Below are 64,813 nucleotides of genomic sequence, written 5' to 3'. Positions count from 1 at the left end.
TCTGGGCTCTGCACTGTGCTGCAAACCCCGGGCTGCTCCCAGCTGCAAAAGCCAAGGAGGGGGAAATTATGGATACCGCTGTGCAGGAAAATGCCGCCTCGTATGTTCTTGCAGTGGATGGGAAATAGGAAAGCATGGAATTAGATGAGTTTAAAGCAGGAAGAGCTTTTGTAGCTGCTTGGCAGTCCGGGATGTTGCTGTCCTGCCCAGCTCCTGCCTGCGCTCCGGCTCCTCTGGCCCTGATGGACCAGGGACGGCAGCGGAAAAGCCTGAAGCTGCTCCAGGGCATCGGTCACTTTGTAGGTGGTGAAATGGATGTGCGGCTCTGGAGGCTGCTGCTGGGATGCACCGTTCTGCAATAAATATATTTATAGCGGGTTTTGCAAAAGGCCATTCTGCCGGGCAGAGGAAACTGCTCCAGTTGCATCTTGGAGCACGGCAGGTCTCAGGCTGGCAGGGGACAGCCGGGACAGCTGGGGACCCCTGTGTCACCGAGCGCGGTCCGGAGGGGGCATGGGGACCCCTCGAGGCGTCGCGGCCCGCGAGCTGTTTGCAAACACGGAGGCAGAGCGGGAATTACGCGCGCCTCTGTTTGGTGAGTAATTGTGAAGAACAAATAAATATGGGAAAATTGGGATCCGTTCCCAGGCGCTTCACAAAGGGCTTAATTGGGACTTAAGCGGAGCCGAAGTCTTGTGCTGACTCCTGGCACCGGGGGAGCTTTTCACCCAGATGGGGAAGAGAGAGAAACTTAGTCAATGAATTACGGTGAAAAATTATTCCCTGACTTGGAATTAAAGCCAGTTCCCTTCTCCATGGCTTATAAATCCTCCGATATCCTCTGCCCTATGGGTGCTCCGGAGCCCCAAATCCAGAGGGGTTTGGGGGATGCTCCGCAGGCCCCTCCTGCCGGGGGGAGTCCCTGGGGTCTTGGAGCACCCACGAGGCCCCGGAGCGATGGCCCTGGATCCCTGTTATCCCGTTGTTACGGCAACCAGGCGTTTTCCTTGTGATTCCTGATGACTTCTTGGCATTTGCGGGAGCTCGGCGCTTTCGGGGGCTGCAGAGCCACGTGGCTCCCCCCTTTGCAGATTTGTCACCAAGGGCCAGCCCGGGCTGGGGCTGCTGCTCCCACCTCCCGCAGGCCCTTCCCAGAGGATGGAAGTGGCTGGAATCTGCAGTCCAGCCCTTTGCAAGAGGCAAATTGCAACCAGGAGAGGCCAGCGGGACCCGCTGGGGACGGTGCTGACCCTGTCCCAGCCCAAAGCCCAGGGCAGGTTTTGGTGCCCATAGTGGTCCCTGCAATGTGGGTGCTACTGGATGCTCCCTGGCTGGAAAATGCTGTTTCCCACAACAGACCTCCCTGGAGAAACAACAGAAATGTCCCATGGCTGTTTGGATTCTAACTCTGCCCAGGAATACTTTCTTCCTCCCAAGCTTTGTTTAATAACCTGTTCCTCCCCCAGGCACCCTTCCCTCTATGAGGAGCCTGGATCGATCCCAGCGAGGGATTGACATCCCAATGCGGCAGAGGAGGAATGTTCCTTCCAAAAATAGCCCTGGGTGGGAGGAGGCAGCGTTGGAGGGAGGGAAAGGTGGGATCCCCCGGCTATTCCGGGCTCCCGGCACGCTGCTCCGTGGGATGCACCTGAGAGCACCAAGCAGCCCCTGGCATTGGCAGTGGTGCCAGCTCCGTCATCTCTGTTTCTTTCCAAGTCCATAATGTGGATTTGCCTCCCAACTGCCTGGGAAGCGGCACTCGGCAGCCTTGGGCATTGCTGGGAGCCTCCTCCCCTGGCTCCGCTGCAAGGTGCTTCCTTGTTTCCTTGATTTCCTTGCTTCCAAGCCGCTCGGTTCCAAGGGACCGAGCCCTTTGGGTGATGCCTGCAGGCTGGGGTTGCTGGAGCAGGGACCACGCGGAGCCGGGAGCAGCAGGGCCGGACGGACGGTGTCCTCTGCTCCTTGGCATCCTCGGAGAGGGAGCCTCAGTCCAGATGGAGATAGAGGGATGGAGGGATTAATGGAAGAGAGGAAACCCCCCATGGCCGCCCTGCCGCGTGCCAGGGCTCGCAATCCGGCGTCGCGATCCGGGGCCGTCCCACCTGGGACCGCGGGCGATTAATTCCCCCCTCTGCGCATGGCCGGGCTGCCGAGGCGGGCGGTGCGCGGCCGCAAATTGTAATTGTCATCTCGCTTCTGATTTTAATTTGCCCTAATGAAGGCTAAAGTGGTTCCCTGGCACCGCTCCTCCTGCTGCCTCCCTGCGCCCCGGGGACGGCGGAACCACCGGTTCCTACGGTGGATGCTCCTCTGCAGATATCCCAATCCCGTAAGAGTTCTGTTTTAGGGATGAGTTTTATTTTAGGAAGTGGCTGCCCGTGTCCGTGCATCCCGCTCTGTCCCGGTGCCCATCCTGGGGTGCGTGTTCAGCCTCGTGCCTGGCCTCCCTATCGTGCTTCATGTCCGTGCCCTTGGGAGAGCTGCAGAAGAGGCATTTGAAAGGTAAATTCCTTGATTTTTAATTTCCCAGCGTTATGAGGATGTAAATCTTAGTGTGTCGTTTCCACAGTAGGTTTTTGCTTGCAAATGGCCCTTTGAATTTCCTGTCTTTATCTTCTTCTCTTAATAGATATATAGGTGCGCACATACATATACCCAGCAGCTGGTTTATGGTTTGCAGCCCTTTTAAACCCATAATGACATCCTGCAACTTCCTCCAAAAACAGTTCCTCTCCCTTTCTTTGACGTGGATGGCTGAATATCTCCTCAGGGCTCAGTCATACAAGTAGCATCTTCCACGAGTTTCTTTTTTTTTAATAGAAAACCCAATATTTTGTCCGTTCTTCCGCACATAAGTAGATCTGGAGCAATCTCTCCCTGCCCATCCCTGCCCACTGCAGCGGTGCTTCTCCCTCTGCTCCTGCATCCCGGGGATATTCCGGATCTGCGGGAAGGGTTCGGGCTGTTGCTCTGTCTTAGCAAAGTTTGGCTTTTGCAGGGAAAATTTGGCCACTTTCCCTCCAGCCCTGCACCCATCCGTCTTCCTGCTTCCCTCCCACCCAAGCACCAAATTGTCCTGTTGCCACTGGGGACTCTAAAAATGATGGGACAAAGGTGGGAATATTTTCCCATTTTTCTCCCTGTTGCTATCCAGATTATTATTATTTATTATTATATTTTAGACTCTTTTTGAATGACAACTCTATCAAAACAGCTCATTTGGAAATGTCAGGTCCATTCCTGATAAGTCATCAGTCACCCTGATCGGTGCCGACAGACGCCCTGCAACGGGGCTGCGGTATCTAATATACTGCGCTGCAGTCTTTTGTAATATCACATTATTTTGTTTATTCAGCATGGCATGAAATCTCTCCTTCAGGAGAGGGGAATGGAGAAGCATTAACTCTTCAGTGATGCTTCCTGGAGAGCCTGCTCCGAAACTGGCAGAAATCCAGGTGGAGCAGGGATGTGGGTTTACACCTGGAAAAGCCACGGCAGCCCAAGTGGTTATTGCTGCGGCTGGATGTTTCTGAGTCTGGAAAAAGCCATGTTCCTAAATATTCCCGGGATACTTGGTTCAAGTGCCCCTTTGCTCGGGCAGGTTGGTGCCCTGCCAATGGGTGGGCACGGGATGAGGAGCCGGGCCGGGAGCGCATCCATCCCGGAGCGGCGTTCCGGCATCCTCCGCATCGGCAGCCTCCGCTCGCGCTCATTAAGGCGTCTGCCAAGTGTCTGATGTGTGAAATATCCTTTTTATTAGCGGCAATTGATGGGGCCGCCTGGGAGCCGGGGCTGCTCCGCTGCTGGCCGGGGCTCTCCTGGCTCATCCTGCTCATCCCGCTCGCTTGGGGCTGCTCCTCGTCCCCATGGGCTGATCCCTTTGGAGCATCATGTCCCACGGCGGCAGCACCGGCTCCACAGGAGCTCCATAGGGAACACCCACAGGCGCTCTCAGGAAGGCAACCGAATCATTTAGGGTAGTATTTGGTAATAATTAACCGAATTATTATTTAGGGGAGCAGGACGGAGGCAGCTCATTACGGAGCCAGGCTGGTTGTCCCTGGGTCACGGTGTCCTTGTGGGAATGGAGCCGGGTTGGCACCAGATCCCGGCACCTCCGACCCAGCCGTGCACCGGGCAGAGCGCGCGATACTGCCCGGGGCGCACGGGGCTCATTGGGGCACTCGGTGCCGGTGACACCGAGCAACAAACCAGCCTTGCAGGGACCTTGTGCCCGTCCGTGACAGGGATTTTTCCCCTCTGGCCTCCACGCCGGGCACCCGGTTCTATTTGTTTGCATTTGTGCAAGGGAAGGACGAGCAGGAGCCTCCTCCTGCCCCGCGACCCAGACAGCGCAGGCGCCGCGCTGCATAATACTCCGGAATTTAATAACAATAATAATAATAACAAAAAAAAGGCGCCTCGAACAGACAAAGTTTTTCCTTTGCCAGCTGCTTAATTAAATTGCCTAATGCTGTTTGCGACGGCAGCACAAACTCCTGTGTTTAAAGAGCAGCGCGTTGCCATGGCGCTCGCGCGGCGCCCGGCGCGCGCTGGCAGGGAATACAGATGAGGGGGGCACGTTGCCACGTTACGGCCGACAGTCTTGGGCGGGCTTTTTTTGCTTTATTTATTAATTTTTTTCTGAATATTTATTTATTTGCACCAAGGCTTAAAACCCCCTGTCGAGACCCTCGCTCCGAGCAGCTTTCCCGGGCTGCTCGCTCTCCGAACATCCCTATTCGGAGACGAGGGATGCTGGGGCCTTTGGGTGTTTTTGGCCTCGAGGGAGGCTAGGAGGCCTTGCAGGTGACCCACGGGCTGGAAAATGCCCTTTTGGTGGCAGGGTGACCCTCGAAGGGAATATTTGTGCTTCCCGGTGCCCAAGGAGCGGTCTCTCCGCCACATTCCTGCCCTAATTAGCCCTGGAGCACGACGTGACCTCCGCGGCTTCGCTGAGATTTAGTAAGTCGCTTATTGTATGTTAAACAGGAGATCATTAGAAACATTTATTCAAGATTAACAGTCATCTAATAGATCCCATTAGCAGCAGAGCTCTGTCAGCGGCCAGCTCGGAATGCGGGTGCTTTAACCATCCCTTGGGATGCGACAAGGAAAAGCCGAGATCCGCACGGCATCCCCTGCCAGGCAGAGACGTGGAATAGCAGCATTTTGCTCCTTATTTTACAGGGTTTGCAAGCGATGGAGCTGGTATTTAATCGCTGCTAACGAGCGTGGTGAAAGCGCTGGTTTTCACATGGATTAAACGGGAAGAAGCGGCGCCGGTGCCGGGAGGGACCCGGGACACAGGGAGAGCGGCCGCCAGCACCGAGACCCGGCACCTTCCACACGGTGATTTATCTCCCGGCCTCGCCCGGCAAACTTGCTGATGAAAAGGCTCTTCCCTGCTCTGTGCCTCATCAATTCTCATTCCCGGTGCTTTTTCCGCTCCCTCCCTGGCTCCTGTCTGCTCTTGCGCGTCCGTTCGGCCCCTCTCCTGCTCCTTCCATCTCGGCCTCGTTCTCCGTTTGCATCTTTACTCCTTTTCTCCTGCTGCTCTCATCTCTGCTCCTTCCCCGTTTTGTCTCTGGGCAGCCTCCTTATTGTCCCCTCCGTCACTGATTCCCAGCTGCATCCCCTATTCCTGATGGGAATGGATGGATGGAGAGGGACACGATGGACTTAGCTGCACCCCCTATTCCCAATGGGAATGGATGGATGGAGAGGGACACGATGGACCCAGCTGCACCCCCTATTCCCAATGGGAATGGATGGATGGAGAGGGACACGATGGACCCAGCTGCACCCCCTATTCCCGATGGGGATGGATGGATGGAGAGGGACACGATGGACCCAGCTGCACCCCCTATTCCCAATGGGAATGGATGGATGGAGAGGGACACGATGGACCCAGCTGCATCCCCTATTCCCGATGGGAATGGATGGATGGAGAGGGACATGATGGACCCAGCTGCATCCCCTATTCCCAATGGGGATGGATGGATGGAGAGGGACACGATGGACCCTCTGCAGGGACGGGCCAGGTTTGGGATGGGCAGAGCCCAGCTGAGCTTCACCCGGTGCTTTCCAGCCTCGCCACCTTTTCCAGGTATCCAGACAGCCCCATTCCAGGTGCAAATAATCACGCCTCCCATTTTGCTCCTAGCAACATTCCCGAGGGAAACGGGGCTCCCGCAGCCCCCTTAGTCCCAGCACTGGCACTCGATGCCCAGAGGAGCCTTCGCGTACGTTTTTGGCAAGCGGAGCACTAAGAAGGGCCCATGCGACGCATCCGATCACGGGGCGCTGGGAGGGATGGGGCTTCAGGCGGCCACAGAACAGCCCTTTTTGCTCACCCAAAACAGTGAAGTTTAGGAGCCAGGGATTCCAAAAAACAACATTTCTACATAAGCGCCAATCCTGTTACTTATACAAGCCTGGCACAGCGTAATCCCCCGTGCAAGGCTCTCCGTGGCCATCAGTTCTGCACCGCGGTGCCCCAAGAAACCCCCGCGCTGAACAAGAAACCTATAAAGACATCACTAGAAAACAGAGACATCACTAGAAAACAGAGCACTGAGTCTTTCCTATAAAAATGGAGTTGGGGCGAAGGTACTTTTTTCTGGACCCTGTTTTTCCCCACAGCCTTAAGGAAATAAAAAAATATTCCTCCATGTTATTTTTTTAAGGAGAGAAGCTTCTATAATATTTTAATGGTCGGGGAGATTCATAGCCACAGAAATGCCTGTGCACTTAAAAAGAAAGATGAGGGTCCATCAGAAGGCTGCAGAAATCAATAGATCCTTGCTCTGCTTTAGTGCTGCTTCGCTGGGAGATGCTTTAAAAGCCGGTGCCCATGCAGGAGGGCAGGAGGGGACGCGCGTGGCATCGATCCTGCTGCAAGGCCGCGCTTGGTGCCCGGCAAACTCTGCTCGAAGCCTTTATGGGCAGAGCAGCGGGGTGATAAAACGCAGCGGCTTGGAGGCAACTTTCTTTTTCCAGCTCCCGGAGAGTCGTTTAAGGAGGGTGGGAAGCGCCGGGGCCGCATGGGTTGTATTGGCGCGGTGAGAAGGGCTGTAGCAAATCCCAGGTGCTGGGACACGGAGGGACCCTGCGGTGGCTCCGGGCACCCAGGACTGCGTCTCCCACCACCCTGGGTGCAGCAAAGGGCTTTACACCCGGCGTGGAGGGGGTTAACTGGGGCTTGGGCCTTCACCTGGAGCCCGATGAGCCCAATTAAGGTAATTGCTCCCAGGCAGTCACTCTCCTTGGCTTTAAAAGCCGCTGCAGGGCAGAGGTGGGGATGGAGGTTTCTGGTGTTGTTTTCTGTAGGGTTTCCCCTCTGTTTCCTCTATTTTCTACCTTTTTCCTGCTCCTCCAGAGAGGAGACCCTGGAGGAAAGGGAAGGACTTCTGTTCTGCCCCTACGAACCTGCTCTTCTGCTCGGTGTTGACTCCCCAGGCCGCCCGCTTGCCCGGGGCTGTTCTGCACCCCGAGATCTGCGTTTGCCCCGGGCGGGCGCAGGGGGGACGTTCAGATGCTCCGATAGCAGCTCTGATCCGAGCAGCCCTTGGCCGTGGAAAAGGCTGGTGGCGGCTGCAAGGAGCAGGCGCCTTATCAGAAAATGGGAATCTGTGTTTGGGGAGAGAGCGGCAGAGCCAGCCCGGCTCATTGCAAAGGGCAGATTCCAAGGGAAACGAGCTCCGGTTTCCTTTGTTATTGGCATGGAGAAGCCACGCCATGCGGATGATCCATTCCCTGCCCAAAGCAAGCGGGAGCCGCAGCCTTGGCCGGGATCTCCCATCCGGGCGCCGCGTGTGCGACGTCTCCTCTAACCCAGCTTCCCGTCTGGCCTCTTTCAGGAACGACCTTGAGGAGCAGCCTGAGAAATGCAGCCGAGTGCAGAAATGAATCGCTTGGGGAGGAGGAAAAGGAGAAATTGTGATTGAAGGAGCAACCCGCAGCCGCCGTCCGGGGTGTTATGACTCCTTGGGCCGGGCAGGGCGGCCGCCGGCGGGGCCCGTAGCCGGGCCTGGACGCGGGGGGTCCGCGTGGGGCCCGTCTCCCCGCGGAGGCCGTTCCGGGCCCGCTCCATGCCCTGATCCGCGCGCGGCGGCCAGGGAAGCCGCTCCGTCCCCGCGAAGATGCGCGGCCTCCGCTCGGGGCTGCTCCTGCTGTGCGCGGCCGCCGCGGCCGCCGCCGCCGCGCTGCCCTGGAAGGTGGCGTGCCCGCGGCGCTGCGTGTGCCAGCTGCGGCCCTGGTACTCGCCGCGCTCCGTGTACCGCGAGGCCGCCACCGTGGACTGCAACGACCTGCTGGCGGCCGCCGTGCCCGAGGAGCTGCCGCGGGGGACGCAGACGCTGCTGCTGCAGAGCAACCGCATCGCCCGGCTCGAGCCGGGCGCGCTGGGCTACCTGGGCAACCTCTCGGAGCTCGACCTGTCGCAGAACAGCTTCTCCGACGTGCGGGACCTGGGCCTGGGCCACCTGCCCCAGCTGCTCAGCCTGCACCTGGAGGAGAACCAGCTGGCCGAGCTGCCCGACGGCAGCTTCCCGGGCCTGGGCGGCCTGCAGGAGCTCTACCTGAACCACAACCAGCTGCGCAGCATCTCGCCCCGGGCCTTCTCCGGCCTCGGCAGCCTCCTCCGGCTCCACCTCAACTCCAACCTGCTCAGAACGGTCGACAGCCGCTGGTTCCAGATGCTTCCCAGCCTCGAGATCCTCATGATCGGAGGCAACAAGGTGGACGCGATCTTGGATATGAACTTCAGGCCCCTGGCGAAGCTGCGGAGCTTGGTCTTGGCGGGGATGAACCTGCGGGAGATCTCGGACTACGCGCTGGAGGGGCTGCGGAGCCTGGAGAGCCTTTCCTTCTATGACAACAAGCTCGCGGATGTCCCCAGGCGGGCGCTGCAGCGAGTTCCTGGCCTCAAGTTCCTAGATTTGAATAAAAACCCCTTGCAGAGGGTTAAGCAAAGTGACTTCACGAACATGCTGCACCTCAAAGAGCTGGGGCTTAACAACATGGAGGAGCTGGTTTCCATAGACAAATTTGCCTTGATCAACCTCCCCGAGCTGACCAAGCTGGACATGACCAACAACCCCAAGCTCTCCTTCATCCACCCCAGCGCGTTCCACCACCTTCCTCAGATGGAAACCCTCATGCTCAACAACAACGCCTTAAGTGCCTTGCATAAGCAGACGGTGGAGTCCCTGCCCAACCTGCAGGAGATCAGCATCCACAGCAACCCGCTGCGCTGCGACTGCGTCATCCGCTGGGTCAACAGCACCGGGAAGCGCATCCGCTTCATCGAGCCGCAGTCCACGCTGTGCGCCGAGCCCCCGGAGCTGGAGCGGCGCCACATCCGAGACGTCCCCTTCCGGGACATGACGGACCGCTGCCTTCCCCTCATCTCCGCCAAGAGCCTCCCCTCGCGCCTCGAGGTCGCGGACGGCGACAACGTCTCCCTGCACTGCCGGGCGCTGGCGGAGCCGGAGCCGGAGATCTACTGGGTCACCCCTTGGGGCGTCAAGCTGGTCCCGTCGGCGGAGGACGGGCGGTACCGAGTGCTCCCCGAGGGGACGCTGGAGATCCGCGGGGTCTCGGCGCGCGACGCCGGCCTCTACGCCTGCGTGGCGCACAACCTGTTGGGCGCCGACACCAAGAGCGTCAGCGTGACGGTCAACAGCTCCTTCCCGCTGAGCGAGGCCAGCCTGGAGCTGGCGGTGCTGGAGGTCCAGGCCTACCGCATCCTGGTGGCCTGGAAGCCGCATCTCAACACGGTCTCCTCCAACCTCACCTGGTCCAGCTTCGCGCCGAGCTCCGACCCGGCCGTGAGCAACGCGGCCCGGATCCCCGCGGGGACCCACGCGTACAACATCACCCGGCTGCACCAGGACACCGAGTACTGGGCCTGCCTCCACGTGGCCTTCGTGGACCTGCCGGCCAAGGCGGCCTGCGTGAGCGCCAGGACTAAGGCGGCCGCGTCGCGCCGCGCGTTCCCAGGGGGCCGGCCGGGCGTCCTGGCGCTGCTGCTCCCGTGCGTCCTGCTGCTCTGCGCCGGCCTGGCCGCCCGCGGCCGCTCCGGAGGCTCCTCCGCGCGCGGCCGCCGTCCCCCCGTCACCGCGCGCTGGGGCCGGGGGCAGCCGCTGCCCGGGGGGGTCCGAGCCGCCCCCGCCAGCTCCTGAGAGCCCCCGGGGCCGGGCATGGGCGGGCGGGAGGGAAAACCGCTTTTTTTATCCAAAACCGAACCAAAAGAGGAAAAAAAGGGGGGGATTTCAAGCAAAGGACTCGACTATGGGAACAGCGGCGTCCGGAGCGACGTCCCAGGTCCAACAGCCATACGAATAGTCGCAGGTTGCCCCTTCCCCAGCACCGCCGCCTCCTTGCTGGACTGTCCCCGTTTGGGAATACCAGGAAAAGGCCTTTCCCACTGGGACACGTGTTGTGGGCAGCGGTTTTATTTTCCATTTTTGAGTATTCCCAAAGCGCCCCCTTCTCCGTCCCACAGCTCTGGGGAAGGAGGGATGCGGACAAAGGAAATAAAAGCGATGCTGGTGCCACCCCGATGCACCCTGCGTGGGCGGTTTGTGGGTGTTTTTGCAAAGTTTGGGCGATAACGGGGAGAAAAAGAGACACCTTCCCCAAAGCACCCGGGATTTGCACCATCCCAAGTGGATGGGGCACCCGGGGCCTGCGGGAAAAGCTGGTGGTTTCTCATGCAACCGGCTTTGATCTTCCCCGAGTCTCCCTAAATCTTGAGCGGTGTCTTGTAAATCTTTAATTACAAGAAAAATGCAACCTTACTAGTGAACACACAAACCGCGTTGATAAATATTTAAAATTGCCACAGCGACGGATCTGAGGGGATTAAGAAAAGATATATTGGAGTGACAGTTATTAAACACTAAATCCCAGTAAATGTTACAGAGAGGATAAATAATGCAGGGCCCCAACAGCCGTTTGGCTGCTGACAAGAAGCATCCGCCTTGGGGAGTGGAAAATGGGGAAAACGAGGGAAAACACGGGAAAAACGAGGGAAAACGCAAGGAAAACAGGGGCTGGAACCTTTTCTTTCCAGCAGCACTGGCTCCATGCAGCCAATGACACCTGCAGTTATCTGGATACCTGCGTTTATCTGTCCTTTGTGGCCCCATCTCCCTGCCCTTCCAAGGCCACCTCCTTGGATCCTTCCCGGCCACCTTGTCCTGTTCTGCACCTCCTGCTCGTCCCCCTCCGCCACCGACTTTGCTTTAAGTTTTGCGGTCACTCGCTGGGTTTCTGTTATTAGATTCCCAGTGAGTGTTCAAGATTTATTCGTTCGCTAGAGGTAACTGGCAGAAAGTTAATTAGTCCTAATGGCCCCGGCCTCACTCGCGTGGAGGGAAGATGCTCTCGGTGCGGATGACGCCAGCAGCCTTCCCAAGGAGCACAAAAAAACGGGCTACAAAATGCATAAATCTTGCAGGAGGGTGATGGAAGTCCCCCGTTCCTGTGCGTCTTGCTGCTCTCCAAGCCCTGCAGCTGCTCCCGTGATGTTTTCCCTGATTTCGGAGGCCTCTGGGATGATTCTGCTTGGGTTCGTGCAGAAGTTGCAGGCCTCGAGTTGGGATTTCTCCAGCGCCTGAATCCACATCCCGCGTCCCCAGCGCTGCTCGGCACCGTGGCCGGATCCTGCCTTTGCTGGGGACTTGGGGACTCTCCTTGCAGGACAAACGGAGGCTCTGCGGGCGGCTGGGCTGCTCCGAGCCCCTTTCAGCCCTCGTTTACGGCCTGTTCTGCTCCACTGCGGGAACGAAGCCCTTGGAACCGCAGCGACGGGGCTGCCGGCCTTGCACAGGCACCAGCGCCGGCCTCGTCAATCTTTAATGGGAAGCGGAAGGGACCGGGGAGGCTCAGCAGCACAGCGAGCACTGTAAATATTTAATACGGATGCAGTGATTGCACTAACGAGGTGGAGGGAAAGCGGGGAGAAGCCAGCTGGAAGTGGCACCTATAGTGACATTAAATCCAAATAAAGTCACCGAGGAGATGAACAAAACATCCCCTGCCAGGCAGGAAGGAGCCGGCCCCCCAGGCCGCGGAGGGGACAGCGGGAAGGGACCTGGGTGGTGACCGCGGGGACAGGGGCACCCAGGGGACGCGCGGGGTCCGAAACGGGCCCAGGCGCCGCGTGGGACCCCGGTCCTGCCCGAAGCGGCTGCAGGGGTGCAGGGCGACCCGCTCGGAGCCCGGGAGGGTCCTGGTGTCGCTGACAGGGCACCCGCGGCTCTCCCGGTGCCGCCGCTGGAGTTGGATTATTTTCCTATTTGACTGTTTTCCCACAGCTGCTTTGTTTGTCCCGGAGCAGCAGCGAGCGGCCCCTCGGCAGGGCCCTGGCCGCTCCGCGCTCGGCTGCGGCCCAAAGCAGGGGCGGCTCCGCGGCGAGCGCCGGGAGAGGAGGCCCCGGATTCGCGTCGATCCGTCCGCGCGAGCGCTGCGGGCGCGGGGTGCGCGGCCCCGGGGCCACGGAGGCTCCGCGGGGGAGGCTGAGTGTGAGGGGAGGCCGAAGGCGCATGGAGGCCGGGTATGTGGGAGGCCAAGGGCACGGGGAGGCCGAGTGTGAGGGGAGGCCAAGGGCACGGGGAGGTCTGGCGTGCAGGGAGAGGACGCCGAGTGGACAGGGAGGCCGGGTATGTGGGGAGGCCAAGCACCAGAGGAGGCTGAGGGCACGGGGAGGCTGGGCATGCGGGGAGGCTCAGGACACAGGGAGGCCGGGTATGCGGGGAGAGGAGGCCGAGGGCACGAGGAGGCCGGGTGCGCGGGGAGGGGAGGCCAAAGCCACGAGGAGGCTGGGCATGCAGGGAGAGGAGGCCGAGGCCATGGAAAGCTGGGCACGCAGGGAGGCCGAGGCCACGGGGAGGCCGGGTACGCGGGGAGGGGAGGCCGCGCGCGCAGCCTCCGCTGCGGCGGCCGTCGGGTGCCCTCTAGCGAGCGGCCCGGCCGGAGACGCCGCAGGCTCCCGCACGGCTGTTCCCGGGCTGCTCTGCAAGCCGAAACCCGGAGAAAAACCCGGGATGGACAAGCCCCGTCGTGCGGGAGCGGCGGGATCCCGCAGCGGCTGCCCCGACGCTTGGGGAATCTCCGGAGGCTGCAGCTGGATTTGGGAATGGGGCTGGGGAACGGCTCCTGCTCCAGAGCAATGCAACTAACGCTGCTTTTTCCAGGAGCTGCAGCCGATGCCGTTCCCTGCAGCCGCGTCCTGTTCCCCCTTCCCTGCAAGGTAAATACAGAGACCAGAGGCCAATGAACTGGTAACAGGTCTTTACTTAAAGTTTTCCCCGTAACGCAGTACAAATGAAAAAATAAACGTACATCATCACAGTTAACTCACAATTTTAATTCATTGAAGCAGGAAACGAAACTGAGTGGCCCATTCCATGGCACCGGCCTTTTGGAAATAGTGCAAACACCCCATGCGGCCCCGCGAGCGCCGCTGCTCGCGGCTCTTGCAGCGACCGGGGGGGTGCACAGGCAGTTACTGTAAATTCCCCTCGGGAAGAAAAATACATTGAGGAACAGCAGGCGGCAGGGAAGGGAGCCGGGAGACCCCCGGAAGCTCCGCGTGTCCCTGCCTTCCTGCGGATCCTCCCTTATCCTCCTTGGAGCCCGGGACGGAGGCTGGTGGCGCTCCTGGTCTGCGTGGGCCCGTGCCCGGGCAATAGCACCTTTGCAGCGGCAGGAAAACGACACCGTAAACCCAGGACTTAATGTGCTTGGGCCTTAATGTGGGATTAGCTGCGGGCAGCGAGTGCAGGGAAGGGGAGGCCAGTTGTGGCAGCCGACCCCTCCTGCTGGTGCCCGCTCCGACACAGTTGCGGAATCATCTGCTTGATCCGTAAGGATCGGGGCGGATTCCCATGGCACCCCCATGTCACCTGCGGTTCTTCTCCTGGATCATCTCCTCGAGGATCCCGGCCCCGGGCGCTTCTTGTCGGCCTCTTCCCAGAGGGGCGGCCTCCGCCGAAGGCCTCCGGTGGGAGCGAGCGTCTCCTTCCATGGAGGGGGATGCTCCGAGCAGGAAAGGGGAGCTCCCACGGCGGGTCTGGGAACGCTCCGTTTCCACGCGCACACAAACAGGGATCTGCATCGCCCTGGAGAGCCCCGGGTTGTCCAAGCGCCGTTTCCTTCCGTAGGGACAAGGACGGTGTCACCCGGGGGGATGCGGAGGGCTCGGCCCCAGTCTGGGGCTCCCATCCCGCTGGAGCAGCAGAATAAATACGTGGAACAGGCTGGGAGCTCACAGCGGTCCTGGCGGGACACCCGACAGTCACAGGAAAGGCAGATTCCGCGGATCCGCGGTAGAGGCATTTTAATGGACGAGGTGGCTCCGGCGAGGCTCCATGCAGCCCGATGACACGTCCCGGTGAGGAGCTGCTGAAGGACGATGCCCGGGCGGATCATGGAGCGAGTCCCGGAGCGCGGGGAGACGGGACCGAGGCTGGAGGGACTCGGGGAGCGGCGGGAACGCCCAGGGCAGGAGCATCCGCAGGGCTGCGGAGCGCCGGAACGCGGCGCGCGCCGCTGCGGGGTGGGACGCACACGGTCCCCACAGTATATTCAAACACCAAAGGACAAAATTTGCTACTTCGAGACATCAAAGGCGGCACAGCTGCGAGATGGAGAGTCAAAGAGTCAAAGAGCCTCCCGGCAGAAGCACCACCCGGCAACTGCGGGGGACACATCCGTGTGATCCCAAGGGATCGCGACCAACGGCACTGAAGGAAGCGGGGAAAGGGACACAATCTCCTAGGCAGAGCATCAGACACGGGACAACGGCCACGGTGTCCCCACATCCCTCCTCTCCTATTGCACTTAAAGCCGCTGCGGGGTCCCTTGTTCGCTATGGGACGGGGACGTGGGGTGCTGAGGGGTCCCGAGCGGCACCCGGGCCAGCCCCGTGCTCGGCCCCAATAACCTGCAAACGCCACAGGTTGGATCTGAGCTAAAACGGCCTCGCTGCCCCCATCCAAACCGGGCGGCTGCCCCTGCATTCGCTATCGTCACGTGGCAATAGCTTATTCCTGCACGGGAAGGAAAACGGACCCAAGCACTGCAGGAAAGAAGAGCTCCCGAGCCAGAACACGCTCGTGCTGCCCGGCGGGATCGTACAGAGCAAGCAGGGCTGGAGCGTGTCACCGGCACGCAGGGTAACAAGGGAATCGCTTCATTAACGAGAGCTGCACCTCAGGACGCTGAATTCTCCAGGAATCACTGCGGACTTCCTGCCTCTGCATCCCGGTAGGATTTTGGTGCAGGTATTTCAGCCCTAACTTAGTCAAACCCAAACCCTTCTGATTTTATTTTGGTCAATGCATACTTTTCAGTGTAGTCAGATCTACGCTGCTGTTAGTAAAATAAGTTCTTACTAGCAGCTGGGGAGGGGGAAAGCCACAGGACTCAGAAGTGCATTAAGGGCTTGTGACAAAGCACCCTGCTGAGCCCAAACCACTCAAAAAGGGAGAGAAAACTCAGCCAAAGTCCCTTCGTGTGCTCCAAGGGGTAACGCTGCTGAGTTACGAGACTAAAGTGCTCCTCTTTCCATCCAACGGCCCTTCCACCACGGCAGCAACGGGCAGGTTTTTATACAGACTTCGGCGGATAGTGCAGCAAATGCCCAGCTACGCTCTGGCTTCTAAAACACAACTGGAAATTACAGCCAACAATAATAGTCCAAGCCAATACAGAAATAATCACAACATTGTGGAAAATATAAAGCGGATTCCTCTGTTGGCAGCACAGGGCTGCGTGTTGCATGGAGTGCAGCAGCTTTCAGAGAAACGGCTGCCAAGTCTGGGGCCTCTCTGTGCAGAGCGGGCCTGGACTGGAGCAGAAGGGGAGGGGAAAGCACTGGAAAACTGTGTGGAAAGCACTGGAAAACTGTGTGGAAAGCACTGGAGAACTGTCTTGAGAAGCATCTAGATAGGAGCTGGGAAGAGCTGCTGATTCCGTGAGACTCCCAAAGTCTCATGGCCCAAACGGGGCTTCCCTTCGTGCTGGCACCGCACGAACCTTCGCTGCAGGAAAGTGGGAATGTCTGTCTTGAGAGAAAGGTGGTCGGAGAGGGAATTCTATATATTATATATATAGAACTGGCAAAATGGGGTGTGTGCTGATAGACACTCCATGGAGATGGGTGCTAATTCCAACATGCACCTACCTGGGAGCAGGAGGGGAAGGCACAACTGTTAATGCTGCTTGAGGTGGGCTCTGCCGAGCCCTGCAAAACGTGTCGAGAGCTGCCTGCACCTCCTGCTCCTGTCAGGGAACACTAGACTGGACCTACGTACGCTGGTTAGAGGAGTATTACTCGTTTTCTACCTTTTAAATAAATAACAACTTAGAAAACTAAAAAGAGGAAGTTGCCCTGCTATGCCTGGCACCTCAGCATCATTCCAGGCAAGGAAAAAAAAAAGGAATAAGGAATGAAGGAGAAAAATGGGGGAGGAAGAAGTAAATCCCTGTTTTTCAAATGCGTTTTAAAGAAGGAGAGATAGCGCACTGCTTTAAGGTTAATATAAATGCTACAAATAGACCTGAAGCACGCGATCACTGCGAAGGAAAGTCAGTGGAGGAATCCAAAAACTAGCAAGCAGCACAGCCTAATCACCAGACACAGACTGAACAGCAGCAATCTGGTGTTTCACGGGTTATTTGGTTATTTAATTTGGTTATTTTTCCGAGCTTCACAACATGCTGATAAATCTCTATCACACTCCAAAGAGAGCTTCTTTAAAGGGACTCAAGGAAACAAGGCAGGTAGGAGCTGGGAAGGAGCTGTGAGCTACTAGAGCACGACAAACCTGACACAGAGATGCTGCAGTTTAACTCACCTGGCAGGCCACATTCTAGCTAAGGCCTTAGAGGCTTCAGCAAAGCTCTGCAAGCCAACACAGCCACTGCAAATTCAGGGCTCCAGCAGCAAAGCGGAGCCCCCGCTGCCTACACAACCCGAGACTGCTCCGGACTGGGAGTTTGCAGGCACTAACTCAACCCTGGCAGTAACAGCACCTTTGCCTCACCTAACAAACCAACATTAAAAGGAAAATCACTCTATTGGGTTTTACTTCCCATTGCCAACATGAGAACCGATCCTTGGAGAAATGGCTGACTTAACTTACAACCCCCCCTTCCCTCCCACCCACTCCCACCACAGTATTTTCCTTAACTTACAACCCCCCCTTCCCTCCCACCCACTCCCACCATGGTATTTTCCAAAGTATTTTCCATCCTCTTTTCCAACTGTTTCCTTCCTTCGAAGCATTGCACAGGATTTGACCTACTGGAGACCAACACTCCACCAAGCAAAGCTCTAACTCTTGCCACCACTTGCCTTCTGCAAGGAGCGCTTGTCAAAAGGGAGAACCAGCGACATCAGAACTTCTGAAATTAAAAAGAATCAGACAATTTTAAACCTACGGCACTGATCCCAATGTGTCAATCGCTCCCTGCTCCCTCCAGGTTTTAATTTAAACGGACATCAAAAACGAGATGCTGCTTGATTCGATTCAGAGGATTCCTTGGGGTCACTGGCCAGTTTTGCATCTTAATTCTCTTTGGTATCTACCAGCTGAGCATTGGGGGACTGTTAGAAAAGGAAATCTGTGTGAAATATCGCAGCAGAGGAGCCCTGACCTAGCACAGCTACCCCATGAAGATCCTGATCACCATCTCTATGTCTTTCCTACACACCGGGCAAGGCGACCTCTTTTTCTTCAGCATTTTTGCACATTTGAAACAGGCCACCAGGTGAGCAGTCCTTCCATGGACAATATTCCCATCTCGTGGTCTGTGGTGGCATAAGAAGCAAGGATTTAGCAATTTTTTTATACTCTCCAAGGACTGTATTTCTTCTTCCTTTTTATGCTCAGCGAACTGCAACAGAGCCTCTTTGCTTTCACATCCTTGTGCCAAATCCAAAGACTCAATAGAGCTGCAGGGATCTACGTGCGCTTTGTTCTTTACCCTGTACAGGTCTTTGGGTTGGCCAACTGGAGCAGAAATAGTCCTTCGGCAGTCCGGGACATCTATCCCTTCATCCTGGTTTTTGTTTTGCATAGCATCAATGTTGGACAGAGAAAGAGAATGAGCCAGTTTGGGGCAATCTGAGTACCAGTCCTTCCGCAAGGCCCAGCAGCGGTAACAGTACCGTTTCACCGGAGAGTTGAATTTCTTGCATTTGGTGCATTGCCAGCAGTCCTGAAGGATGATGGAGGCAGACAAAAACAGCAGCGGGTTAGAGAGCAAAGATGCTCCACGAGAAGGGACATCTGCTCCTGAGGAAAGGCTGGCAGATGCATGATGGCTGCTTTGGTTACCAGCACCTCAGAAAGCCTAAGGAATATTTTCCTACCCCTGTGTGTTCTACAGAGCCAGATCTCTGAAGTCTTTAACTCTGTCCTTCCTTCCTCCCAGCTTGCAGCACTCTGTAAGAATGCATCGAACCTCAAGCTATGCTGTTTATGGAATTTTAAACATCCCACTCTGAATTCAAGGCTCCAGGAATCATTCAGGAATGCATTTCCCAGACTTAGGGGACACTTGGCATCTGTTGAATCTGCACAACTAACGCTGGCTTATTTGATTACACCACATAGCAAGGGCAAAAGCTGCCCAAGTTTAGAGCTATGATTTAGCTCTTCAATGTCAGAGACAACCTAATTTGTCAAGAACACAGAGTTTAGAAAATTATGCTGAAAAAATTTGGTGACATCAGTTTCCCTGATCAGCACAGCCCAATATCTGCTCTGGTCTTCTCTGCCTGGCTAAATCAGAGCACTGATGGACTGCCAATGCTTAATGCCAATCCACTTTAGCATTTAATGGAGCCAAAACAAACTGGATCAGGTCAGGCAAACTCCTCTGAACTCCTTCATGCAGATACTATTTTGGGGGATTTTTTTTTTTGCTTTTCTTAATCTTTGAAACCTACACAAGTATCAGCTTCTCCTACCACAACCAGCAGAGGCTGTAGGACCTTTTTGCAACTACAGCTGAGACTGTAGGGTTCTCCAAGCAAGGAATGCTGACTTAAAGGACGCCTACCTCAGAAGCAGCTTCTGTATCTGTGTCATCACTTAAGCACTGAGAATCCTCAAAGTCATGCAAACACGAATCCTCAGTCACCTGGAAAGAGTGGATGTGCTGTTAGAAGCGCTGCAGACATCTGTATTTGTGAGGAGCCCAGCGCTCTACAACAAATCTAAAATGGCAGTATAATGGCCTTGGAATTAACCCATTTCTAGAAGCAAATGAAAAGCCATTTCAGGCCTCTCAGTCACTCCAGAATCTTGCTGGTTAAATATTGCCAGGGTGGCTTACGGTCATATTTTCCTGTGGCCAAATCATCTCTCTCCCTGATGCACAAAAGAGCCAGAGCAAGCATGAAAGCACCTGAGCAGCCCTACTGATTTCCATGCAGGAAATGATGAGCTCAGTGCTATCTATCAGTGATATCTACCACCTTGGGCAGACTCAGACCAGCCTATCATATACTGACAGTTAATGAACTGCCAAGTGAGGTTTTCAAGTCTTTGCATTGATTAGTCTTGTTATCTACTGGCTAGAGAATGGTATAGAGAAAATTTCTGCTAAATTTTAAGTCATTCGAATCATTTTTAAGGCTTGATGGTTACAGATCTGGGCCCTTCCGATTTAGAAAAGTGGCAGGAAAGAGATGAAAAATTAAGGATTTTGCACACCCATAATGACACGAGTTAGGTTAACCAGTGGAACACACACTATGGGTGTTTGAGGAAATACCTTTTTGTCGCTTTCTTTCACCTCCTCGAAGTCAACTGCTTCCCCTTTGCCTGGGGCACAGCTGGGATCCGCCGGACATTCGTTGAGGAACCACAAGTCATCAGTAGTATCGGAAACAATGGCAGTGTCCACGTCCTGCTAGGGAAGAAACGGGAGAGAGGAGCTAGAGCCCAGCTCCTCAGCACCAGCGCTGCAGCCGTGGCCACAGGAACGTCCCCTTCTCCTCACTAGCAGCCTGAGCCCTGGCCAGCTTGTCCAGTCCCCCCTTGGGGAGAAAGGGACAACTCTGCTCTCACAAAAATGCCCTTTTCTGAGCTGTGCTGCAGCTCTTCCCCTTGCTGGCTGCTCACACAGCGGCTGGTTGCCCTCTGCACCGTGCAGCAGCCGCTGCACTACCCAAAAAAGGGGCAGGCCCTGAAGTGCAAGCCCTGCTCGGGGGCCTCCGAGGGCTGCGCACAGCCTCGAGGGAGCACACGGTTTATTTAGGAACACCAAAGGAATAACCACGTGATGTGAAGGGCTGGGATGGGAACACACTAGGGAGAGGCTGAAAGCCCTGAAGTGGGAAGAAGGAAGAAAGGACAAGAGCATTATTTACTTGGGATACAAAAGAGGAGAGGAAGGGAATACAGTGCACCTCTTTAAAATGTCTACACACCTGGTTAGTCTGAATATCTGTAGATCCATTACTTCTGGACTTGTAATTGCTTCTGAGGTTGCCTAAAAACCACCATGGAAGACCAGCTACATCCCATTCCTCAAACACTAGGTCCAGCTTAGGCTTCTTGCTTTTAGAGAGGTTTTCTATTAAGTCTTTGTCTGTAAGAGCCAAGTAGAGTCTAAGTCATGCCACACCTACATTATTGGAGAGACTAGCAGAGAAAAATCTGGCCACATCCACTGTTAGAAATCCTGCATGCTCCAGCTGGCAGCTCTGGCACCTGAGTGCTGCAGTGCTGGAGAAGCAGCACTTGTGCGTGGCTGCATCTACCCCACACAAATGAGACTCCTTCTTTCAGGGCTCTACCCAAGCCAACGCTGAGTAGATTTCTAGAGGAACTTAGGAACTGGTTTGAATTTGGTCCAAACTTCCAGAGATTGGAGCCCCTGGATTCCAAAAGCTCCAAAGGCTCCACACAGGAAGCAGTAATGTAAGGATCTGTCCTTTGTGATTCCTCGCCTCAGTTTCTTCTTTACTTTAGCCCAGGAAGTTTCATCTCTGAACCGAAATGCTGAGGTCTGAATTTCAAGATAACCCTCAATCCATCTCCCTGCGGTACCAAGAGATCCCAAGGCCCAGCTGTTTGTATCTGCAGCCAGGAAAATATCTACTGCCCTCGTTTGATCTGCATATAACCACACTTGCAAAGAAGATCTACTTTTACATATTAGTTTCCTTGATACGAAAAAGGACGGGAGAGTAGAAAGTGGAAAAACAGGAAAACTGCTTCCATAACATCAGAAATCCGTATTAGTGAACTACCAAGAAATCCCCAGGTACTAAACAAAGGAAATGCCCAAATATGAAGAAGCTGCACTATTCTAGCGCTGGATAGAAAATATACAACATTGTTATTCAGTTCCTTGATTGGTTTACAAGTAATGACTGCAGACAGCTCAATATGTGTTCTGTGTAATCAGACGAAAAGTCCTTTGGGAAGATAAATAGACATAGGTGTAATTTCAGCATTTTAAATACCCTTCAGCAAGGTCTGTTAGATTTCTGGTGGCACTGGCTAGTGACAGATGTGCTTTTTGGCTTAACATGTCATTTTATTCAAAGTGTTGTTTATTTATGAGGCCAAACATCTAAGCTAGAGAATGCATTTATCACAAAATACTTTTCACAGACATTTGCAATTCTCTAAATCTTTGCCATAAAATGATGACATGTAAAGATTTTTTCCACAATAGGTTTTTTATTAGTCTCCCAGCACCCTCCTCCAGCAGTTTCCTGGTGCAGAGCTCAGTGTTTCACACTGAGAATGAGCAGAACAACTTGTACACGCTGTATCACGCGGGGATAACTGGCACTCACCTTCGTAATTCCCACATTTGTGCTCTGAGGTAGACAAAGCAGCATTGCTTTCACCTTCCATTGTGCCAGCATCTGAACCTTCTGGTGTGCTACACTGCATGAAGGAAAACGAAAATGTTAGTCCAGCAGATCTTACAGGGACAAGGGGATGTAGCACTTCCATTCTGAGTCACCAGCAGCAGGACAATACCAAGGAGTTACACACAGAAATAACGTTTGCTGAACAAAAGCTACGCACTATAACCCTTTAAGGCAGCTGCAATGCATCTTCTATCAGCACACACAATAAACTTTCAACCCAGGAAAAATCTTAAGATTGGCAAAAGTCCAAAAGTAGCCATCTTTACTGCAGCAGTATCATGATCCTCCTTACTCCCTGGCCCCCAGTGCCAGCACACACATCCCAGATCTCACTACCTTAACCCCAAAGTGTATCTGAAACAAGTTAGAACCTGCAAAGATTTTTCCTAGGTTTCAGATTCTGCCTGAAAGCTTTTCAAAACAATCCTAGTGAACACGCAACCTGTTTTACACCTTCCAAAAGCTAAATTATTTGGCAATTCTTATTCACAGGAGGGAGAAGACGGGAGGAAAGACAGGAAAACACAGGGCACGCTGGAGGAACTGAGGACTAGAAGTGCTACACCCCAGAGAAACGCGCTCAGAGACTGGAACTCTGTTATGAAGAGAACAGAGAAGGGTCACTCTGTCCCTGCTCTGTGGACTCCAAGAACTTTTCAGGAAGGTGAGGACCTGGTAGCCAAGCAGCCCAAAGTTCTCGTAGTCCACCATGCACAGGTACAGAGAAGGGGCACTCTGTACAACAAAAGAAACCACCAGGCAGTGGGTTTACCTTCAGCTGGTCTTGGCTTGGCCTATCGACGCTCTGTTCCTTTGCGAGACTCTGTGCAGCATCTAGATGGCAGGTAAAACAAAAGAAAAAACCTTCCCTGGTAATAACCATTCTCACAACACAGAAGGCCTCCAGCAAGCAACCCACGAGCCAAGCTTGGCAGACTGCTAGCAGCATCTCTTCTTCCTGGGAGAAGCAGCCCTTTCCTAGGCCTGCACTGCTCCAGCATTCCCTTGGGCTTTGTAGGCATGGAGGGAGGGAATGCTCTAGGGAATAGAGTCTGTGCCTACGGAGAGATAAAGCTTGCTGAAACCTCGTAGTATGCAAGAATCTTCTTTGCAAGGTAAAATAAATCTTCCTTTTTTCCCTATGGTCTGTCCTCCCATTGCAAGCTCGAGGGCACTTACACAAGCAGCCTGCACAGGGGCAGAGAACCCACAGGGACAGCAGAGGCTGGCGAGGCTCAAATGAAGGCTGTATCAGATCCAAACTGGAGGAGGTGAACAGAAAAAGTAGGATCTTTATAAACACACGAGGGCACTGTCTTTTTCAGCATATGCTGAGACAGGAAAAGATGTCGTTTTTAAGGGGGATGAGTATGAAGAACAAAAACTGGATTAAAGAAGGGAAAATTTCATGTACAGCAGGATCTTTCTTGTGTAACTGTGTACACATCCACAATTAATCCAACTACGCTGGCCCCAAGGGTTAAATAAAAGGCCAACCTAATTAGGAAGATCAAATGAATATAAGTATTTCTACATAGCAATACATTTTCGTATTTCTATTGGGAGAGAAGTGCAGCATAACTGGTCTATAAAATGACCAGAAAACAGAAGCAGAAAACGACATGGCTGAACCCTTTATCCTTTGCCATCTATGCATTATTCAGCTCTCCTTTCTTCTCTTCCATCACCAAACTCTATACAGGTGCTCAATGCCTGAAGCAAAACAGAAGCCAACCAGCTCATCCACAATCACGTTGGCTCTGCAGTAGCATTAGAAAAGGCACAGAGTTGGCTTTTGACCTTTTAAAAATCATACAGTGTGCTGTGTGATAATAAACTCCAATTCCTGGAGATGTGTTCCTGCAATATATACTAGGAACTGAGCACAAAATGTCCTTAAAGTGAGGTATTCCTAAATATACCTCATATGATTCGTATTTACAGTAAAAGCCAGACAAGTAAGGATACCATCTGACAAGAGCAGTATATAAGAGCTTAGTCTGTATTATCAAGATGCAATGCAGTTGCTTTTCTTTCTAGAAATATACTTTAAGGATGTGGTCAGGACAATCTGCTAAATGACATGCTGATAAGCCTTGATTTAGCTCGTGAAGACAAGTGGCTGCTATTAAACATGATGGCCTCTTTAAAGCCTGTGACACTTCTAGTTATTCCTGTGTTGAGATGAAGAAAAAAATAATAGTTTGAGTCTCCTTTCCTAGGCACTTGTGCAAGGGCTGCTCTGCCAAGCTTGTTTCGTTCACACACACGCACACATGCAGGCATGCTGGTATAACTCAATAGCTAGCTCACTAAAAAAAACTGTTATTTCCTTTAGAAGGTTTAAAAAGTGGTTACACCATGACTGGACCATACATGCACACACAACCACATGCACACACCAAGGGGAAAGGAGCAGCAGAGGAGAGAGCACTTCCCTGGGATCCTCTGCTCTCCACATACACAGTAAGAAGCTAGGGAATCACCAGCAAGGGAGAGAGCACTCACACCGTGACTCTGCAGACATCACGCAGCCAAGAGGCTGTTTAGGAAGGTTCTTTTATACAAATAACACAAAGAGGTGACCTCGGAGGCACAAATATATGAAGAAATGTGGCTCAGAACAGAGGATTGTGCAGTTTAGCACCCCGTCTTCTCCAAGTTTCAATACTGGCACAAGCTTTTCTGTACTCGTGCCAAAATAGACTTAAGTCCTTCTGAAAAATTAAGACCATATTTTCTGCTTAGAGATCCTTGAAGTAGGAGGCAAGACCGAAGGACCAGGATGAAGATGGGTATGACAACTTCTCCCTTGAACTGACAGAGTAACCTCTGAGGGCTCAAGGGTTTGGTTAAAGTCACTGCATAGTATGAAACTGAAAAGGATGGAGAAATGTATTGTGATTTGGAGGGACACCAAGACAAGCTGGTTTGCACATCCACAGTATTTAGCCCTCTCTGCATGCCAGCAGAGTCTGTCTGCTTCTCTGGGGTTTGGCTATTGGTCATGGACAGCCACATTACTCAAAAAGCTGATTTCAAATCCCAGCCACTGATGGTGACACACACACAACGGACACATCCTCAAGAGAGTCTCTCATCCAAGCCTTCATTAGAGGTTTGTTGCATCTTCAGGCACATTTCTCTTTTCTGGATATTGTTACTTACCCCAAGTTACATCAAAACTGTACTGAATATACTTGCCCATTCTGTGACAAACCTACCTGCCATGGCAGCAGAAGTCAGGTTCCGTTTCAGCATGTCATAAACTGGGCTACAGGAAAGACAGAGATGAGGAGTTTACACACACTGAACAGCAGCAGCACCAAGGCTCTCCTGATTCTGCAATTTCTATAGAGCAACACACAATAAAGGTCATTTTTTTCCTACCTTGGATCTTTTACAGAGAAGCTGTCCAGGCCCAGCAGTTCTCCCAGCTGATCTCCTCCACAATGGACCATGTGTTGCTGTCTTTTATCATAGAGCTGCCTCACCATTATATACTGACCTAAGTAATGCATAACCTGGGGACACAGAACATACCTTTAGCCATACACAAATCATCAAACACCCTGGAAATTTGCTTTAGTTTATGGTACTTTCCTCCCACTGCCCTTCGAAGTGTCAGCCAAGCAGCATTTGTCACGCATTTTTATCTCTCAAACAAAAGAGGGTTTCACCATATGCTTTAAGTTTTGTAACTACTAACTCTTGACAGAGGGAAAACTGTGTCAAAAATAGGTAAGTGTCTTTTCTAGGCCACATTAAGCCAGAAAATGACAAGGATAAGGATATTCTTATCTGGACAATCTCTCTCAGCAACATGGGCAGCAAGTGGAGGCTCAGTGCAAGCACCAGATGGGAATGTTGCTCTTCCAAATGCCTTTGGAAGAGTTGTTGGAAGCAGGGCTAGTGCAGGGATCACAGCAAGTTGGATTTTGTGCCCTCTCTTTGGAAAGGGAGGAGGAACCACACAACAACTCAGAGCAAAGATGAGAAGGAAAACGTGTGCTAAGGAGGGAGAAGGTGTCACTGGTTGAAAAGATGCTGTACTGAAGGATAAGGAAAAGCAACACGTGTTAAGCAAAATGTAAGCAAAATTCCACCCTCAATTAGCCATCAAAGTGCCTCTCTTAAATAACAGTAAATGCAACCAAAAAGTTGCTAACAGCATTCTAATCATTGCAAAGAAATGGACTTAACGGACTTAAAATGTTAATCTACATGAGTAGCCTACATTTAACACTCAGCTCTCCCCATTTAAACCACTCAATTTGTTTTTGCAAAGATTTTTAGAAGCTAAATAAGATATTTAAATGCATAAGTGTTTAAAATAAGTCACAGGGTTCTGCAGGAATATTTGACACATTCATAATGAAAAACCACTGCATTTAATTCTTTGTAGACAGAATACTCCTGTAAATCACAGTCAGTGTCATTTTTTTAATCTTGTACACATACTGCATTTTAATCTTAAAATAAATGAATTCACTGAGGTTTAGCTGACAAGCCATTCCAAAGGAAACTTAGAGGAGAAATGTCAACAAGAATCCAATTTTCAAGGGCTGAACAGACAGCAAGACAGCAGAATCTCTGGCATTCTCTCCGGTGTGAGAATATTCTACTTTGCCTTTCTCTAAAGTGGTTTCTGATTTTCCAAAATCCTTTTCCTCGGTATTTTTCACTGCTATCCAGTTCCCTCAGAGGCTCTCCATCAGTCAAACCACGACAGCCCCATCAGGAAGGTTATCCCTACTCCACAAACAAGGTTTTGAGCTGCACGAGCTCGGTGGTGGTGCCCAGGATCCAAGCTCACCTCTTTGAGAGTGAAGGTCTCGCCCTGGGCCCCCGCAGCCTGCAGGATCTTCAGGAGTGGCAGTTTGGGGCGCATCTAAAATGCAAAGAGCAGAGGTTTTGTGAATGCTATTGAGCGGCTTCTGGGAGGCTGGGCTCTTTTCCTACACATCTGCATGGAAAATGCTTAGAAAACAAGGAAGTTGGAAGGACTGGAAATCACCAGTTACTCTGACTCACCTGCAAGACAAAAAAAACCACCAGGGAACTTGGGCAGTCGGGTCTAAATGCTTTAATCACCCCCATTGTCCCATTAACTTTGATGTCCTTGACCGTGTGAGGGAAGGCTGGAATCTCAGCCCCTTGGTGTGGATTCCTCGGCAGTGACTAAGCAAATATAGAGGTGATAGTTCACATCATAACTTCAGTGACAGAAGGCCTGAATTTCCTCAGTTAGTGCAGTGGGATAGATCAGATCTGCTCTGTACAGACCTTGGGGAGTACATTTTTATTAGGATTTGGGAAGGGACACACAGGATTTGGGAAGGTACAGCATGAAACACTAGTTATGATGAGCTAACAAGGATCAGAAACTGTTTTTGCTGTGGATCTTGGTCACCAAACCCAATCTGCATTATGTGAAACATGAAGCATCATGGAAAATGATGCAGCACCCTTAGGTTTCACCCGCCCCCCTAAGCAAATTTGAATGCAAATTTGAATTTGAATCAGCAAATGCAAGAGCTGATGCTACATAAAACAGGAGCAAGTTGTTAACAGTTGCCTCCCCGGCTCCTTTATTCCATGGGCTTTTTAGGCATCCATAGGATGGTGTCACCCCACGCCTTGTGTTCCTGAAGGTCCCAGGAAGCTGTGTACTACACAAGCGCACACAAATCCTACACAGCTGCATACAAATACTGGGTGCTAATGTGTGTCTCTCATGCTGAATCTCCTCCTGCTCTCCTCCTTTGTCTGCTAAAAGCTAACACAAGACATTGCAATTATTCACATGACAAAAAGCCCAATTCTCTGCACATGATGACGGTTTCCACTAGACTTTGACAGCTTCCTGCTCTCAGGACATGCAGTGTTAGCCTTCACCTGCACAGACCTTCACCTTCATCGGTGTTAGGTGGGTTCAGCTGTGCCCAATGAACACCCCTCCTTCTGGCCTTTATAAGTGCAATTAAAAGATTCCCCTCCTTCCCAAGGAGAGAGGGTGCTCAGAGCTCCTAAACTGCTCCAGCAGCAGCACTGCTTTTCCTGCAGAAGGTAAGGGGACCCAGTTTGGGCTGGGTGTCACTGCTGTTTGCTGCTCAGCTATCACAGGGTTATCTTGGCAAGGTATTTGCTCCCCTCTTTGAGGGCTGTGAACAATTTGTTGCCTCTGGATTTATCTGTTTGGTTTTCTTATTGTTATGGCTGCTAGATAGGTGTTTTGGTTCCACTAGAACTGTCCAGGCACAAATCTGCTTCTCAAGAACAGCTATTCCACTAGGGAAAAAAAAAAGTGAGCATAATTCAACCAAGTGTGTGCGTCTCTGGCTGGTATTTAACACAGTAATATATATATTTGCATTTATCCACATGAGAATAAACTATCTCCCTCCCTATCTCTCCTTCCCCATGGTGTTGCTATGTATTTTTTAAATAAGCAACTTTGGAAGATGGGCTGTTGGTCTTGAATAAACCTGCCTGGTTTCTGGACTTCTCTAGCTGTTGTTTGCACTGCCAGTGTCTCCTGTGTGGCTGGTTGTTGACATGTTGCACCAGAGCCTGTTTCCATGCACTAAACTGCTTGTCTGTCAGGATGGCCTTGGCTCTCAGCTCCAGCTTACCAGGAACAGTCAATAACAGTGGTACTATGTGTCCAGTGCTCAAGCTGGTACTAGAAAGGGCACAGGTAGGAGCTACAACTTCAAAACAGAAGCTTAAAATGCCCCAGTGTAACTGTTGCACAGCCCTGTATTAAGAGGAATGCTGTATGTAATACCCAAACATGGGGCTAGTGTGGAAACATGTATTAAAATGCATTCTTCAGCTTGCTTGAACTATTTTTCTCCTTCTTTCCTTCCACGAAAATGTTCATTAACCATTGACAAGGAAAGTTCAGGTCACAGCTGTTCAGAATAAAAGCCATGTTCCACCAAGGGAAACACCTCCTACTTGAGAGAATTTGGATTCAACAGCCAAAGTCTGAGCTTTATTAAGAGGTTAGAGAGCAGAGCAAGGATGATAAATGGGGAAGGGTTACCTGGCTGACTTGTCCAAGTGTGAGTCTGCAGGTGTTCTCAGCTGCTGGATACTGGGCAGGGCTTGAAGATGTCATTTTGGCAGTGATTAGCTGTTTGCAGCACAAACCTAGAAACAAGAAGGCTTATTAGCAGCTAAGTTGGAGAGGGGAAAAAAATAAAAAGGTCTTGAGTTTAACCACTTCCACTTCTTAGAAGGAAATCAGCATTTAAAAATAAACTGCTGAAGAAAACCACCACAGTTGTGCTCTGCTGATGTGCTGGTGTTTGGGCTGCATCTGCTGCTCAGTGTCTGCATGAGGGGACAGGGTGACAGGGCCTGGGCTGCTGGGGACCTTGTCCCTCTGCTTATCTCTGGGAACAGCACTGCAGGCTGAAGCCCTTGGGGACCTGCCAGTCCCCACTGTGGCAAGCTCTTAAAATGCTGAAATTTGTGACTCAGCTGCTGTTTCCCCTCCTGACTCACAATTAAGTTCATGGAAATCTTTATCAAAGGGCAACCCCCTGCAAGCCCAAGAGCTTCTCAGTCCAGTGTTGATGGCAATGATTAACACATCCCCCACCTACTTTTGAAAAGGTGAAGACTTGCTGGAGCCCTCATCCCAAATCACTAAATACAGGCTACAAATGAACAGTTTATGAACTGTGTGAGTGGGTTGAAAGGATCTTTTCCTGGAAAGGGACAAAGGGGAAGTCCTGCAGCTGAGAGGCTGCAGCATCCACTCAAAGATAGAGCTTCAAATGTAGAATGATCTATAATGACTCATGCTCACTGCACATTTAGTCAACCACAAGGTAGAAAGAAAAAAGATTAGCTGCATAAAATTAACACTTTAAAAAAAAATCACCCACCTGAGGAATAAAACCAAACACTTCAGTTTTAGGCAGGTATCTGTAGTAGTCAGCAATCAAAGTTATAAAATCAGCTTAGTTCTGGCTAGCAGTGACTGTGGTAACTCAGCCACCCACTGCCCCGAGAGGCTTCTCATTCATTTCTTATACCAGCCCACAATTTGGAAGCAAAGCACCCCCAAATACCAAACGTACCTCTAAATACAGTGGAAAGCCCCTTTAATGCACTTCAAATATTCAGGTTCAGTAATTACCTAGGTCTAGCTGCTATCAAATTAGCTTGCAAGTTGCTCTTAGCTGCAGAAAACTTCCATGCTATCAGTGCATTAAACTTCAGGTTCTCTCCGTATCACCGTGCCCATGAGCCTGTACTTTGTCCTAAGGACACCCTGCTTACAGACCTTGACCAGTCCCACTTTGCTGTAATGAATATTACCAGACTTGGTGTTTCCTCTGCTCCTCGTGCAGTCCCTTTGCTCCTGGTTTCTAAGAAGATTTGGAGTCCTTGTGCTAAGAGCAGCTCCCAAGCGCTGCTGCTACTCACTGCAATGAGTCACTTTTTTTTTCCTCTTCAAAAAATGCTCCTGTTTGTGGTGCTGGCAGCAGCCAGAGCTCTTCCTCCTCTGCTGACTTCCCTAGTTGTGAGAGGGAGGCACTAAATACATCAGCTCTTGATGAGAGGCTGAATTGGTGTGAAAAGAACAGATACAGCAGGAGAAAGCAAAGGGTTGTCCCTCCACCCTGCATTCCTGCAAGGGAATCTCTGCTAGCTGGAAAAGCAAGATTAAGGATCGCTTAACTGCTTCAGTACTGCTCTTACTAGAGAAACAGGCAGCCAAGGTCCTGCCTCTGCTCTGTGCAAATAACTCAGTATTTTTAGTTAAGTTTTAGTTCTGTCTTTTGATATTAGCTACATGTTAACTGGAAATGAAATTTGGGGTTGCTGGATGTTTCCAAGCATATCCAGGCTGCAGATGCACCCAGGATTTATGGAGACAGCCACTGATCATGCCCTAGTATTGCCAGGACAGAAAATGAAGCTTATAGTGAGATTCCTTCTGAACAGGAGAGCCACAAGCGGGAAGAGCAATCCATAAATCTGAAGGTGCTTGTTCCATCAGCTCTTCCCTGCAACTCTGCTCTTGCCACTTATTTTACAGGAATTATTTTATGCCATAACCCCTGAAATTCTCTACTGAATTTGTATCCAAAAGCATCAGTGAACTTGGTGTTCTTCTACTTGACACCTTTGAAGTTGCACATCCAAAAAAAAAAGGAGCTGGACTGGATTAATGACTCGGAGGAAAGGGTGAATCACAAGAAAAGTCATGAAATAACAATTTCTTCCATTTGAACACTTCATATGGTCACATGCAGCACAGGAACAAGAAGCTTGCCAATTTGGTGAGTGCAAATTCCTTAGTTTGACAGATAGACTCAACCCCCACCAGAAGATCTCAGCTTTTCATGCTTGGGGAAGGCAAGGTTTAATTGAGCTGCAGCTAATGAGGTTTGCTCCTGCCAAGGGGGGTCCTTCTGCCCTGTTATCTCTGCTGGTTCAGCACAGAAACACTTATTCCTGCATGTCCCCTGTGCCCTGTTTGCACCTCTTGCTCATCACTGCTTTAATCACCCTCCTCAGCCCTCTGAGCTGTAATTTCACCTCATTACATCAGTGTGTTCCCAACAAGTCCATACATGTTCCCCAAAAACTGGGATGTGTCAGTCAAGGAGACCTCCAAGCTGCACTTGTTGGGAAGTGGCCCTGGAAAAGCCACCTTGTCCCAGTTTTATTCCATGGGATAGTGCAAATTTGAGGTGATTTGGGGCTGGGAAGTGGAGGGAAAAAATTACCTGGGTGGTTAATTACACAAATTGAGCAGGTTGCAGAAATCTGACTTCAGTCTTTGCTGTCCTGCTTGCAGGTCTCAAATTCAGTACATTGATACTGATTTGGCATTAACTTGCATAAAATACCCTCTGCTAGGAAAAGTATCCAGAAAGCAGCTTCATGTTACTATATTGAAGCCTTTCAGTAACTGCCCAGTGCAAATGATAGTGCAAAGAGGCCAGGCTGTGGTGCTACTCCTAATATTCACCTGAAACACTCATTTTTAAATAATCTTTTGGGGAAATTGTTGTGCAGAAAAAATCCCATTTTCTGTTTTTAACAATCCATTTTTGTAGGGCTCAATTCCACCAGTAGTTACGCTGGTGACAGGATGCATCTGCCATAAGGAGTGCAAAGCCCTCCTAATAATGCACGCAAATAACCCAACCTTTGCTAAACGTTAGCAGCTAACAAACACAAATGTTATGCAATGCTTTTATTGCAAAACCAGTTAAACAGGAGGAAAAGCAAAACTGATTGTTTCAATTTAAAGTGCAGCACTGGCAAAGTGCTCTGCAAATCTTCCAAAATCAACCGCTGCTGACAGGGACCCTGTCACGGGTGATGGCCACAATCTGCTGCAGTTCCACCCTACCAGAAAAACTACTGTTTGCATTAATCTCTTATTTAAACCCATTAAATGGGGCTGTTCTCGGGATACTCTTCCAAACGGGATATGTTCCTTGGTGTCAAATCGGTGTCAAATCAGTATTGCTGTTTTTATGGTTTCAAACATGAAATACAAAATAGCCCCTAATCTGGAAGAAATATATTTTAGATTAAGCAATGCACTGAAATGCATCCCCCAACAGAAGCTGAATGAAACTGAACTAGAGAATTGACCATATTCTCGCAGCAGCGAAAACCCCCCTGCCAAGAAATACCCTTTTTTTCAGTGTTACCTTCAACAGAACTAGCTGCAAATGTGTGATGTTTCACTGGAAAAACTCCTTTGCGTATTACTGAACATCTCCACCAAAACCCCAGGCATCCTGATATCCTTAGGGGCCCTTTTCCCCAATTTTAACCCAGGGAGATGCCTCCAATGCTGCATCCTGATATCCTTAGGAGCGCTTTTCCCCAATTTTAACCCAGGGAGATGCCTCCAACGCTGCAGCACTTCTCCAAAAGTTTCTCCTTGTGTTCACTAAGAACAGCTCCCCGCAATAGCCAAACCGCACGGAAAAATGTGGTAGGATTTAAGCTTAATAACGATGTGGGGAGAATGACATGTGGCTACAGAGTCATGGATAGGGCTCCCCTTCGCAGTCAGGTCATGGTGTTATCTAAATGCTGTTAAATTCTCCCGGTGTCACCTGTCTCTGGACAAGCCTTGAGTTTGCAGGGGTTTGGGCCAGGACGTGCTGCAGAAAGGCTGTGTTAATGCAGGAACACTTGTCACAGCTGCTTTTATTAGCTGAGTGAGGGCTGATGCAGCCACGGGCCATTAGGCAGGGGCAAAAAAAAACCCTTAAAAACCACCCAGGACAAAAAAAAAAAAAAAGAGGGGGTGAAGGAGGGTAATAGGGGCTGGTGGGGAGGGTATTTTGGGGCTGCGGGGCCTGGAGGTGCCTCTGGGCCCTAGCGCGATGGGCCGGTGTGACACTACCGGGCCAAGGGCCTCGGAGGGGAAGAGATGGCTTGAAAAAATGGGGAAAAAGAAGAAAAAAATAAATCATTTCCAGCCCCCACCTCTCCAACCACCAGGAACCATATTTAGGTGCAGAAATACCTCGCAGGCCAACGCAATATCTATTTTTTTGCAGTGTTTCTGTTCTACCCCCCAACCCCGGGTCCCCCCGCGCGTGCCCCGTCCCCGTGTCCCGCTCACCCTAGCGCTGCTCCATGGGCCCCGCGTCGCCCCGCAGCCCGCGGAGGCCGGGGGGGTGGTCCGCGGGCCCCTACCCCCCCCGGGGGCTCGCGGCCTCCATCTTAGCGGGGCTCCGCGCCGCCGCTTCCCCTCGCAGGCAACATGGCGGCGGCGGCGGCGGCGCGCCCGGCCCGGCACCACCGAGCGCGCCGGAAGCGCTGCGCGAAGGGACGCGCCGCTCGCGCAACCCCGCGCGCCGACCTCGACTGCCCCGCGCGCTGGAGGACCGCGGGGCCCCGCGCCTCGCCGCACCCCCCCCCGCCCACACGGCGCCCCCTCCCCAATATTTATCCTCCCCCCCAACCCCTGCTGCCCCCCCAGCCCCACGCAAGTCCCTGCACCCCCTCTCACCCCCCCTTAGTGCACGCTGGAGCCCCCCACAACCCCCCATTTCCCCCGTTGGGGGGGGTCTCCGCGCCCCCCCGCGCAGCGCAGCCCCCTCCCCAGCGCGTTGTAGCGGCCGCGGGACCGTTTTGTGCGAGGCCGCGGGGCTGCTTGCCCGGAGCCCGGATAGCTCAGTCGGTAGAGCATCAGACTTTTAATCTGAGGGTCCAGGGTTCAAGTCCCTGTTCGGGCGCTTGCTTTTTTTTTCCCTTTTTTTTCCTTTATTTTTTCAAATCCCGTTTATTAGTCCCGTTTTGCCCTCCCAGGCTCCCCAGCGCCCTCCTCGTTTTTTCTTTTTTTTTTTTTTTTTCGGCTTCTCTATGTGGGTCGTCAAAGCGCTCGGATGGGACCCGCGGCTGGAAACCCTCTTCCACGGGTGGGGACTTTGGAGAAGGGAAAAGTCACCGTAAACTGGGGAAAAAAAAAGAACACCAAAAACAAGGGAAAAGACAAAAAAAAATCACACGCCCGAACAGGGACTTGAACCCTGGACCCTCAGATTAAAAGTCTGATGCTCTACCGACTGAGCTATCCGGGCTCTGGAGATGCACTTTCCTGCGCGTCCTGGTGACTCTGCCCTGCGCGTCCTCCACAGTGCGCGGGATCCTTTGGCCCTGGTGACATTTGGGGACAGCGGCGGCTCCAACCCCTTCCATGAAGGAAGCACCCCCAGGAAAAGCAGCATAAATTCCCCTTTTTCCTCTGTTCTTTGCTCTTCCCATGGCAACACGGCCCCCAACCCAGTGCTTGGTGGTACTGATGGCTGCAGTTTATTGCACAGCTGGTGAAACCCAACAGGATGGTGCTGGATCTTGTTCCAAATGTAGGTGCCAGGTTTCATCGGTTGCGAGTCGCTTTGCTGGGGGGAAACCAGCCCGTGGACGCATTTCTGGCCCCTTCCTGCCGTGCAACGGGGAACGTTTTGTGCAATGGGGAGCGTTTTCCATGAGAGGGCGGTTGCTGCCGGCAGGCAGGGCGCCCGCCGCCGCCGGAGCCATTTTTCCGTAAGTGCCTTCCGCAAGGACGTGCAAAGCCCCACCTGGAGCACCAGGCAGCTCCCGCTTGGCAATAACATCCCGGTGCAGGCAGCACTGGCCCCAGTGATGGGGATGCCGAGCAGCACCCGCTCCCTGTGGCATTTGGTGTTGGAGAATCAAATGCTAATTGGAGACACTGGGTTTGTTTGGCAACGTGACCGGGCACTTGGAATCCCAGTTTCTAGGAGTGTCCGTACCTGGAACGGCCAGAGACCAAGCCCAGGTGGTGCCAGAGATAAGCTGCATAGCTGATCACACCCAGGGATGTCCAGGTGCCCCAGAGCTGGCAAATGCAGCAGCAAAGTCCGTCCTCCAAACAAGGAGGTTGCAATAATGTTGTGTCAACACAGCCAAACAAAACAAAACCACCCTCTGGCCTGGACTGTGTCCTCAGTCACCTGGAGAGCAGCCAGGGCAGGGAGCGCCCTGGTAAAGGCTCTGGGGAGGGTGGTTCATGCAGCAAAAAGTCCCAGCTGCAGGGCAATGCCTGGGAATAGTGTGGCAAAGCGGGCATCCTGCTGCGTATCCCGCAGCTCGGAGAGGTGCCAGTGGGGTGGCCGCTGCCGACCGCGGCGCTGGGGTTGCGGAGGTGAATATTGCCCTCATCGCTGGGAGCCTGGCAGGGACGGCTGCCTGGAAAAACAAATGACGGCAGCGGCTGCCGTCACTCCCAGCACATCTGTTGCTGCTTCGGCCCCGTCGCTTGTGCAGCGGCTTCTCCACGGGGCCCTTCTCTACCCAGGACGGGTGGCAGGGAGCCAGGGTGGTGGCCTGACACTCATGTTGCGGTGGGGACCTGCGAAGGCCCCCACGGGGTGTCGGAGCATCCTGCGGGATGTGTGAAGAGGCCGAGTCCTCAGAGGCAGGGATCCTGCGGGAAGCAGGGCGGGATGGGGAACCGGGAGCCTGCGGGACGGGGATGGTGGCACCGGGGGGGAAGGCAGGAAGGGGATCCCCCCTCCCCGCCCTTGCAGGGGGATCAACCTGGCGCGGGGACACCCGGGGACGCGGGGACACCCGGGGAGCAGCCCGAGGGGGCCGGGGACGGAGCGGGGGCTGCGCGGGCCCGGCCCCGCCTCGCCGCCCGGCCCCGCTCCGTGCAATGCGGCGGCCCGCCGGGAGATGGCCCCGCGCCGCGCCCGCCTCCATTGTCCGCCGCCACCGCCGCCACCGGCGCGGCCGCCACCGCCGCCGCCACCGCCACCGGGCCCGGTGCAGCCCCGCGCCGCGCTCCGAGCAGGTAGGACCGCGCCGGGGCCGGGCCCGCGGGCTCTGCGCGCCGGGAGGGCTGCGGGAGGCGGGCGCTGCAACCCACCCCGAGCCCTGCTCCCGGTTCCGGCTGCTTTGCTTTATTTTTTTTTTTCACTTTTATTATTATTATTTTCACATGGAGGTGCCGGGGCGCGCGGCGGGGGCGGGACGCGGCTGCTCCAAGCGCGGAGCGCAGCCTCTGGCTTCCCTGGCGATCCACAGCGGGATGGAGCCGGGAGAGGCCGGGATGGGCGCTCGGAGCGCGGCGGGCGAGGACCCCGCGCTGCTGCTCCAGAGGCTCCATCGGCTTGGGCGGGTAAAGCAAGAGAAGGCGGAAAAAAGTGGTATTTTTATCAGCAGAATAATAAGACCGTCTGCATCAGAGTTGCCCGTCGGCGAAGTGCCGCTGGCAGAGGGTGGTTGGCGCTGGGTTTTGCCTCCTGTGTCCAGCTGTGTCCCCGTCGCTCCTGGGACAGGCTGTGCCCGCTGTGGAGGGGCCACGGGCGCTGGGCACGGGCTGTGCGGGCTGCCCAGTTCGTGGCAGAGCGCTGGGTGCTTTTTCTGCCCCTGTGAGTGAGTGTTTTGGGTCCTGGCTGTGCAGAAGTGCTTGTGCATTGAATGCTGGTGCTGGGGTGTGTGTATGGCTATAGGTACCAGGCGAATGGGGGTTATTCCTGCTATATAAGGGGGATCTATTAACCCAACCGGAGCTATTGGCTCGCACAAAGCCACACAGGAGCAGGATTGTCCGTGGGATCCGGGCCAGGCTGAGCGAGCATCAGCGCGATGGAGAATCGATTTTTCCTCCCAGTGCAAGGGGGAAACGCGTACGGGAGCGCAGCGGATGCGGCGCTGCCCACCTCGCCTCGCTGGCCCTGTCTCCAACGAGGAGGGACGCGAGGCCGAAGGAGCTGCCCTTCCCGGTGCCCGTGCACCAGGAAAGCAGCTCCGTGGCCCCTGCGCCGTGGAGCGTGCGCTGGTGCTGGCGTGTGCACGTGAGCGTTGCCTGGATGCAAAGCCGGGAGGCGGCTGGTGCCAGTACCTTGAACGCCTTGTACACCTCGCACGCCTTGCACACCCTGCCCTTGCACGCCTTGCACGCCTTGCACACCTTGCACGCCTTGTACACCTCGCACACCCTGCCCTTGCACGCCTTGCACACCTTGCACACCTTGTACACCTTGCACACCCTGCCCTTGCACACCTTGCACGCCTTGCACACCTTGCACGCCCACTGTGAAACAACCCCCGGCTCCACGGAGCGCCCCGGGAGCGGCCGCTCGGCATCATGCACGCGCAGCGGAGGAAGCCGCGATTTGCATGAGAGCCGAGCGCCGGCGCAAAGCCCGACCACGCGCGTCCCCGGAGACGCTGCGTGTGGGGAAAAAGCCCAGGTGCAGCGCGGCGGGGGAAGCAGAACTGAGTGATTTGGAAACTCCGAGCTCGGGCGCGTCTCCTCCGGCTGCCCGGGCGAGCAGCCGAGCGGGAAGCGCCCGCGGGTGGTTTCGCGGCCGGGTCCCACGCTCGCCCGTCTGCCCGTCTCGCTGCCGCCCGCAGGTGCTGGGCCGGGCTGAGGGTCTGCGGTGCAGCCGGGCCCGTCACAACTCGCTGCAACGCGGCCGGAGCAGGGCCCCGGCACCGCGGTCCTGCCCTCGGGTCCCCTCTGCTGTTCCCATCCTGCACGGACGCTGCTCCGAGCAGGGCCGGCCGCTCCGCACGGTTCCCTGCTCCTCCGGCTGTGCCGAGCGAGGGCTTTCCCGCCCCAAACCTGACCCATCTTCCCGGGGCAGGATTTCCTCCCCAGGGTGGAAGCGTGTCGAGAAGCGACCCGAGAGCCTTTGGCTCCGGCCGGCTGCACATCCTGCCTCCTCCGGAGCCCTCGGCCTGCGCCGGACTCCGCTCCGCTATTAATAGGAAACACATTGGCTGAAAGAGGAAGAGCCTCCTCGCGCTCCGAGGAAGCAGGTCGGAGCTGGTTGTTTCCAGGGCGTTTGCTCAGCACGGAGCGTGCGGAGCCGGGCGCTCCGGGAAGGCCAGCGGGAGCTGCGGAGCTCCGGGTCACCGGGAATCTGCCCTGGGAGGCTCCAAGGAAAGACTTGAGTCTTTGCTGGTGGAGATGGGACTGGGAAGGGGCAGGGAGGGACAGGGTGCCGATGTCCCCATCCCTGGGTGTGCATCTGCCCCCAGGGTGCCTGGCAAGGCCAGGATGCACTCGCAGCCATTCCTATGGGGAGATCTAGCTTCAAATTGGGGAGAAATCCTGCATTTTGGCCATGTCAAAGCGCAGCCTTGAGACTGGCACAAAGATTTTTTGCTGGTCCCGCCGCTGCACAGGAGGTTTCCCAATTCCCTCCCGTTTTGCAGCGGGAACGTGGATTAGGAGCAGGGGCCTCTTCCCAGCCAAGCATGAGGGGCTGCTCCTGGGAGAGCATCCATGGGGATGCGGCAGGAGCCGCCCCGCTCCAGCGGCTGGGAATGCAGCGGGATGGATGGAGCGGCAGCCCCAGAGGTGAAGCCTGGTGCTTTATCCTTCTCCCGCCTGCTCCTCCCTCCGCAGGGTTATAAATGGGTGGGAATTGTGTCCCCTTGATAGGCATAACCTCCGCGGCGGCTCCCTCGGCCTCGCTGCCTCCTCGCCCTCCGCGTTTGATGTCTGCCCAGATGCTCCCGACGTTCCTCCCGGAGCAGCTGCCCCGGAGGGGGAAGGGAGGGCGGGAATGGGAGCCGGGAGCCGCCTCTGTGGGAATCCCTGGCTCCCCAGGGACCTTTGCTCCCTTTGGAGCTGCTCTGTGCCCAAACCGGGAACACTGGGGAAACTCGTGGGGCTTTGGGGGCTTCTGCTCCAGCTCCAACCACCGGCTCTGGCTGCTCCAGTTTTTAAAAGATCAATCCCATGGGATCCCCCAGCATCCAGGCGTGAGAGCCTCCCTTTCCCTTTGCCTGGTATCGGACCGGATCTTCCTGGGAGGAGTCCCCAGGGTTGGCGGAGCGCCGGGCACAGACGGCGGCACGGGGAGCGTGGGAAGCGCGGCGGCGCGGGAAGCGCGGGAATTGCGGGAATCGCAGGAATTGCGGGAATCGCGTCGCGCCTGGCTGCGGAGCGCAGGTCGGTGCCGGCCCTCCTCGACAGCGCTCCCAGGGTGCGGGATTGGGTTTTTCCAGGCGCATCCACACCGGAGCCGGGCGAGGGGCCGCGCTGCCGTGGGCAGGTGCTCCGGTGCCTCCGGAGCGGCTCCGAGCGCCTGAGCTTTCCGGAAGCGCCAGCGCTTCGAGCCCTTTTCCTTTGGCCCTCGGTTCTCAGCGCTGACATTTGTGGGCGATTCCGAGGCGTGAAGAAAATCGCGTTATCCGTAACGCGGGCTTGGGTTTCCCGGGAATGAGGGATTCGCGTCCGGATGCGCTTCTCCGAGCGGGACCGCCGAAGCGAGTCCCCCAAGGCCGACGGGACCGCGGCGGCCGCCAGGAAACTGAAAGTCAGCAAATTATTCCTATACCATTAGGGCATTATTTTAAGGAGGAAAAAACGCGGTTGTCTCCACTCCTCTGGAATTTGCATCCAGCTCCCGGGCTCAGACCTAAACCCAGCCAAATTTCAGTCCTCTATAATTTATTTTTTAATAGCGGCGAGCGGGGGAAGTGCCGGAGACGCTGCTCCGGCCCTCGTCTCCCACCCGCTTGCTCCCGTTTCGGGATTGTTCAACATGCAGCAGTGGGAGCAATTCCCTGCTCAGCATGTCCACGGGATGCAGGAGCTGGAGACGGGAATGGGCCTGTGGCTTTGCCGGCCACAGAAGTCGGGTTGGTTTTATTGCTTTTGGGTTAAAAGCAGATTTTCTTTGTTCGGCTGCCAGGAGCCCGGGACTGCCAGCTTTTGGGATTTCTCTTTTTCCCGGAAAAGCCCCTGGCGGTTGCAGGGGCAGAAATGTCGGGGATAGGGAACATTCCCAGCCTTTCGTCTCCCCCTAGAAGTCATTTTTCCAGTTTGGAAGAACAAAAAAAGCAGTTTTAGGGAGGCGTCCGCCAGGCTGGGGGTGGCTGTGACTGACTGAAGCAGCCGTGAGTGGAGCGAGTTTGACAGGTCTCAGCTTGGAGCGGCGCAAGGTGGTGGCTCCAGCCGCTCCGACCTGGCGCCTGGGATGGGGATCAATCCCCTCGGAGCCGCCCGCCGTTTTCCCGCCGCTCTCTGCCCCACTTTCCTTGGCTGCGGGAATGGCCTGGAGGGCGGACGCAGCCGTCGGCGTTCCCGACGGCTCCGAGCAAAGCCCGGCCAGGCTCATTAGCGGCCATCTGGTCCGTGTGGCTGCGGGTCAGGAGGACGTGACTGCGGCGGCGCTGGCGAGGATGCGGGATACGGGATGGGGGATGCGGGATGTGGGATGCGGGATGTGGGATACGGGATGTGGGATGCGGGATGTGGGATGCGGGATGTGGGATATGGGATGCCAGGTGCAGGATGCGGGATGCGGGTGTCCAGTGGCTCAGAGCAGCCGTCGGCTTCCCGACAGCTTCCCAACCTGCACCCGAGCTGGTGCTTCCCTGTGGGATTCCTTGCAATCAGGAGAAGGGCCGGTGCCGCCTTTTCCCCATACACCAAGCAGCGCTCGGCCGGCTCAAGCGCTGAGTGTCCCCGGGGCCTTGGATTCGCTCCCTCCTCCTGTGGAACATCCACTTAGCCGCTTATTTTGCTAGGAAGCGGAGAGGGGGTGAAATGCCCCGAGGCGGCGGCGCTGGCGCAGGGCAGCGCTCCAGGGCGCGTGGCCCTGCGGCCGGGAGCTGGCGGGAAGCGTGTCCGGCCCCGCAGCGCTCCGAGTTTGCCAGTTCTCAGCCTCTCCGTGGGCCGAGCCGGCCGCAGAGGCGGCCGCCGTCCCTGCTCCTGCTCCGCGTCTTGCTCCGTCCTTGGGGAAATCCAGGGAAATGGCCCCCCGCGCTTCACCCTTCCCCTCTGCGCTAGGTGGCCGGCGCGCAGCATGCCCTTCTCCTGAGCCGAGGAGGACGAGGAGGCGGCCTTCGTCCCGCGGCCATGTCTGCCACGCGCGGCAACGGGGAGCCCTGGCCCTCGCTGGAGTCGGTGGGCATCAGCCGCAAGGAGCTGGCGCTGGCCGAGGCGCTGCAGATGGAGTACGACGCGCTGTCCCGCCTGAGGCAGGACAAGGAGGAGAGCCGGGCCAAGCGCCCCGCCGAGCCGGCCCTCATCTCCTGGGACGATGCCCCCGGCGACTGCAACGGCATCAAGGCCCCGCGGGCGCGCTCGGGCTCCGAGCCGGCGCTGGCCCCGGCGCCGTCGGGCTGCACGGCCACCCGGCCGGGCGCTCTGCTGGCCCCGCTGGCCGGCGACTACCTCTACATCCTGCAGGGCTCGGAGCCGCCCGACGGCCCCGCGGCCCCGCGCGGCGGCCCCGAGTCTCCCAAGAAGCTGTCGCCGCCGCCGCCGTTGCCCCCGCGGCAGCCGGCGCCGCGCTGCTCGCCCAAGGGCTCCCGGCCGGCCGCGCCGGGCAGGGACATCAACACGTTCTCGGCCGCGCGCTGCGGGAAGCTCTTGGGGCGCCGCATCTCCGAGGAGGAGCCCTACGGAAGCGGCGGCTACGAGGGCATCGCCGACGCCATCACCTGCCTCAACCTCAAGGGCACGTACGAGGCCGAGGTGCTGCGCGAGGCCGCGCGCGGCTGGAAGGAGGCCCGGAGCATCCTGGAGAAGGAGGGCGCCGGGAAGCCCGTGGCCCGCAGCAAGACGCTGCCGCCCCAGGTGCCGCCCCGCACCTACGGCCCCCGCTGCAACCGCAAGAACCTGGCGCCCGGCAAGAACCGCCGCGTCTCTGTGGAGCCCGTGAGAGCCGCGTCCTCTTCCCAAGCCGGTCCCGTCCCGCGGTGCGGGGTGTCCGGGGCAGGACGCCCCCGGTCCCATCCCGCGTCTCTCCCGCAGCTCCCGCCCCGGCCGCACTCCTTAGGCAATGGCTACGAGCTCTTTGAGGTCTCCGAGGAGCGCGACGAGGAGGTGGCCGCTTTCTGCCACATGCTGGACGTGTAAGTGCCAGGGTGATGCCCGCGGGACCGGCTGGGTCTCTCCGCAAAACATATTTGGGGTGCTGGGCACCCCCTGGCAGGACTGGGTTAGCCCTGGGTGAAGGAGAGATCCTCTCCTGGGGCTCTCCTTAGGGTTCTCTTTGGGTTCTCCATGCGTTCTCCTCGGGGTTCTCCTTGGGGTTCTTCTTGGGGTTCTTCTTGGGTTCTCCTTGGGGCTCTCCTTAGGGGTCTCCATGCGTTCTCCTCGGGGTTCTCCTTGGGGTTCTCCTGGGGCTCTCCTGGGGTTCTCCTTGGGGTTCTCCTTGGGGCTCTCCTTGGGTTCTCCATGGGTTCTCCATGGGTTCTCCTTGGGGTTCTGCTTGGGGTTCTCCTGGGGCTCTCCTTGGGGTTCTTCTTGGGTTCTCCTTAGGGTCCTCCTGGCGCTCTCCTGGGGCTCTCCTTGGGTTCTTCTTGGGTTCTCCATCATCCAGTGGGCACCAGCACCTTGCAATTGCAGCTAGAGCTGCCATGAGATGGGAGCGCAGCATCCATGGGGAGCAAAGTGAGTGGGAAACGGGGTGTGGAGCAAGGGGCTGCCCGCGAGCCCCAGACATGTCTCCCATGCGCCCAGGCTGCGCTCGGGCTACAGCACCCAGGACTATTCCCTCACGGGCTACGTGTGGAGCACGGTGAACCTCAGCCCCGAGCACCTGGGCCACGGCGTGAGCCTCAAGGTGACCGTGGTGTGTGACAGCCTGCGGGAGCCGCTCACCTTCACTTGCGACTGTAAGTGTCCCGCGCACGGAGCGTCGGGAAGCGTGGGACGGCGCCGGCTGGGATAAAGCGGGAGGGATAAACCGGGTGGGATAAACCGGGTGGAATAAACCGGGAGGAATAAACCGGGAGGAATAAACCGGGAGGAACCTCCATGTGGAGCCGCTGGGGGGGTGTCCAGCGAGCCCGGTGGCTGCAGGGAGCAGTGTCCCCCTGTCCCCAGGCTCGTCCACCGTGGACCTGCTCATCTACCAGACGCTGTGCTACACGCACGACGAGCTGCGCGCCGTCGACGTGGCCGACTTCGTGCTCAAGCTCTGCGGCCTGGAGGAGTTTCTGCAGAAGTGAGCGGGAAAAGCGGGGCCAGGGAGGGTGGCCCGAGGGTGTCACTCCATATCCCAGGGGGTGGCCTGAGGATGTCACTCCGTATCCCACCTCCTGGACCGGTGCGATGCTCCTGCCCGGAGCAGCGTCCTGCTCGGCAGGGATGCAGAGCAGCAGCTGATCCCCGCGTGCTGGAGGCGCCGCTCCAGGGAAAGGCCTGAAAACCCGGGAACTGCCAAAAAAGCTCTTTGGGAGAGCATCAATAACGGCACTGTCACGTCGCGTGGCCGGGCCCAGCTGTCCGGGGGGAGCTTGGCTCCTCCGGGCCTGTTTTGAAGGTGCAGGAGGAGGTTTGGAAAGGTTGTTTCCAGGGGAGAGGCAGTGGGAGAGCAAAGGGACTGCAGGACATCCCCAAACCTGCCTCAGAAATGTGCTTTGCTGCAAAGGGGAAAGAAAGAAAAAAAGGGGAACTTCTCCCTTCCTCTGCGAAATGCAACCCAAATTGAAGCGCTTTTTTCTTGGCTCATCTTCGGCTGCAGAGGAGCAGCCTGTGGCCCATGGATGGAGCTTTGCAGGCCAGGGCTCGTGGCCTGTTTGGCGCCCGGGAGGCCCATCCAGGGAATGGTTCTCCCAGATTAATTGCAGTTTTCCAGGCCGGAAAGCCATAAGAGCTTTCTAAGCCTCGGGGCTATTTCCTGTGGCTGAGCCGCAGGGCCGGGGTGCGCGGGAGCTCTTCCCGGAGGGATCCCGCTCTGCCATCCCGGTTCGCTGCTCCCAGCTCCACGCTGCCTTTAGCTCGAGGAAAACTGCATTTCTGCAGGGTTTCCGTGCCCGGTTCCCCCAAAACGCTCCCTGCAGTGAGGTCTCTCTGCAGGACACGCACGCACGGGCATGTGCAGCGCGTGCAGGCGGCTCCGTGCAGAGCCAGCTCCGGCTCCGGCTCTTGGAGAGCTGCCGCAGGGCCTGGCGGAGCAGCCTGAGATCCCGGGAGCTCTGCCACCGCCTCCGAGCGCTGTTAGGCCCTAAAGGGGCGGCTGGGAATAGCTCGAGATGGGAGCGCATCCGTGACGGCACCGCGTGGCCTCGGTGATGGGGAGAGGAGCTCAGCAGAGCCCAAACCCTGGTCTGGGGATCTCCTCATCTGTGCTGAGATGTGTGTGCATGGAGGTGGCACGGTGCCACTGCATCCTGCACAGTGCCACTGCATCCTGCACGGTGCCATTGCACAACTGCATGGTGCCACTGCACGTTGCACGGTGTCACTGCACATTGCACGGTGCCATTGCACGCTGTGCACTGTCACCGCACGTTGCATGGTGCCATTGCACATTGTGCGGTGTCACTGCACATTGCATGGTGCCATTGCATGCTGTGCCGTGTCAGTGCATCCTGCACGGTGCCACCGCATCCTGCACGGTGCCCTTGCACAACTGTACGGTGCCACTGCACGTTGCACGGTGTCACTGCACGTTGCACGGTGCCATTGCATGCTGTGCCGTGTCAGTGCATCCTGCACGGTGCCACTGCACAACTGCACGGTGCCACTGCACGTTGCACGGTGTCACTGCACGTTGCACAGTGCCATTGCACATTGTGCGATGTCACTGTACATTGCATGGTGCCATTGCATGCTGTGCCACGTCAATGCATGCTGCACGGTGCCACTGCATCCTGCACGGTGCCACTGCACAACTGCACAGTGCCACTGCATGTTGCACGGTGCCGTTGCACGCTGTGCAGTGTCACTGCATGGTGTCCCTGCATGTTGGACAGTGTCACTGCATGTTGCACGGTATCACTGCACATTGCACGATGTCACTGCACCTTGTGCAGTGTCACTGCAAGCCACTGAGCAACCAGGGAGCAACCAAGCACTCTCGGAAGGGACTGCCGGAGCGATGCTTCCAAGGGAGCAGCGTATCCCGCTCCGTCCCCGCTGCGCTCCAGCTGCAGGGCTTTGCTCTGAATACAGCCGTTGTCAGCAGAAAGATCCTCTGTTTTCTCTAATGAGCCTTAACTAGAAGCAGCCGCTGTTGGAAAAGTGGCATTTGCAGGAGCGGGGCAGAGCCCGGCCCTGCGCAGAGCAATGCGCGTGGGAAGGGGAGATGGGCTCATCCAGGCACCCTCGCCGCTGCCCGCAGCGAATTCCCTCCTCTCTGCCCGACTTCCCCCTTTGGAAAATGGGTCACAAGGGCCTCATCCCGGCCGTGCAGTGGGTCCGGGCACTGCCAAGAGCTTTGCTCTTGCTGTGCCCGAGGGTTGTGCCTGGCAGCGCCTTCCGCCACTCCGTGTGCTGTCCCGCGTGCTGGCAGGGAACGGAGCATCCCGTGCCCGGCGCGTTCCCCGGGAGCCGCGCGGGAAGGGCTGCTCTATCTCTTGGGGGCTCTCCAAGGACCTTTGAGAAAGCCCCAGAGAATAAAGCCCTTTTGTTCCCGACCTTTTCCTTTTCACGCCTTCCAGAAGAGCCGTGTGGAGCTGCCACACTCCGAAGGCAGCCCGAGCCTCCCGCAGCCTCGCAAAAAGCGGGATGGAGCGGGATGAGCACCAGTGCAGAGCATGGAAAGGCAGGAGGAGGCAGTTTGCATCCCAGGGTCTTTCCCACTGCGGCGAAAAGGGCCAGGCTTCCTGCAGTGCCGTCCCGCATTGTCCTGGCTGAGCAGAACCATGCAGGGCCACGTCTGTCCTTTAGGGTTTTTCCAAGCTGGGACATTTCCCAGCTCCCCCATCCCAGCAGCCGAGTCCCAGGCTGCTTTTCCAAGGGTGCAATGGGAGGAGGGAAACAATAGCTTATTCTTGTGCTCTCTGAGCACGGGCGACCTCGTGGCGCCAGCGCGGTGGGCGAGGGGACCGTGGGGCTCCGGGTGCGAGCGGTGCGTGTCCCGCAGCGAACACCCGCTGGGCAGCCACGAGTACATCCAGCACTGCCGGAAATTCGACATGGACATCCGCCTGCAGCTGCTCAGGAGGACGGCCGTGCGCAGCGACCTGGCGCGGACGGTGAGTGCGGCCGCCGCCGGGCAGCCGGCCTGGTCCTCGCGCGCTCCCGGGATGCTCCGATGGAGCGAGCGTCCTGGCTGGTGCTCTGCATCCCAGTGCGCTCTGCATCCCAGTGCGCTCTGCATCCCAGTGTGCTCTGCATCCCATTGTGCTCTGCATCCCAGTGTGCTCTGTATCCCATTGTGCTCTGTATCCCATTGCGCTCTGCATCCCAGTGCGCTCTGTATCCCAGTGTGCTCTGTATCCCAGTGTGCTCTGCATCCCAGTGCGCTCTGTATCCCAGTGTGCTCTGTATCCCAGTGTGCTCTGTATCCCAGTGTGCTCTGTATCCCAGCGCGCTCTGCATCCCAGTGTGCTCTGCATCCCAGGGCGCTCTGCATCCCATTGTGCTCTGTATCCCAGTGTGCTCTGTATCCCAGTGCGCTCTGCATCCCAGTGCGCTCTGCATCCCATTGTGCTCTGTATCCCAGTGCGCTCTGCATCCCAGTGCGCTCTGCATCCCATTGTGCTCTGCATCCCATTGTGCTCTGCATCCCATTGTGCTCTGTATCCCAGTGTGCTCTGTATCCCAGTGCGCTCTGCATCCCATTGTGCTCTGTATCCCAGTGTGCTCTGTATCCCAGTGTGCTCTGTATCCCAGTGCGCTCTGCATCCCATTGTGCTCTGCATCCCATTGTGCTCTGCATCCCATTGTGCTCTGTATCCCAGTGCGCTCTGTATCCCAGTGCGCTCTGCATCCCATTGTGCTCTGCATCCCAGCGCGCTCTGCATCCCAGTGCGCTCTGCATCCCAGTGCGCTCTGTGTCCTGCTGCGCTCTGCATCCCTCTGTGCTTGCACCCCGCTGCGCTCTGCATCCTTCTGCACTCTGCATCCCACTGCACCTTCCTCTGCCCTCCGCATCCCTCTGCACTTAACTCTGTGCTCTGCAACCCAGTGCGCTCTGCATCCCTCTGCACTCTGCATCCCGCTGCGCTCTGCATTCCTGCACTCTGCATCCCTCTGCACTCTGCATCCCTCTGCACTCTGCATCCCGCTGCGCTCTCCTCCCGCAGGCCAACGACGACCAGAGCCCATCCACGCTCAACCACTACATCCACCTGCAGGAGAGGCCCATCAAGCAGACCATCAGCAGGTGAGGGGGGCCCCGGCATCCCCGCTGGGTCCCCGCTGCGTCCCCGCTCCGCGCTGGGGCTCAGCGCCGCTCTCTGTCCCCAGGCAGGCCCTGAGCCTCCTCTTCGACACCTTCCACAACGAGGTGGACGCGTTCCTGGCGGCCGAGGTGAGCGCGGCCGACGGGCCCTTGCAGCCGGCGTGGGAGCGGGCGCCGCTGGTGGCACCTCGGCCCCGCTCCATCCCTCCGCCCGAATTCCAGGGGGACTTCCCGCTGAAGGCCGAGCGGGTCGTGCAGTCCGTGATGGCCATTTGCAACGCGCTGGCCGCCGTGGAGTCCCCGGAGATCACGGCAGCCCTCAACCAGATGCCCCCCTGCCCGTCCCGCATGCAGCCCAAGAGCCAGAAGGTGAGCGGGGACACGGGAGCAGCGTGGCCCTTCCCTCCATCCGGAGCATGTGCAGAATTCCTAAGAGCCGGTGCCAACACGGTGCCAGCGAGCGGGACATCCCCAGCCACTTCGCGGCCGTGCGGACTCCTCCCGATGCCGCTTTCTCACATTCTTCTTTTTTTTGTTGTTTTCCTCAACAGGATCCAAGTGTTCTGGCCAAGAGGGAAAATCGAGGTATTTCCATTCCCCTTCTAGGCTGAAGTTTGCAGTGTGTTTTTTAACCTCCAACTGCCTCATCCTCTGTTATGAAGCCCCTAAAGGCGCTTGAAACGCATCTGCTCGAGCGCACGGGGGTTTCTAAAGGCTGTTGCTCCCCCGCGAACGCAGCAAAGTGGGAACATTAACACTTGCCTGCTCCCCGAGGGGCTCCTCGGAGCCTCCGGGGTGTCCCGGGGAGGGAGGTGGCCCCGCGGGGACGCGCGGGCGCCCCGTGTCACCGCTGCCTGCCCGCAGAGCGCATCGTGGAGGGCCTCACGGCCGCCATCCTGGAGCTGGTGGAGCTCTACTGCAGCACCTTCAACGCCGACTTCCAGCGCGCCGTGCCGGGCGGCCGCAGGCAGAGCCCACTGCAGGAGGCCCGGCTGCTCGCCGCGCCGCTCGCCTTCACCGTCTACGGCACCCACCGCATCCCCATCACCTGGGCCGCCAGGTGGGGAGCGCGGCTGCGGGGACCGACGCGGGGGCCGCGGGGAAGAGAGATGGGGTGCCGGGGTGTCGGGATGCTGAGATGTTGGGATGCTGGGATGTCGGGATGCTGGGATGCCGGGATGTCAGGATGCCGAGATGTCAGGATGTTGGGATGTCAGGATGCCTGGATGCTGGGATGCCTGGGTGCCAGGATGCTGGGATGTTGGGCTGCCAGGATGCTGGTACGCCGCGATGTCAGGATGCCGGGATGCTGGGATGCCTGGATGTCGGGATACCGGGATGCCAGGCTGCTGGGATGCTGGTATGCTGGGATGTCAGGATGCCGGGAAGCCTGGATACCAGGATGCCGGGACACCTGGATGTCGGGATGCTGGGATGTCGGGATGCTGGGATGCTGGGCTGCCAAGATGCTGGTAGGCTGGGATGTCAGGATGCCGGGATGCTGGGATGCCTGGATGTTGGGATACCGGGATGCCAGGCTGCTGGGATGCTGGTATGCCAGGATGTCAGGATGCCAGGATGTCAGGAAGCCTGGATATCAGGATGCCAGGACACCTAGATGTCGGGATGCTGGGATGTTGGGATGCTGGGATGTCGGGATGCTGGGATGCCGGGATGCCAGCATGTTGGGATGTCAGGATGCCAGGATGCCGTGGTGACAGATGGCGCCGTCCCCGCGGCCGTGGCGCTCCCGCTGCCCGCGCCGTCCCGGCGGGCGTCCCCGCAGCACAGTGAGGACAGCGCGCGCCAGCGGCGGCAGCCGCCCCGCCGGGGACCCCTCGCTTTTGTCCCGTCCTTAATGTATTCCCGCCGGTGACTGGCTGCGAACAAAGCGGGCGGCCTGGGAAACGCCGGCAGCCGCTGACCCCCGGCGCCCGCGGCCCTCCGGGATTGTCGCGCGGCACCTGCCGCACGGCAGGGCCCTCCCGCGGGACCCCCGTGCCGCGGCATTCCCGGCGGCATATGGTGATCCGGCGGGATGAAGCCGGCCCTGCCGCGGCCCCGGCCCCTCACGCGGCCTCTGCTCCCCTTGCAGTTATGAAGATTTCTACCTCTCCTGCTCCCTGAGCCACGGCGGCAAGGAGCTCTGCAGCCCCCTGCACACCAGGAAGGCCCCCGTGCACAAGTACCTCTTCCACCTCATCATATGGGACCAGCAGTAAGGAGCTGCCCCGGGGGCAATCGGAGCGATGCTGCTTCCTCCTCTTCCTCCTCATCCCCCGGGTCCCCCAGTTCCCTTCCGCGCCGTGCCCCATTTTGGAGGCTGTCAGAGCGCTCGCTGCCCCGGAGCTACTCAGGAGGGTGGATGCCGGAGGCGCTGCTGTCATTCCCAGGAATAGCGCTGGCGAGCGGCCTGGCACCGGGCGTTTGCACCCAGCTGCCCCGGGAGAAAGCGGATCCGCTCCCAAAATAGCGCTGGGAGCCGGCCGGGGGGCCGTGCCGTGCCCGGCATTCGCACCACGCATGGGGAGGGGATAATTTTAGCAGGCGCCTGTGTCCCCCGAAGGACACGCGCCGGCGGGGCTGCTCCTCCGGGCGGGATGCGGCTCTCGCCGGGGGCTCCCTGGCACTGGAGCTGCGGGCCGAGGTGCCGGGGAGGCAGCGGCTGAGCCGCCCGCCGCTCTCTTCCAGGATCTGCTTCCCCGTGCAGGTGAACCGGCTGCCGCGGGAGACGCTGCTGAGCGTCACCCTCTTCGCCGTGCCCGTCCCGCCGCCCGGGAGCTCCTCCGACGCCGGCAAGCAGCGGCGGCCGCCCGAGGCGCTGGGCTGGGTCACCACCCCGCTCTTCAACTTCAGGCAGTAGGTACCGCCGCGGGCACCGTGCCATGCACCGTGCCATGCGCCGTGCCATGCGCTGTGCAATGCACCGTGCCATGCACCGTGCCGGGCACTGCGCCATGCACCGCGCCATGCACCGCGCCATGCACCGTGCCGGGCACCATGCTTGCACCGTGCCATGCACCGTGCCATGCACTGTGCCATGCACCGCGCCATGCACCCGTCTTCGCCGCCGCAGGGTTCTCACGTGCGGGCGGAAGCTCCTGGGCTTGTGGCCGGCCACGCAGGACAACTCGCGCGCCCGCTCCAGCGCGCCCAACTTCAACCAGCCCGACAGCGTCATCCTGCAGGTGGGTCGCGCCGCGGGGACCCCGGGAGGCCGCGCCGGTCCCCGCGCCGTGCCCGGCTCATCCGCCCGCCTCTCCCGCAGGTCGACTTCCCCGCGTCCGCCTTCGATGTGAAGTTCACGAGCCCTCCCGCGGCCGCCTTCAGCCCCCGCTACGAGTTCGGCAGCCTGGGCGAGCAGGAGCAGCGGCAGCTGCGGGAGGCCATGCAGAAGAAGTCGCTCTACTGGTGAGGAGGGCAGATATTGGCACCCCCCTGTCCCGCGAGGCCGGAGGTTTGGGCTCTCGGAGCCTCCCTGCAGCGTCCCGGGCAGCGGGGAGCAAGCGCAGGGGCCTCTCCTGCATTCCCGGCTCCGCGGCAGGTTCTCCGTGTCCCCCCGCAGCCGCAGCCCCGGCTGGGACAGCTGCTGTCCCCAAGCTGGGCCCGGCGCGGCCGTCCCGCCCTCGGCCATCACCAGGATCAGGTGTCGGCAGCTGCACCGGGCCCAGCGCGGGGCCGGGGGACAGCGGGTGCCGCGTGCCGGGGTCCCGGCAGGAGCAGAGCGGGGCCTCCTGGGCACTCCTGGTGCCGGTGTCCCCGCTCCCTGCAGCACGGCGCATCCCTCCTGCTCCCTGCAACACGGCACGTCCCGCGTGTCCCTCCACTCCCTGCGGCACGGCGTGTCCCGCGTGTCCTCCCACTCCCTGCGGCACGGCGTGTCCCGCATGTCCTCCCGCTCCCTGCAGCACGGTGCGTCCCGGGTGCCCCTCCACTCCCTGCGGCACGGCGCATCCTGGGTGTCCCCCCTGTTCCCTGCAGCACGGCACATCCCTCCTGCTCCCTGCAGCACAGTGCGTCCCGTGTGTCCCCTCTGCTCCTTGCAGCATGGTTCATCCCGTGTGTCCCCTCTGCTCCTTGCAGCACGGTTCATCCCGCGTGTCCCCTCCGCTCCTTGCAGCACGGCACATCCCGCGTGTCCCCCCACTCCCTGTGACACAGCGCATCTCGCGTGTCCCTCCTGCTCCCTGCACCACGGTACATCCCGCGTGTCCCCTCTGCTCCCTGCGACACGGCGTCCCGCGTGTCCCCCCGCTCCCTGTGGCACGGCGCATCCTGGGTGTCCCCTCCGCTCCCTGCAGCACAGCACATCCCGCATGTCCCCTCTGCTCCCTGCGACACGGCGTCCCACGTGTCCCCTCCACTCCCTGCACCACGGTACATCCCGGGTGTCCCCTCCGCTCCCTGCGGCACGGCGCATCCCGGGTGTCCCCCCCGCTCCCTGCACCACGGCGCATCCCGCGTGTCCCCCCGCTCCCTGCGGCATGGCGCATCCTGGGTGTCCCCTCCGCTTCCTGCAGCACAGCACATCCCGCATGTCCCCTCTGCTCCCTGCGACACAGTGTGTCCCGCATGTCCCTCCACTCCCTGCACCACGGTGCATCCCGGGTGTCCCCCCGCTCCCTGCACCACGGCGCGTCCCGCGTGTCCCTCCGCTCCCTGCGGCACGGCACATCCCTCCCGCTCCCTGTGACACGGCGCATCCCGCATCTCCCCTCCGTGAGCTCCTCCGCAGCCCCGAACGCACCGCGGCGCGCCGGGCGCAGGGGGATGCCGCAGTCCCCGGTATTTGCACCATCCTCTTGCTGCCACCGCGTCCCGCTGCCCTCCCGCTCCCCTAGGCTGACGGACGCCGATCGGAAGCGGCTCTGGGAGAAGCGCTACTACTGCCACGCGGAGGCCAGCGCGCTGCCCATGCTGCTGGCCAGCGCGCCCAGCTGGGAGTGGGCCTGCCTGCCCGACATCTACGCCCTGCTCAAGCAGTGGAGCGACGTGAACCACCAGGACGCCCTGGGGCTGCTGCACGCCACGTAAGCGGCCACCAAGAGGGGCTGACGGACCCCGGGGCCATCAAGGCTTGAGGGGCACCGCGGGCTGCAGCTGCGGGAGCGGGCGCGCGCCGGGCGCCGCTGTGCCGGTGACGCGCGCTCCGGCCGCAGCTTCCCGGATCAGGAGGTGCGCAGGACGGCGGTGCAGTGGATCGACTCCATCTCCGACACGGAGCTCCTGGACTACCTGCCCCAGCTGGTGCAGGTGAGCGGCGGCTCCCGTGGCGCCCGGGCGCCCGGCGTGACGGTGCCCTCACGCGCATCCCGTCTCCTCCTCCCAGGCGCTGAAGTACGAGTGCTACCTGGACAGCCCCTTGGTGCGCTTCCTCATGAAGAGAGCCATCTGCGACCTCAAGATCACCCACTACTTCTTCTGGTAAGGGAGGCACCGGGGCGATGCCGGCGCGACGCCGGCGCGATGCCGGCGCTGCCGTCGCGACCCGGCGCTGCCATCGTGACCCGGCGCTGCCGCCCAGGCTGCTCAAGGACGGCCTCAAGGACTCGCAGTTCAGCATCCGCTACCAGTACCTGCTGGCCGCGCTGCTCTGCTGCTGCGGCAAGGGGCTGCGCGAGGAGTTCGACCGCCAGTGCCTGCTGGTCAACACGCTGGCCAAGCTGGCGCAGCAAGTGCGCGAGGCGGCGCCGTCCGCGCGCCAGGTGAGCGCCGGGGGCCGCAGAGGGGCCGCCGCGGGGCCGCCGCGTCCCCGCGTGCCAGCGCCGCGTCCCCCCCACCCCGCAGGCCATCCTCCGCGAGGGCCTCGAGGACGTCAAGCAGTTCTTCAAGGCGCACGGCTCGTGCCGCCTGCCGCTGAGCCCCAGCCTGCTGGTGAAGGGCGTCGTGCCCAGGGTGAGCGGCCGCGCGGGCCCCGCGCGCGCTCCCCGCCGCTCCCGCCGGCCCTCACGGGCTGCTCTCTCCCCCGCCGGCGGCAGGACTGCTCCTACTTCAACTCCAACGCCGTGCCCTTGAAGCTCTCCTTCCAGAACGTGGATCCCCTCGGCGAGAACATCCGCGTCATCTTCAAGGTGAGGCCGTGGCGCCGCTGGGCGCGCGCGGCCCCTTCCCTGCCTTTTCCCGGCTCTGACCGCTGTCCCGCGGGGTCCGCAGTGCGGGGACGACCTGCGGCAGGACATGCTGACGCTGCAGATGATCCGCATCATGAACAAGATCTGGGTGCAGGAGGGGCTGGATATGCGCATGGTCATTTTCCGCTGCTTCTCCACGGGCCGCGGCCGAGGTACCCTCGCGGCGAGGTGTCCCCAGGTGCCAACGGCCACCAGGGACACGGTGCTATGGGGACAGCCTAGGAGAGGCTGCGTCCGCCTTGGTGTGGAGCACGGCGGCGGGACGGATCTCACCGCACGCTCTCGGCCGCCAGGCATGGTGGAGATGATCCCCAACGCCGAGACCCTGCGCAAAATCCAGGTGGAACACGGCGTGACGGGCTCCTTCAAGGACCGCCCGCTGGCAGACTGGCTGCAGAAGCACAACCCTGGCGAGGATGAGTACGAGAAGGTGAGGAAGAGCGCGCCGGGGTCCCCGCTCCGCACACGTTGCTTCCCAACACGGCGGGACCAGCGCGGTCCTGCGCCCACCACGGGGCCGCCCGGCCCTTCTCCTTGTCCCGGCGGCTCCATCCCTGCCCTCCTGTCCCAGGCTGTGGAGAACTTCATCTACTCGTGCGCGGGCTGCTGCGTGGCCACCTACGTGCTGGGCATCTGCGACCGGCACAACGACAACATCATGCTCAAAACCACGGGCCACATGTTCCACATCGACTTCGGCAGGTTCCTGGGCCACGCTCAGATGTTCGGCAACATCAAGAGGTGAGAAACGGCACCTCCTTTCCCCTCGCTTTAGCCCCGGTGCTGGAGCCTCGCCGTGATTTAATACGTGAACACCCCTTGTCCCCGGTGCTGTCGGCGGCGGGTGACACTTGCCACGCTAATGTGGCCCTTGCAGGGACCGGGCGCCCTTCGTCTTCACGTCGGACATGGCCTACGTCATCAACGGCGGGGACAAGCCCTCGAGCCGCTTCCACGACTTCGTGGACCTGTGCTGCCAGGCGTACAACCTCATCCGCAAGCACACGCACCTCTTCCTCAACCTGCTGGGGCTGGTGAGAGCCGGGGACGGGGACACCGGGGTGGCGCTTGTCCCCCCGCCGCAACCGTGGCTCCGCTCCGCAGATGCTGTCCTGCGGCATCCCCGAGCTCTCCGACCTGGAGGACCTCAAGTACGTCTACGACGCCCTGAGGCCGCAGGACTCGGAGGCCGATGCCACCACGTACTTCACCAGGTGAAGGAGATGGACACGCGGGACGGTGGCGGCGGAGAGCGCCCGCTCGGCGGCACGCGCAGGACCCCGCGGGCGCCGCTGAGCGCGTGGCCTTGGCCGCAGGTTGATCGAGTCCAGCCTGGGCAGCGTGGCCACCAAGCTCAACTTCTTCATCCACAACCTGGCGCAGATGAAGTTCGCGGGCTCCGACGCGCGGCCCGCGCTCTCCTTCGCGCCCCGCACGCACTCCATCAAGACGGCCGGCCGCATCCGCGACGTCTTCCTGTGCCGCCACGAGAGGGTCTTCAACCCCAGCAAGGGCTACGTGAGTCGGGAGGCTCGAGGCCACCCCAGCATGTCGGGGGCACCGACGGGGAGCAGCTCTGCCATAGTTAGAAGCAGAGGCGCCTCCGCGTGCTTAGGGAGCTCTTAATTTAACTGCTTCCATGCTATTCCTGTTTGGAGAGCCGGTCCCGCCCTGGGTGGCAGGGGACAGCTGGGCTCCGGCGCCGCGTCCCGCCGCGGGCCGCGTCTCAGGCGCCTCTCCCCGCGCAGACGTACGTGGTGAAGGTGCAGCGCGAGGGCGCCGGCGACGCGGCCTTCGTGCAGCGCACGTTCGAGGAGTTCCAGGAGCTGCACAACAAGCTGCGCCTCGTCTTCCCCTCCTCGCTGCTGCCCAGGTACCGCCGCGGCGGCGCCGGGACCCCCCGCGGCGCCGGGCCCGGCCGCGCGCCCACGCTCGGCCCCCCGCGCCGCCAGCTTCCCCAGCAGGTTCGTGATCGGGCGCTCGCGGGGAGAGGCCGTGGCCGAGCGCAGGAAGGACGAGCTCAACGGCTACATCTGGCACCTCATCCACGCGGCGCCCGAGGTGGCCGAGGTGAGGGCGCGCGCCGGGGCGCCGGGGACGGCCACGCGCGCCCGCCGCCGCCGCCGCTCACGGCCTCCGTCTCGCCCCGCAGTGCGACCTCGTCTACACCTTCTTCCACCCGCTGCCGCGGGACGAGAAGGCGGCCGGCACCACCCCGGCCCCGAAGCCTGCAGGTAGCCGGGTCCCTCCGCGGCGGATGGACGTGGGGCGGCCGCTCTCCGTCCCCTGCGCCGGTGTCACCCGTCCCCTTCTCCTTTCCAGACGCCACGTGGGCTCGGCCCGTGGGCAAGGTGGGCGGCGAGGTGAAGCTCTCCATCTCCTACAAGAACAACAAGCTCTTCATCATGGTCATGCACATCCGCGGGCTGGTAGGTGGCCGCGGGCTCCCTCGGGGCCGACGCCGTCCCCGCGTCCCGCCGTGGGGCTGAGCGGCGGCCGCTCCTCCGCCCCGCAGCAGCCGCTCCAGGACGGCAACGACCCCGACCCGTACGTCAAGACCTACCTGCTGCCCGACCCCCAGAAGACCACCAAGAGGAAAACCAAAGTGGCGCGGAAAACCTGCAACCCCACGTACAACGAGATGGTAGGAAGGGGCTCCCCGGAGCGGCGGGAGGGCTCGGGGGGCTCCGCGGCGGGCGCTGACGCTCCGCGCCCGCAGCTCGTCTACGACGGGGTGCCCAAGGGCGACCTGCAGCAGCGCGAGCTGCGCCTCAGCGTCCTCAGCGAGGAAGGCTTCTGGGAGAACATCCTCCTCGGAGAGGTGGCCATCAAGCTGCGGGAGCTGGACCTGGCGCAGGAGAAGATGGGCTGGTTCGCGCTGGGCTCGCGGGGCCACGGCACCCTCTGAGCGTCCCGCCGGCGCGCGGCGCGTCCCGCTCCAGGAGTTGTATCCCGGAGCGAGGGACGGATTTCAGGGCCCGCCGGCAGGGACTCGGTTCTCCCTGTGTTTCGCCCGTAGGGACGGGGCGCTCGAGTCATGGTACCCACCATGACGTGGAAAGCCGCAGTAGACGTCTTCTTTTTTAAGTTTACCTTGTGTCAAGGGAGCAACACGGTGGCGGGGAGGGGGGATGGGGCGGACTGCTGGGGGGGATCAGTTTCTTCCTTTGGGGGGATCTCAGTATTTTAATTTTTTTTATTATTATTATTAACGAGTAGCCGTGTCCAGCCGGGGCTCCCGGCCGCCCTGTCCCACCCGCGGCCGCGGCCCCGTGCGGACGCGCGCGTGGTGCCTGTGGTGCTTTGTTTACAGCGCGAGCTCCGTAAACGGATGAAACGTTTCTCAGGATCGAGAATAATGAACTTATCTTTATATTAAAAAAGAGAAAAAAGATAAAAGGATTTTAAAAAATTAAAAGTTCTCAGTGCGGCGTCTAGCAGCAGAGGGGGCTCGGAGGGAAGTCGAGGGGATTTTTAGGGCTCCCGCGCCCAGCGGTTTCTCCCACGGCCCCGGGACCACCCGTCCCCTCGGGGCTGGGGATGGCCTTGTCCCCCGCCCCAGGGCAGGACCCCTTAGGACCGCCCCATCCCAATCCCAATCCCGATCCCGATCCCGATCCCGGTTCCGATCCCGGTGCCACCAGAGGGGGCGCTGTTGCGCATGCGCCTCCCGCCCCCCCCGCTCCGGCTGATGCAATCCCCACGCGGAGGAAAGGGAGGGAATCCCCTTGGGGGCGGAGCCTCCACCCCTTAGCAACGTCCCCGAGAAGGGGCGGGACCCTAGCAACGGCGCGGCGCCGCCCAATCGCCGCCCGCGTCGCTCCGTGACGCGCACCGCCTCCGCCCCGCCCACGCCTCAAGGGCGGGAGGGCGGTCCCGCGCCTGCGCGTTGGCGCCGCTGCCCCCCGCCCCCCCCGGGGGGGCCGCGCCGGCCGGGGGCGGTTTTAGCCGTTGCGCCCGCGCCGCCGCCATTTTGTGTCCTCGGTCGCGCTGTCACCTCGTCCCGCTCCGCCCGTCCTGGCTGCCCGCGCTGGCCGCCCCGCCGCCCTCCGCACCATGAAGCCGAGCTCGCGAAGGAAGCCGCCCGCCGCCGCCAACAGCAGCAGCACCGCCGCCACCCATCGCCCCGCCGCCACCCATCGCCCCGTCGCCCGCCGCCGGCTCCCGGCCCCGCAGGCCCGGCCGCGTCGCTGAGGAGGAGCCGCCGCAGCCGCCCATGGAGCCCAGCGGCCGCGAGCGGGCGAGCCCCGCGCTGCGGCGGGCGCAGCCCGGCTCCTGGCTCGGCTTCCCGCTGGCCTGGCCCGAGGCGGGCGGCCCCGGCGCGGCTTCGCCCGCCGCCCCCGCCGCGTCGCCCGAGGCCAGCGCGCCCTTCTCGTGGCTGCGCCTCGTGTCGCAGCTGCTGTCGCCGCTGCCCGCCCTGCTGCAGCGCCTGCTGCCGGGCCCGGCGCTCAGCGCCGCGCTCTGCCCCGCCGCCGAGCCGCCCGCCAAGGCTCCCCCGCCGCTGCTGCTGCTCCCCGAGCCGGCCGCCTCGCTGCGCTGGGCCGAGGCGAAGCTGCCCCGCGCGGAGGAGCGGCCGGAGAGCGGCCCGCAGGCCCTGTGGGGGCCCGGCGTGGCGCCCGTGGCGGTGCCGCGCGTGGGTTTCCTCTCGCAGGCGCTGGGCAGCGGCGGCCGCGCGGCCCCCTCGGCCTGCGGCCCCGCCACGAGCCACTTGCCGCAGCCGCTGAGCGCCGAGGTGCCCTGGGGCGGCCTGCGGGAGATGGAGCTGCTGCGGGCCAAGCGCCGGGAGTTCCTGCAGCAGCGGCGCCTGGCCGTGCCCGAGCCCGACCACGGCTACCACAGCCTGGAGGAGGAGCAGCAGCAGCGGGGCGCCTGGCCGCCAAGGGCAGGACAGCAGCAGGGGGGTGACAGGGAGCTGAAGCGCCCCGAGGAGCAGCTCGGAGGCGGCTGCGTGGAGCAGGAGGCCCCCGAGATGGCCGCGTTTGAGGGGGAGGCCTTGACCGACGAGGAGGGCACGGACTCCGAAGCAGAGCAAGAGCTGCGCCTCTCGAGCCGTCCGGCCTGTGCTAATAAACTAATAGACTATATTATCGGGGGAGCCTTCAGCGGGGAGGAGAGCGCAGATGATGAAGACTGGGAGGATGATGACGACGGGTTCGACAGCGAAGGGCTCCTCTCCGATTCGGATGCTGGTAGCCAACATGAGGAACGATTGCATCTCTGGAATTCCTTCTACAGCCTGGATCCTTATAACCCTCAGAACTTCACGGCTACCATTCGGACAGCTTCCAGTGAGCCGGGAAGGGATGTGCTCTGTGGGTCGGATGTAGAAGAGGAGGAGGAGGAGGAAGAGGAGGATTCATGGGCAGAAGAATCTTCAGGCTCTCCTGACCCTAGTTGTGAAGAGGATGATGAATGGGAGTGTAGTAGTGTGGATGAGGCAGAAAATTTGAAACTTTGGAATTCGTTCTGTACCTCAGATGATCCGTATAATCCTTTCAATTTCAAAGCCTCCTTCCAAACGGCAGCAAAACCAGGGAAACCGGGTTTAAAAGGGGCAGAGAGGCCGAGCCTGGTCACTTCTGAGTGCAGCCTCTTAACAGTGTGTACGGTGCAGCTGGAAACGCAGCCCTGCGGCATCGCAGACCCTGGGCAGCAGGGCCTGCCTTCTGCTGCGAAATGTGGACGTTCCAAGAGGAAAAAGGTACTCTCAGTTCTCACGTTTTTGCGTTTGGGGAAAGCTTTAAAAAACAAAGGCGACTTGTGCCAAGTGTGGAATGTGAGCAGTGAGGTCGTTTGTGCAGGGTCCCAGCAGCAGGGGCAGGCGGGTCGTGCCCACATGAGCTTATGCTCGAGGTATTTGGCTGAACTCAGCATGCAGCATCTTTTTTATGTGATGGCAGACTTTGTAATTCAGTGGCATGAACCAGAAGACTTAATTTCTCTCAATTTTCGTTTTTAAATTGTATATCTCTCTCCTATATTTATCTGTTATAATATAGTTTTCCTCGCCTGAGAAACAAACGAGAGCTATGCGAGCTACATTTTATTTTCATATGTAAAGAATCCTTTGGGTTATGAATCATGCTGATAAAACCCTGCAGGGCTTCTCTGTTACGTAGTACACTTGAGACTTTAAACGTTTAATTGTAAATACGTAGACCTCTAACAGGCCAGCCTAAGTGCTTGACTGCAACCATGTGGCTTTTGGGGACGGGAAGAACCGTTGTGGGTTAACACACATTGCAGTTAGTCATTACAGCTCTATGTATGTGCTCCTATTTCTGGTTAGGTGGTTGCTCTTTGCAATCCAAGATTGAACAGTTTGTCAGACAAGCTACTGTACTTCCCTCTACCTGGAAAGTACCCCAGGTTGAACTGACTTTGTGAGAGGAATTTGATCCCTTAGAACATCTATCTGAAATGCTGTAACCCCGCTGATAATCTCTGCTCTAAGCTCCTGTTTCCCTGGGTTCAAGTGTTGTGGGACATGTGGACTACTTATTTGCAGTAGTATTTTTTTGGGCCATCCTACTTTCAAACCAGTGTCCCTGTAGCTGTGTGATCTTTTCAGTGGTGCCACAGAAGAATCGTGCTCTAGATGCAATATTTAGCCTGATGTTACAAGATCCAGTAATTGCACTCAAGGGCATCTTAGCCTGATGTAAAAAGAATGAAAGGTAGCAAGTCTAGGGGGACAGGCTGATGTAACAGCCCCGTGTGCTCTGAAAGCAGATTCTTAATTAGGCCTGTCAGCAAATCTGAGCAAAGATGCTGGGCGAGGATTGAGGTTTTCCAAAGAAATCACCAGGTCACCCATCCCGGTCAAGGCTCTTTCCTGTATGTCCCCCTGCAATCGAGCAGCAGTGTTCTTGTTTCTAAAGTGTTAAAACCTGGGAGTGTTTTGTTTCACTTGGGAGCTAGTGAGTGTAATAACACTGCTCAAGGAGCATAGGGGGTCTGCTGAGCCACAGAATTGAATTAAAAGCAAAACTTGTAATTACAACTTGTCTGATTTCAAAAATAACTTTTGGATATGATCCCTTTCAGAGGATTAGTATTCTTTTAAAGCTTGCCATGTGTAACTGAGTTAAGTTTACCAGCGAGGCAACAAGCTTGTGTTCTTTCATGTTTCCCAGAAAACCCATACACACTCGAGTTCTCTGGAATTTCATCTCAGCTCTAAACAGGCTGATTTGTTCCAGTCACGTAGGAATGAGTGTTGCTTCCTTCAATGTGACATCCTTCTCCTGGTACCAAAGTGCAGGCTGACTCACCCAATTACTCATTCTCTGCTACAATGGTTATTTTTTTTTAAAAGATGCTTCAGTAATTAGACCTTGATAGGTAACATATTTTTAGCTTTAAGTCAGTGTTCTGGCTGATCCTAATGAGTAACCTTGATTACTGGTGCCTGCGTAAGGCAGGGGGGGGTCTGTTATTTCACACTTGGGTCTGGAACATGGTGTGTCCCTCTGTTTAACAAGGCCTCTTTTTAAGCATTAGAAATAATTGTATGTGTAGATAAGACTGAGGTTTTCTTGCATAATTTGCTTAATTCTTCAATCCTTGCCTTTTCCAGGTAACCTTCCTTGAAAAAGTTACCGAGTATTATATAAGCAGCGAGGAGGATCGTAAAGGGCCCTGGGAAGAACTTGCACGAGACGGATGCAGGTTCCAGAAACGTATCCAGGAAACAGAAGATGCCATAGGATACTGCTTAACCATAGAGCATAGACAAAAAGTATTTAATAGACTCCAAGAAACCTACAAAAGGCTCGACCTCGTCTAGCACCTTAAAAGCTGTGGTAGTTGTATGACCCTAAGCACTCATGAACACCTTCAAAACAACGTGTGGCAGCTGCCTGTGGTTTGAAATTGGGGGGGAGAGTGGGATTTTAACACTTTGTCCCAATCGAATATTCAGCCAATGTGTGTCCCATTTTTGGTATCTAAACAAAACCTTTTGAGTATCATCAAGGGGAAAGCGGGCTATAATTGCATTCCTTTTAAGTAGCACTTGAGAACTGGACTGCTGTAGGTTTAAGTTCATTCCAAAAATGCCTTGTCTGCCGTATTTGGAGAAGTGGTGGCTATTAAGTTGGAATTATGCACTTTGAAAAAGCAAACCTATTTTGAAGGAAATATTTATGGGGCTCAAAACCCGGTTATTGCAGTTTTGATTTAAAGTTTGAAAATGTGTGCTACGTTTTTGTGTTTGTTTTTTTAACTTGTTAAAAAGACACCTTGAATTTTGCATCCCTTAATGTTAAATTTATTGTGCAAAGGAGGTACTACTTTTCCCTTCCTTTTAAGATCTTAATTTTGCATGTAATTGGTGTTCAGGTGTTCATGGAGCATAAACTGATGTCTTGATATTTCAGTCTAGAACACTGGGGGTTTCAGGTGAACTCTGGTGCATTATGAGCCGTTTGGTTTGTTCTTATTTAAATGATTTTTTTGCCTAGTACTGCTCCAGAGGGTGTTGGCTGCTTTTGCACCAAGGCTGTTGCTTTCACAACACTGAGAGGCATCGTCCTGATCAGTAATTTAAACTTCAAGGTGTGTGTGAAACTATGGGTGGTAATCTGAGTTTAGGTGTAGCCCCGCACAGGGAACTAAACCTTAAACCTTAGTTTTTTAGTTACTCTTAAAGTAGCTTTGCCGTAATTGACTCTGTTTTTTGAAAGTGGATTCAAGAGGAGGATTTTTCATATTTTTGGTATCCAGTGTACTTGCCCTGATAATTATAAGGAGAGTTATCTTTGACTTAAGGAAATCTGAAGTTACAAATTCCTGTGTTCTTTACCAAAAGCCAGTATTAATGCTTCATGTGTCTGCGCTCTTGTTCAACTGCTACCAAAATAACCTTCCACATTTCAAGAAGTTGAGAGGTGCTTGGCAGAATGAAAACACTCCCTATTTATGTTCCAAACTTAACATATTTAATAGTGTTTCAGTCAAAATGTGGCTCGTAGGGAAAAATACTTGTTATTGCCTTTGGTAAAATAGGCAAGAGTCAAGCTTACCACCACCAGCTCTGCTGGTGTCTGTGATCTTGGAGAACTCTAAGTACCTGAAGCTGCAGCTTCGGTTACTCCAGGTAGCTCAGTTTACTCGTGTGTATAAGAACCCTCAGAATGATGTGAATAAACCTGCAGGTGCTGCCGTGCTGTTGGCAGCAGCTAACAAGAGACTCCAGCTGGAACTGAACACAGAACACACATACAAACCACACGAAAAGCTGCTGCTTCCAGAAGGGCTTCTGATATCAAAAAAAACCACCCTTTTCAGCCTGCAGTGACTGAGGACCCTGTTCTTCCACCGATGAATAAACCCTGCTAATATTCATAGAAGCGTGTCTGCCTGGTAAGCGTCTTCTCCCCATCCCAATGTTTTCCAAGTGTCAGACTTAAGGTGCTAGCAAACTATTCTCACACTAACTTCATGATAAAGCCACTTAAAAATAAGCAAAGTTTGTCACCATTTTCCCTAGAACATATCTTAAAATAGTCCCGCAGGATGTGTAAAGGTGTAAGTGGCTTTGAGTGAGACAGTACAAATAACACTTCTTAAACTTTAAATCAAAACTGTAACTATCAGATTTTATTTTTGTATGATTTAGAGAGAAAGTTAGAAAACCTTCAACATTGGCTTTATACAGATTTTAATTGGTTTGTGTCGCATTTGTTGGGTTTTTATATCTAAAGTTATATTTCTGTATATAAAACTATTCAGAACTAATCTGTAAATTGTAATAAAGATATTTGCAAGATAAGAAGTTTATCGTCTTTCAGGGAAGAGACCGGGGTGTGCTGGGTAACTTTATGAAGCAGCATTCATAAACATACTGCAGCTGGCCAGGTTAAAACATCAAATATTCTTTTTTTTGTTAGATTTTGGGGTAAAGAGCAGCTTGTTGTCACTTAGAAACAGTCTTACCTTTGAACGTCCTTGTGAACCAGTAAACCTGCAGGGCTGTACTGATGAATTCAGCTTTTAAACTTAAATATGGAGCAAATGACACAAAGTGCAATTGCTTGTACTGAAATTAGGTGTTTTGCTGTAGGTAGTGGTTTTAATTGAACCTGGGTGTTGTAGGTCTGCTCGAGTTTGCTCGCTGGTTAGTTAGCTGTTTATGTGCGAGTATTAGTGCGGTTCTGAAGGGTTACTGGGTTGTTTCTGAAGTGCTTTTGGGTTTCTGTCCCTAAATAAATTTGAGGTGTTGCCTTGTAAAGAGAAATGACCTCCAGGTGTCAAAGCATCTGGTGTTTAATTACAGAAGAGCTGGGGATGCCTTGTTGCAGTTTGCTGCGTAACCCTGGGTTTTAATGCAGCGAGTTCCTGGGTTCGTCTTAATGAATTAAAGCAAAATGCTTGATAAGGAGCTTGGAAGACGCAGATGTGGCCGTGTGCGGTGAGACTTAATCTTGCACAGGATTAACCAGCATTATTTTTTCACTGTTAAAGTAGGGTCTTGAGGAGGCAGCGCAGCTTGACTGGCTTTTGGATTCAACAACTCTAATTCCCTAAGGAAAATCGTGCTTGGAATAAGGAGGAGGACCCTGTTTGCTCGTGTCTTGCAGCAGGGCCTCCCTTTGCACTTTCGTCTTTCCTTGGCATCGCTACAACAAGGATTGTCTGGTGCTTGTGCCCGCAGTGATGTCTTGGGTAGCAAATTGCTAGGCTAGATGAAAACCTCCTCTGAACTTTGTAGAACACTTAGCCATGACATTCCCAGGAGTTTAAAACAGACCTCAGTGGTTTTCTAGAAACTCTTCTTCACCCCTTGGCTCTGAAATGTGCCCTATGGAGCGCGCAGTGACTGATAAGGCTGCGTTCTCCTGATTCACTGCGATTAAATATAGCTGCTGCACAAGATAAAAGCTTTTATGAACTTGGCGGTGCATCAAGGTGCCATCTGGACTGTAGAAATCCTGCTGGGATTTCCTTATTTTGTCGCCACCGAAGTCTGCGGTTGGAGTTTAGTAACAGTTTGTGTTAGAGTAGAATTTGCCTTGCTCTGGTACCTGTATTTTCCCCAGGGGACTTAGGAACTGAATGAAGTTCCCCTCCGTGCGCGTTGCTGACAAACAAGCTCCTATTTTTGTAGTCGCCGCTGACTCCATCCCCTGAAATCCTTCTTGCAGGTTAGCGCTGCCGTAGAACTTGTTTTGTCCCAGAAA

At 56.9% G+C, this 64,813-nt stretch overlaps 4 protein-coding genes and 2 non-coding genes across 6 annotated transcripts; 4 read left to right on the top strand and 2 right to left on the bottom strand.

Annotated features, from left to right (window-relative positions):
- The first annotated feature begins 8,126 nt into the window (after positions 1–8,126).
- On the top strand, positions 8,127–10,187 carry LRRN2 (leucine rich repeat neuronal 2). The gene has a single exon (XM_010213959.2). The coding sequence runs from the start codon at positions 8,145–8,147 to the stop codon at positions 10,185–10,187; it is 2,043 nt and encodes a 680-aa protein (XP_010212261.2). The 5' UTR covers positions 8,127–8,144.
- A 7,232-nt stretch (positions 10,188–17,419) lies between these two features.
- MDM4 (MDM4 regulator of p53) lies at positions 17,420–33,567 on the bottom strand. The gene is made up of 11 exons (XM_088526878.1): positions 33,543–33,567; positions 28,971–29,077; positions 26,736–26,810; positions 25,310–25,443; positions 25,144–25,193; positions 22,692–22,753; positions 21,839–21,932; positions 20,459–20,619; positions 19,801–19,938; positions 19,084–19,164; positions 17,420–18,237 (listed from the first exon to the last, which is right to left on the bottom strand). Exons 2-11 carry the CDS (start codon positions 29,043–29,045, stop codon positions 17,683–17,685), a joined length of 1,425 nt encoding a protein of 474 aa, XP_088383004.1. The 5' UTR covers positions 29,046–29,077; positions 33,543–33,567; the 3' UTR covers positions 17,420–17,682.
- Positions 33,568–34,085: 518 nt separating this feature from the next.
- Positions 34,086–34,158, top strand: TRNAK-UUU (transfer RNA lysine (anticodon UUU)). Its single transcript has one exon. It is a non-coding gene; the product is annotated as a tRNA-Lys (tRNA).
- A 272-nt stretch (positions 34,159–34,430) lies between these two features.
- TRNAK-UUU (transfer RNA lysine (anticodon UUU)) lies at positions 34,431–34,503 on the bottom strand. The gene has a single exon. It is a non-coding gene; the product is annotated as a tRNA-Lys (tRNA).
- Positions 34,504–41,273: 6,770 nt separating this feature from the next.
- On the top strand, positions 41,274–56,538 carry PIK3C2B (phosphatidylinositol-4-phosphate 3-kinase catalytic subunit type 2 beta). The gene is made up of 32 exons (XM_088526877.1): positions 41,274–42,077; positions 42,174–42,274; positions 42,885–43,039; positions 43,251–43,371; positions 46,237–46,348; positions 47,402–47,481; positions 47,565–47,628; positions 47,722–47,868; positions 48,051–48,084; positions 48,364–48,559; positions 49,595–49,717; positions 50,191–50,358; positions 50,576–50,687; positions 50,768–50,910; positions 52,341–52,529; positions 52,659–52,752; positions 52,829–52,923; positions 53,024–53,204; positions 53,287–53,394; positions 53,478–53,570; positions 53,653–53,782; positions 53,924–54,060; positions 54,202–54,371; positions 54,508–54,664; positions 54,735–54,844; positions 54,947–55,148; positions 55,379–55,503; positions 55,583–55,700; positions 55,783–55,864; positions 55,953–56,059; positions 56,146–56,274; positions 56,350–56,538. Exons 1-32 carry the CDS (start codon positions 41,274–41,276, stop codon positions 56,536–56,538), a joined length of 4,776 nt encoding a protein of 1,591 aa, XP_088383003.1.
- A 1,300-nt stretch (positions 56,539–57,838) lies between these two features.
- On the top strand, positions 57,839–61,796 carry PPP1R15B (protein phosphatase 1 regulatory subunit 15B). The gene is made up of 2 exons (XM_010223273.2): positions 57,839–59,331; positions 61,210–61,796. The coding sequence occupies exons 1-2, from the start codon at positions 57,847–57,849 to the stop codon at positions 61,417–61,419; spliced, it is 1,695 nt and encodes a 564-aa protein (XP_010221575.2). The 5' UTR covers positions 57,839–57,846; the 3' UTR covers positions 61,420–61,796.
- The last annotated feature ends 3,017 nt before the right edge of the window (positions 61,797–64,813 follow it).

The sequence above is a fragment of the Tinamus guttatus genome, unplaced genomic scaffold (genome assembly GCF_059628265.1).
Source record: "Tinamus guttatus ecotype Peru unplaced genomic scaffold, ASM5962826v1 Tinamus_guttatus_pri_ptg000259l, whole genome shotgun sequence".
Lineage (NCBI taxonomy): Eukaryota > Metazoa > Chordata > Aves > Tinamiformes > Tinamidae > Tinamus > Tinamus guttatus.
The sequence above is the reverse complement of the archived record's forward strand: the minus strand, read 5'-3'. Positions and strand labels throughout refer to the sequence as shown.

Excerpts from the sequence above, each read along its gene's own strand:
- LRRN2 (XM_010213959.2), top strand. The coding sequence starts at position 8,145 with ATGCGCGGCCTCCGCTCGGGGCTGCTCCTGCTGTGCGCGGCCGCCGCG.
- MDM4 (XM_088526878.1), bottom strand. The coding sequence starts at position 29,045 with ATGACATCTTCAAGCCCTGCCCAGTATCCAGCAGCTGAGAACACCTGC. Across the intron at positions 26,811-28,970 it reads CACTTGGACAAGTCAGCCAG|ATGCGCCCCAAACTGCCACT; the intron begins GTAACCCTTCCC and ends TTTGCATTTTAG. Across the intron at positions 25,194-25,309 it reads TTCTCTGTAAAAGATCCAAG|CCCAGTTTATGACATGCTGA; the intron begins GTAGGAAAAAAA and ends TCTTTCCTGTAG.
- PIK3C2B (XM_088526877.1), top strand. The coding sequence starts at position 41,274 with ATGTCTGCCACGCGCGGCAACGGGGAGCCCTGGCCCTCGCTGGAGTCG. Across the intron at positions 47,869-48,050 it reads TGCAGCCCAAGAGCCAGAAG|GATCCAAGTGTTCTGGCCAA; the intron begins GTGAGCGGGGAC and ends TTTCCTCAACAG. Across the intron at positions 54,372-54,507 it reads ATGTTCGGCAACATCAAGAG|GGACCGGGCGCCCTTCGTCT; the intron begins GTGAGAAACGGC and ends TGGCCCTTGCAG.
- PPP1R15B (XM_010223273.2), top strand. The coding sequence starts at position 57,847 with ATGGAGCCCAGCGGCCGCGAGCGGGCGAGCCCCGCGCTGCGGCGGGCG. Across the intron at positions 59,332-61,209 it reads GACGTTCCAAGAGGAAAAAG|GTAACCTTCCTTGAAAAAGT; the intron begins GTACTCTCAGTT and ends TGCCTTTTCCAG.